The sequence below is a fragment of the Argopecten irradians genome, chromosome 2 (assembly GCF_041381155.1).
Source record: "Argopecten irradians isolate NY chromosome 2, Ai_NY, whole genome shotgun sequence".
Lineage (NCBI taxonomy): Eukaryota > Metazoa > Mollusca > Bivalvia > Pectinida > Pectinidae > Argopecten > Argopecten irradians.
Window position 1 is genome coordinate 53,444,377 of NC_091135.1, and position 70,814 is coordinate 53,515,190.

Sequence of the window (70,814 nt, forward strand, 5' to 3'; positions counted from 1 at the left end):
TATGAGTAGATCGTATACTTTATATCTGAGTCATTTTTTCAGATTTTGAACGGAAAATTTTGTTGTAAACAATTATCTTAAAAAAAACCCAAACACACTTTTAGGAAAAATGGAAAACGAAATATTGCACTTTGTCATCTCATTTCACCCAGTTAAAGGAGGTGTCCAATATTTTGCCCTGCATTAAAAATAACTCTCAGGACATTTTCTGTCTATGTGTAAATAGGTTTCAAAATTAAAATCCGGGAACACAGTTTTTGGGTGATATATATAGAGCGAGTGTAGGTAGCCAGAGAACTCTGTTTTGTTAATAAACCTAAACATTTCCAGTTTAAGATTTCAGAGTCTAATTTAAGTGAAAATTAGTGTATAGTAATAATTTTGGATGCTAAACATAAAGGTAACAGTTTCGAAAATATTGGTTGCTATGGTAACAAAATAGGGGCCTATAATTGGCTGAAATTTAGATATTGTCAGATTGAAGTGAAAATTGGTACAAAGGAGTTATGAGGTATGTTGAATATCATGATACTTCAAAAGATGTTGTAACAAAATATCTGATTGATTAAATATTGTCGATTTTAAAAAAATTGAAGTATTGCAAAGGAACACATTCGGAATGCTTTGTTTGCATGGTAACAAAATGAGCGACTCTGATTGGTTAAAAGGAGGGGTATCACTATGGGCCGTTTTACGGCCACTCAGTGATAGGCAAAATATTTTGCAAGAAGATACATTAGGGTCAGCTGCATAATGTATGCTATTCAGAATATCCGATTTGGTCTGCGCTCATGGTAATTTCAGAGGTCAAAGGGTGAAAATTCACATTTTCATTGTTATTTAAATATTAGAATAAAGATAACATTTTTGCAGATTTTTCCTATACATGTAGATATTGGGTTTGTGAAATTCAGTTCAGAAAAATGATGAAAAATCCAAAAAGTAGGTCACAGTGACCTAGTGAAGCATTTATCCTATTTTCGCATTAAAAACTTTAATATTTTTGATGAAAACTAGGATTTTTTTCAGAGATTTGATAGCTTAAAGTACTGTTAGATAACATCATTTTAGGCCCTTTATGCCTTTTAAAAAAAAAGGCAAAATAGATAAAAAGCACATATAAAGTAGTAATGTACCTAAACCTATAACACTGCAAAATTTGAAAAAAACGGAGCGTTGGCAGATTTTGCAACCCAACCTTTGGTTACAATCCATGCAGAACTATATTACTTGTAGCGATTTAAAGGATCTACCTATTTTCCCCTTTTTGGGCCCGCCGCCCCAGCTAGGGGGGTCAGAGCCAAAATTTAGGCAAAATTTAGGATTTTGTACCTCTATTCCCACTATTGGGCCCCGCCCCTCCTGCCCCCGGGGGGTCAGAGCCAAAATTTATATAAAATCTGTTCCCGTCTTCCAAGAATGTTTCTGGCCAAATTTGGTTACAATCCATGCAAAACGCTATGACAAGTAGCGATTTGAAGGAAATTGACGGACGGACGGCCGACAGACAACGGACGCCGCGCTACGATATAAGCTCACCGGCCAAAACATAACAAAAACAATATTAAAATATTTATAAAACTTTAATAATCTATATTAACGAGAAATAAAACATATGGTATAAATATATAACGTTTAGATGAACCGAAACATGAGACTTCTGAGTCGTACGCCAAACATCATAAGCACCATGACCACGCCGATCAGGGATATCAACAGGCTTACCGTCTCCAGCTCCTGGAAAACAAGACACAGTGACGTTGTAAGTATTGTAATAAAATTGAACATTACTTTCTGCTGTCTTATACACAAGATGTACAGTGTAAACACCTTTCACAAATATGACTACCTGACACAAATGCGTTGCATGTCGGAAATAATATTGATGATATTAGGAGTAAAATATGCTGTACAGAAAGAGCGACTGAAAGTTAACGGGAGACGTCAACAGACCAATAATCGAAAGTTACTTCCACATTTTGTTTTTCAATTTTGTATCGTGACTGTTAATCAAATGACTGTATTAAGCGTATGAATTCTATTCATTCTGAAAGTTGTACCTCTTTAATAAAATCAGAATATTCCTTCGTTTATATCTGATGAATAATTAATTTGTTATCTTCGTTTACAGCATTAAACCCCACATTGCTTTCTTGTTTCAGATCATTATGCATGTCTTAAGTAACTATAGTTCATGCCATTTCAATGATGTCAGATCCGCAGACTTTTTTGATGAATTCTGACTCGAATTTTATAAAATAAATTCATACTAAGTACTGTAACCTCATGGATAGACAGACTGATCTATCTAAGTTTGTCGGAGTTACTTCCCTTCGTTTATGCTGTTTTAGCCTTTAATTATATTTCTATATTGATTTGCCTTGTTGAAAAAAAAAGAAGAAAAAAAAATACAGATTATCTTATCATGAAATAGAATTTTTTCTTTATTCTCTAAAAAAGCACTCCTACTGTTACTCTGTCCTGTTGATGTTTTTATGGACAGATTAGTATTGTTTTGTTCAATCCATCGGTTTTAATTTTACAAATAAGATAAGAGATTATTTTTACTTACATTAGTACAGCTAATCCACAGCACCGGTTTGGATTGAAGACGTAAAGCATGTATATGGCTCCCTTGGGAGTCAGTATCAGGCCCAGATTCCCCCCATTTAACGTCATTTTCCTCCTGTACTGACGGCGGTACGCAGTAATCAGGGCCGTTAATGTACCCTACAGGGAGACCTCGCCTACCGAAAACACAAATACACTTTCATTGTTTTTAGCAATCAAAAGACATAATGAACATATTTAATCGGGAACAGATAAAGGCACTTCAAGCAATAAAGAGTGATCTTCATTTTAAAATTTGTTATTGTTTTTAGTCCTTCTTATGATGAATAAATAAACATCATTTTTGTTTTACGTTCATGATCACACGTACCTCAGCATGCGACACCTGTGTTCCTGTAGGCGGTACGATGCTGCTAGCACATCCGTCACCGTCCGACTGCTCCAAAGCCTTTCAGCAACAGCGGACGCTCTTGGCCTATAAAGCATTCAAGTTAAGATGGTTTTGGCAAATAAAATGTAAAATGTAAAAGTATCAATTTTTGGGTTATACACTAACATTAAAACGACATTTTGATATATCATGTGGTTGGTCATATATCCCATAGTTTTACTCCGCAGTGGAACGAAGGGAGATAACTGTTAGATAAGAATGTTCATTTTTATCAGACTCTAAAAGGATTTGCCGATAAACTTGCAAAATGTACATCACTTTAGAATAGTCATGTTAAGGCTTTTTTTTCATCTCACAATAAACTTTAGAAATGTCATTAAAACAAATAGATTGATGTTGACATCAATGTGTTAAATCTCGTAATATCTAATGATATTTTCAATGCCCAAAAAGCTCACCAGATTTAACGAAGACTACAATTTAAAGGAGAGGTAAAATATTATTATGATTATAACGACATGAATAGGTTATGACACTACATTTGTATTATAAATATTTTACACTTAATTATGAATATCTGAAGAATCTATTAACTATTTTACTTCAATATAGTAAATATAATCCAACAAAGAAAATATTGACAATAGTCCATCAAGACTATGACTATATCAAGGCTAATCAACAAAAAGTATTTTACACATCCGTCAATTACAGTTTATTGACTTAGTAATATTATTATTTTGAAAAAGAGTTTACTAAAAAATATAGGGTTAATCTTTAGAAATTCACAGCATATTTGAAGGAAGGGCGATAACTCCTACCAAAAATATGCTAGTTGTCCACAATTATATTGACGATGATTGGTTGGGCGTTATCCCCTTAGGTATAAGTTTCGGGAATATTACACATTTAAACACTGTACAACACGTACCACAGGAGACTAATGACGTTTTCGTTAGTGATATACTCGCTCCACAGGCACGCCTCCCCTCCTAGTATCATCTTCTCTCTGTCTTGTTTACCTGTCAAGTGAAAATAAAATATCAATCAGCTAAATACACACACTTCCCTATCCTACTATATATAGTACATTTGTCTACAATTAATTATGATTATCTGATATTATTATTAATACTGGTTTTACGTTTATTTTGGTTTATGCTAAAGACAGTTTTCCTTCCTGCCTCTTAATTTTTTACTCTTTATTCTATTTTCGTATTTACCACTGTCTATCCGTTAATTATTCACTTAGTGGTCACATAGCTGACAGTACCTGTTCGCATTGGATTAGGATCACATCTGTAGTACTTTGGCCAATGGACGCCGTGGTCAATCCAGTCCAGATACCAGCACGTGCTGTAGATGACCTGGTGACCTCGGTCGATCGCCTGCTGGATTTCCCGTATACCGCCTAACCAGATCTGGATAATCGTATCATTCGGAATCTGGAAGATAATTTTAAGCGAATGTGATTTGTGAAAACTGTTTTAATTTAATTTGTATTATAAAAACGGATTGTTTGAAATATTTTTTTATTCCTGCAAGACCTAAAATCACTTGTAGCCTTTGCTAAATAAATAATGACTTCATTTTTCGACAAGCCTTTCCCCACAACCTCATTGTCTAACGTGTTGTTATCTACTATTGCATATTTTTTTACACAATTAAAAGCATATCACTTCATATCTTTATGTAACGAACATCTAAAATTATTCAATTGGAAAGTAAATAGTGATGAATGGAGTTTTTAAAATCATTTTTCCTTGTAACAGATGAATACTTATCATACGAAAAAGATAAATAACTAATTTTTGCTATCCACCATGGCCTACCTTCAGTCTATTTCGCATAGCCTCCTCCCACATAATAAAACGTTTCTCTCGGCCTTGTTGGCGAGAAACATTTTTAAGATTGTCGGTGAACCTTTAAATTCAAATTATATAAAAAGTTAATGACGTGCATGGATGTATTAACAAATATAGCTAGCAAATTTCTCCTTAGTATCAAGACACGCGAGTATATAAAACAACGATATATTTAATATGTGATTTCCAACTTTAAAAAATTGCCGGTTTTATAGGAAGGACGAGTATATCCATCGTTTGTAACTATTTTCATATTCACATCATCGATACATTCATCAACCTTATGGATAGTGCTGCTTTAGACGCTTAATTCGTGACGACTTGTCATTATGTGAAGTAAAGCATCATTGGGAATATTATAGATGGTAGCTCCGCCTACCTGGTGACGAAATAGTTCCAGACCTTTACCATCGGATCCTTCATCCTAGAAGTCGTGTTCCACCTATCGTCCATTAAAGAGAGTAACAATTTTACATCCGGATTAGAAGCCCTGCAATAGGTGAAAAAATCATTGGATAGAACGCAAAAATCATGACATAAAAAATTGATTCATATATATACTAATACCTATAGTTAATAGAAGTACTACTCTGCTAACATAATGTTTCCAGTTGTATCAGACTGCAATCATCTCACATTACTCATTTTTATCAAATATATGACCCTTTGCCAAAATATATTAGTTGCATATAAATAGAGGTTACATAACGAGTGGTTGTTGTGTATGGAATCTCGACCAGAAGACATATTCCACTATTGGAATATCAGTATTTATATCCAGAATACATCACAGATATTCAATGGCCCACGAACACGACAAATTGTAGTACAAACACCTATTTGTATTATTTGTATGATATGAAGTGTGATTTTCTCATTTGAAAACAAGAAAGACATTACTACCCACCAGCATGTTAAAGGCACTTCGTCCCCTCCTAAATGTATAGACCGGTCACTGAATGTTTTAAATATCTCACTGAATAGTTTATCAAGGAATTCAAACGTGTAGTTTTTACTGGGATCCATAGGTCCCAGATAGCCAGGCACTGGTCTGTAGTTCTGGAAGCATTGAGTGAGGAGTTCGGGGTGACCAAATCCCCAGGCGAATGTATGACCTGTAAATAGAGACAATGTTAACACACTTCATTCACATTTGAGACGATTTAAGAAGAAAAAGTCATGAATAAATAAGCACTTCTATGACTTTATGTTTACACTATGAGCACTTGTTATCCCGATATCATTAAAATCCAATCAAAACAAATCTAACAATCCGAATATCGTAATATTTAATAATCTTGACTGCTGGAAATATTATAAATTCCACACAGCAAAGCCGATGACTTTAAATGCAAAGCTTAAAGTGAATTATTTGTGTTTTCCTGACATGTTTTTTTTTGTTTTGTTAATACATATGGACCAATGATTATTGAGATTCGTCTACAAAGGGCATATAGTTACTATAAAATCGTCTTTTACACGTATTTGTTATAAAGAATAAATGCCAAACAATAAAACAACAAATATTATACAAATTGATTTCCATCACCACCGGTGATACACCTCGGTGGTGGTAATCAACAAATATTTCGGCCTCGTGCAATTCAACATCTGTCGATTACCACCATCTCGGGCTAAATATTATGAACTAGATCACAGTAACCCATGGCATATTTGTTATATTTTCATGAAACGAATACGACAATCACTTAAAAAAATCATCAACACCGTACAGTACGGAAATGCTTCAAATTCTATTGAAGACCGACGTGAAGCCCACGTACGTCACGTTGTAACTCCAGTTTGGATGTTTTATTGCCTTCTTTCAGATAATTAGACTTGCATGCAGCTTTTTAATCTGATACATTTGTCGTGTCTGTCCTCTACTCGATAAACGTCTACATGACGTGCTTTATTCGAGACCTATAAATCTAGCGCGAAATTGAGCGTGAATCTTTGTGACGTCATAATAACGTAACTCACTTTTACGCGCGATTCCTCGGAAGTTTTCTACAAAACTTTACAACAACAGCGAGGCGTGCAATATAACTTCAAACTGTGCTTTATATTTTATGTTTTATTGAACTTTCGGATTAATAGCTGAACATATTATACCTCATTATATATAGATTTGTGTAAACAACTTATGTAATAACATGATGTATTATCCTCAATATACTTAAATTGTTTGCTTTGTATCCCGTAATACGACACCCTATTATATTATAATCCTTTAAAAGAGAGAGTTGAAGTTATATGGGTCTGATTCACATACACGTGATACCCAATAGCGTTTGTGCAGGACTTGTATCGCCGGTGGTGATGGGAAGTAATATTTGTAATATTAACGTTGAAATGACGTTAGCGCGGGATATCATCGTTCGACGTCATTCCATCACCAATGGAAACACAAGTCCAGCACAAACGTTATCGGTATCATGTGGTGCGTTAATTAGTCCCATTGCTTCACGCTACTCTATCACGGACAATAACGAACCTGAATACCTTACCTGGCGTATCAAACTCGGGGATAACTCTGATTGCTCGGATCCTAGCGTACTCAATGATGTCAGCGATGTCCTCCGGCCGGTACACCAGAGATGGGTGGTAGGCGCCCTTCAAACATTGACATAGAGTACTCACTTATCAAAACAATACAAATTTATGAGTTTTGTGTGAACACTATCAAGATTACAGTACAAGATTTTTTCAGAAGAGTTAGGAGGTGTGCCTTAATTACGATACCAGTCCAACATGTCTTAGAGATATTCGATTAAAGAAAACGAAATTCGAAATGAGAAACGACCGATTCTAAATGAACCAAAAAACATATCTAGTATAGAAAACATACATTTATTAAAACTTGAACATGATCGGCAAACTTGAAAAATTTCTATCTTAGATATACATGTAGTTACGTACCTTATCAGAGAGGTTCGGGAATGTCCGGCTGACGAATGGAAATGACTGGTCATCGACCATGTGCCAGTGGAGAACGTTCATCTTATTTTGTACCATGCCGTCCTATAATGGTGAAAGCCATTTAGAATTCTTTGTGCAATCAAACTTCATCAATAAAATATACAATCTGTCATGCAGTGAATGTGACTAAAGCTTTGCATGACTCGCAAGTTATTCGATAAGTTTTTTTAGGGAATGACACTTATCTATGACACAAAACCAGAAATATTTTTTTTGTCCAGCCACAGCAATATCACTGCCGCGTTACTTTTGAAATTATTTATGGAGTATTTTTTTAAGACATCTGTCTTTGATTTTGAAAACCATTTTAATATGAACTAATAATGATCAATAGTAGCTTACTAAAATAATGGTTGGTTCAGTTTGGTTTTTGTTGTATTTTAGTTTTTTTGTATTATATGTTTTATGAAGTGGCACTCAGGATCACATAGCAAAGACCTATTTATACTTACGATGACGTCATAAAAGACACTATTTTTTATAAAGTGTCTTGAGGAATCGATAAGGATGCCTCGGTGTGAAAATCTTGGGAAGTCTTCTATCAACGTCTCTCTTATATAATACTGAAACGGAAATGTACATAGTTAGAGGCTGATGTCAACAAATATACATTGATCATGTCTCAGCAACGATAAATAACATTTCGTTCATTAATCATGATATAATAAGTTTGTGATCGGTATTAATCTGCATGTTACCGCTCTCTACCCTAATTGTAATGAGGACCGGAAAGGAAAATATTTATTGTTTTTTTTTATCTTCTTCAGACAGGTAGCGACTTTTATCAATTCATTGTCACCCCTTACATGTATCTTACAAAATAATGTACGGTCGGAAAAGGTCGGTCAAACATTATTTGAACTGAATTTTCTATTCTTGTCATCACGATTCTGACATTATTACGTATGTACTACAAAAGAAAATATCGTATTTGACGAGAAACGTAAATATTATGACAAAGCAAAATACCGAACCATGTTGTCTTTTTGATTTTCTTATTGATTGTAATTAGTACAAACCAATCGAATATTTCTACACTTCTGAGCCACGAACACGATTTCTACCTTACGATCCTGATTGCACTAAAACGATAACCTATGCCTAGAACAAACTCCCCTTGTAATCTTGCCTTGTGAGTATTGACCTCTGATCAAGTCTCACTTGACCCCATTCTGTCCCCACTCCATACCGGGGCTGTCATTATTGTCTTTAATCCTGATGAAGTACTTTCCTCTCATTTCATCTGGGTGTGACGCCATATCTGGTCACAACCTTAACACTAAGCGACCTTAAACACTGGGATGTTAGATTCTGCTGTAGTCTAATTCGTTACCTGTTCAGAAAGTGCATGTTACTATAGTCGTGCGTCCCTATCGATAAGTCTTGTTACGTGAGAGAAGGATAGCCTTAGTAGTAATGTTTACGGTTTCATGCTACCATTCTTAGCGTAATATTTAGTAGATTCACTTCAAATACCATGTTAACTAAAGAGTTGAACTAGCTTTGTGCTATTGTATAAACTACAGCCTAATGCAATTCCAATGATTGTTTTTCCTTACAGTGATAATTTCTTTTTATTAAGACATATTTATTGTTGTAAATAAAAGCAATAAGACATTAGTGATAAAGTTAGAATAAGTACGTGTATAAAAATAATACCAGATATATACAGCACTACAATTGTACATAAAATTCCCTTACGATAATGTCGATAATATATTTCCAGTGCACTTTAAACCAAAGTTGTATTTTGTCATATACTAAGCATTTATTTAATGAAGGTGTTTTAAGGAGACCGAAATCCACCGAAGCACATATCTAACCGTTTAAATTTGTATCAAAGTCACATGAACCGTACAAATCAGGGCAATGAAACAATAACGATTTTAGTAATTACTTTAAACATTTAATTGGTACATGTACATATAATTTCTGATTGTTAAGTCAATAAATGAATTTAAGTTCATCTAGCTAACAAATGTACGTGCAAGTGATATAGCCAAAGAAACATAAAAAAGATAAACTAATGTCGGTGTCTTTCTATAGAAAGGACAGCAACCACAGCAGGAGATTAGCAGGGGAGTGAATAATGTAGGCACGGGGGTAGGGGGTACCTATAACTCACAAAACTGCAACGTAAATCAGACAAGATGCAAAGCGTTTTCCTGTTAAAGTACATAACTCACCGCAGGCACGAGCTTGGGGGCACCATTTATCTTACACGGGCTCCGTAACTTTCGCTAAACGTAACGTTTATATGACTGTGACACTATTAATTAAATATGTAAACGAGTCATGGAAATTTACTAATTGCATTGTTTTAATGTTCATATTGTATTAACTACGTGATATTGGTGTGCAAGAGATCTGACAACATCCCATAAGGCGTCTAATTCTAGTGACCTTTTCGATTGTCCAAACAAAAAAGCTTACAGTAAGTGTTGCAAGCAACACACGTCCCCTGCCGCAGATTTTTTTTATTCTATGGCAAGTTGTTATTGCTTAGTTATGCTATCATTGTACGAAGTTTGAAAAATTTTGTTGATGTGTTCTCAAGTTATCGTCCGGAAACGAATATTTGTGAAACAATCTATTTTTAGTTTCTTTAGTAGCAGTGGCCTTTGTAGTTGACCTTTTGACCCGGAATTAAGTCCCAACCTAGCTGTATTTACTTATAGGCTACGATTTTGTGAAATTTGATCAAAATCCGTCGATATGTTCCCTAGTTATTGTATGGAAGCGAAAAAAATTATAAACAATCTCTTTTTAATAACAGTGACCCTTGTATTTAACTTTTTGAAACAATCTATTTTAAGTAACAGTGACCTTTGTAGTTGACCTTTTAACCCCAAATGCAATCCCAAGCCAGCTGGCTTTATTTTTTTCATATGCTACGATTGTGTGAAAGTTGATCAAAATCCGTTGATGTTTTCTGAAGTTACATTGTCTGGAAACGAAAATGTTTTAAACAATCTAGTTTTAGTAACAGTGACCCTTGTAGTTGACTTTTTTTTATTCCAAATTCAATCCCAAGCTGTATTTTCCCATATACTACCATTGTGTGAAGTTTAATCAGAATGCGTTGATGTTTTACTAAGTTGTCGTCTGGAAACTTATATTTTGTCAGTTCGAAAGTGCTTGAATCGTTTTCATTTCTGTAGTTATTTAGTCCCAAATTGTTAAACAGTATATATCTATGTAGATATACTTATACTGTGACGACGAAATGACGAAATTGTCAGTTGATTTACTGCATTATAACAGGGAGGATAAAATGTAAAATGCAGGGATTCGAACCCGGGACATCTGAACACTAGTCGATCCGCTGCTCTACCTGGTCACCGATGATCGGCCCAGTCCCATCTTACTACACTCCTCCTTCCCTTTTCAAAGTCATCGCCGCCCTCGAAGACATACAAGACCATTATACAACCACAGTGGGTATTTTAGTTGGGCGCCAATTGCATAACAGGAGAGGAGAAAATGTAGCGGCCGTACCGGGAATCGAACCATTGACCCACCAACAGTAGCCGAATGTTATAAGGCTGAGCTACAAATGTACCTGGCCACCGATGATCCACCCATTTGCAGTATGGTTGTTAATTTCACAGGTGTAAAATTTCACGATTCACTTATTCATGGGGGTTATTATCATTGTAGTCGTTAAAAGCGCCATTCATACGATAGACTATAATATGTAAAACTATGATTTTTTTCTAGGTCAAAGGTTACACAACACAGCTGACCGATGGGCAAACTACGCGACGTGAAGCAATTACTGATACTGCCAAAGCTCAATCTGTCTGGTGTTCCTTTAGAGGAGTTTTCTTGAAGTCAACTTTCTTAAAACAAATGCTGTCTAAATGCAACCGATTGAGCGTTTTTGTGGCGCCGGACTCAGCCCTTAAAGGAATGGCTGTAGCAAAAATGCCTACGTTTTGAAGATTCGTCCTTGATTCCTAAAGTGCCAATCTATCTTTAAGTGCTGTAGTCATTTGTCGTGATAACGAGATGCGGTGTATCGCACGGTCTTGGCGGCTTAATCGTCGAGTTCATCGATCCGATAAAGAGAACAGATTGTGTTCTGATATAAATCTGACAGAAATAATCCGTAGTATCGACATCTGATTTATATATCAATGTGTTTGTTATTTGTTCAAGGGTTGGTAGCTGATTTTTATTTAGAACGCTTGATTATAACCTGGACTATTTTAAAAAACATCAGTTTATATGTACTAAATGGAGCATGATCAATAAACAAAATTGATCGGAATTGAAATCAACAAATGCATTAACAAAATTCGGAAGATTTTTTATGAATTTCAACATACGCTATTCTCCTTATTTCCAGAACTACGATAATCAGTTCCGTGACGCTCATTATAGCACCATAAAGGTGTACTTTAAAGTCTTATTGAGTGGCTTTACCTTGTTCTGTCGTTTGTAAACTAATTGGCTAAAAGTCTCGAGTCCTCGTAAGGCACCCCACACATCATTGGACCTCAGGAACACCCCAAACGGCTTCACCAATAATGAATCTACAGGATAAAAAAGTGAACGTTATATACATATGGTGAGAGGAATACATACATGGCAGTTATATTATAAGGGTTTTTAATTAGCAATATATTGTTACTTTGTTTCCAACAAATATATGGATTACGAAGGATATGCCAAACAACAGGGTGCTTCGGTTTGCCTCAAAACACGGAAAATTAAAACATGTACGTTTAGTGTTTTGGAAGCTGGAAGCTACATGGTAATGAGTTAGGTGTGTTTATTGTTCCCTTTTGTGTGTTACAGGGTTACCTCCCTGGTGAGTAGGTATCCATTGTGATGTCATCATTTTGAGAGTGAAACTCGCGTCATTTTCTCTGACAAATGTGACGATATGCTCACAAATATATGACGTCGCAATCGGACCTACCAGCACGGGACAAATAACTCTGTAGTATGCAAATAAGAAATGTGTGTAACAGTTAGAAATGTGTCCACGAGGGATCTCAAAAAGATTTACAATATACTAAACACTGAATAATAAGGCACGGACGGTATCAATGGTACATGTAGTAGGAATACGCAAGACGGTCATTCAACCCTCTTTACCTAAAACGCTGTATAATCAAAGTGTCAAGGCCACTCATAGATACTTTAAATAAAGGATTCAAACAAAGTTATAAAGAAATTGGTTTTTCATTTAAATATTGAATTTAGTATACTAAGTGTGCAGTGTTGAATTTTGGACTTAAATGTAAATATATACGGTATACCGTATTTATTTTATGAAGTTTATGTTTAAGTTGAATAGCTTATTTTCCTAAAAATAACTGAAATAAAAATGAAATAACGATTTCAACACCAATAAATCCGGTCAGAATCTGAGAGTCAATTTTTATAATTCTTTATTAATTACTAAAATTACCATTTTCGTCAGTGTCTCTTAAAAGACAAAAATAGTAAGTCAACATATCCGTATCTTAATATCCACTTAACATTTGAGAATATTTGAGAATATTTCCGGAAAAAAATATAGCATCATAGCCAGATACCTTTGCCAAAAAAATGGTACTTTATTTTGTTACGTATAACACTCAGATTTCTTTTAAATTAATAAGACCGCTAGTCGTAAAACTTAACATCAAGAAAACTTCATGAACTTTCTTTTGCAATTACATTCCTAACGTTTGATTACATTAATCGATCAGCAGCATGAATTACGTAATATTGGAAAAAACCATAAACAATCCAAAATCAACCGAAAGTCTGCCGCGGAGGAAGACATCGAAGAAGGCGTTGTTCGTGATTTTCGGGAGTCAAGATGACACGTAGTGAGACCGAAAACATATACATAAGTAGTCCTAAATGAACACTCAAAATATACTGTCTATGGTGCATATGTATGTGCAAATTCAATGTTGGTATTTTTGAATACTAAGGTTTGATTTATCCATACCATCAAGTAGTATGTAAATGAACAAAACAACATTTAATTTTCATCGCGGAGTGGTTTTACTGTTTAGATGTGCACAGGTTCGCCGAGCATACCTAAGAACGCTGTTTCACAACATCAATTATAAAATTATATTGAGTAATTGCGTTTGATTATGATAACCAGTCCCATACTTACACGATTCGTCTGACGACTCATGAGGATAGGACGAGCAGGTCTCCTTCAGCACTACTGCCATCCAACTAATGGAAGTGGCTTGGTCGTGAAGTTTTCTCTTATCTAAAATATCTTTATCAAAACCGCCATTTTTCAAATATTTCAAATTGTCATAGAACTCTTCAGATGCGAATTTAAAAATAATATCTTTATAACGTTTTATAGCTTTTTCTAAAATAACACAAGAATAGTTTTCTACTTTTATATCAAATGAATGCTGGTCTATGAGATAGACTTTTTCTTTGTCTGTCCTGTAATGTTGAGGTAGAGGCCATGGCTGTCCATGTGTGGCGCGGGGAGCTCTACGGAGCTTGAAGGCGGGTCCGCGGACACTTTTGAATTGTAGACTGAAATCTGTGTAATCCCAGTCGATGGAAACGTTGTTTTCGGTCTCCTTGCTTTTCACAGTATGAACATATTGCTGTCTATACTTATCTGAAAATAGCGAATTCAGAATTAAATGTAATTTAAAGTATATCGTGAAAGCGATATAATAGGTCAATTCTAAAAGCTCTGTTTCCCTTACCAGCATGATTACACGTACACTAATTATTACTAATTACTAATAATGTACATCAAATGACGTCTGCAACAAACACCTATGTTTCAAATCACATATTTCACGCTGGAATTCATTTAAATGCGAAAACACGCCGTCATGCCATTATACTTTCAGAACACCGTAATTATCAAACGTTCTATTTGAAATATACCTCCTATTTTGATGCTCGAACATTTTTTTTAAAATATGAAATAAACTACAGTGTATTTGAAATAAACAACACCAAACGTCATAATCATGTATAACATAGAAGCCTCTGATTCCAATGTTCGACTACTCATCATCTAGGAAACACCCTGCAGGAAATCTTTAGGTCACCATCCTCCTTATAGTTTAATAATTAATAATCATTAACTTAACAGTAACAATGAATATGGGTTACACGGATGTCGTCTAAAGATCTAAATGCAAGAGAATTGAGAATTACTAGAATTCGCAGTTCGATCTTTTCGCGAAATTGATACTGTACGACAACGACCAAAACGGTGTATGTAGTATTCAGGAAATAATATATTTAAGAGGTCGTAAAGTACGAAGTACACAAAGACCCGTGTACTATTGCAGCATCAGACAAATTACCTACGGTGGACGACCCAGTTTATAGAGGGCAAGTATTAAGTATTTATCACATAACTTTCTCTTATTGGTGACACAATTCCCATCACACATGTATAATACGACTAACATCATCAATCGTCATACAACCTATCATATTACGGTATTTATCACCAGTTCCGTAATATTCAACGCAAACCCACTCTTTGTTGTGTCACAACAGTATCAAAGTACAACTAAGTGTATTCATCATGCAAGCGAATCTTCCTTTAAGAGCATTACATTTGTATACTATAACTTACCACTGAGATAACACGTAATCAATGTGTTAAAAAAACACACGATTTTCAAAGACAAAGTAAATCCGTAAAGATCTATCTATGTCGGTATCCGACCAGTAGAATAAACTCATAAAGCCCGGTTATGTAATGAAAATATTAACATGGAGTGAGAATAAAAATCTTACCTTTGTTTCCGTATATACTACTTAAAAAGAAAACAGACGATTGGGCCAGTTACATTTTGTGTGCCTTTTTTACAGCCCATTATCGAGAAAACTAAAGATTCATATTACTAGTAGCACATTGCAAATACAAACATCTGTATACTTTTCATAAGTGTCTCATAAGCCGATATCGGCTGAACATCTTCAAAAAATTGACACTAAAATAAAATATTGATTGATTGATTGATTGATTAATTGATTGAACGTCATATTGACTAATAATAGTAACGATTTTAATTTCCACTTTTCCAATATTTATGTGAATGTTAATGTTTTGGTACATTGACCTACATTTTACTTTCCACTTTTCCAATATTTATGTGAATGTTGATGTTTTGGTACATTGACCTACATTTTAATTTCCACTTTTCCAATATTTATGTGAATGTTGATGTTTTGGTACATTGACCTACATTTTAATTTCCACTTTTCCAATATTTATGTGAATGTTGATGTTTTGGTATATTGACCTACATTTTAATTTCCACTTTTCCAATATTTATGTGAATGTTGATGTTTTGGTACATTGACCTACATTTTAATTTCCACTTTTCCAATATTTATGTGAATGTTGATGTTTTGGATACATTGACCTACATTTTAATTTCCACTTTTCCATATTTGTGAATGTTGATGTTTTGATACATTGACCTACATTTTAATTTCCACTTTTCCAATATTTATGTGAATGTTGATGTTTTGGTACATTGGCCTACATTTTAATTTCCACTTTTCCAATATTTATGTGAATGTTGATGTTTTGGTACATTGACCTACATTTTAATTTCCACTTTTCCAATATTTATGTGAATGTTGATGTTTTGGTACATTGACCTACATTTTAATTTCCACTTTTCCAATATTTATGTGAATGTTGATGTTTTGGTACATTGACCTACATTTTAATTTCCACTTTTCCAATATTTATGTGAATGTTGATGTTTTGGTACATTGACCTACATTTTAATTTCCACTTTTCCAATATTTATGTGAATGTTGATGTTTTGGTACATTGACCTAGTGTTTTTACTTCTACGAGAAAATAAAGTTTGAAATTGTAAAGTTGTAAACTTCAGCTACCAAATCCGATATGGCATTCTTACGAATACAGATTTAAAGTTTATATCTAATTCTAATATTTTATTTGTGTGACGTTAATTTGATTTTTCTATGTCGATAAGTATAATTTGCGACGTTTGGTCCTTACACAATATTTGATTGATAAATATGTACTTACGTATATCGAGTCTGGTTCTGTTTCTGTTGTATCTTAATGAGGAGTAGTTCCCTCTCCTGGGCCCCACTATGTATACCGGCCTCTCTTTCTGGACATTGTAGGAGTATACCTTGACCAGGAGAATGGTAATCCATGTTAGCGTTATAACTAGGTCGTTCATCTTCTACTATCCCATCCTGATTCTAAGCCGGAAAATAGAAAACAAGAATTGAGTGGTTTTTCATTTGTGGTATTGTTTTAACCACAGTAACAATGCAACTTTATGCTGATTTTTAACAATTTGAACAAAACATAAACATGATGGTTAATATTTTATCGGTATATCTGTATTGAAAAAAATGTCGTTATAGCGACTTCGTATGTCGTAATAACGACTTAGTTATGTCGTAATAACGACATAGTATCTCGTAATAACGACTTAGCTATGTCGTAATAACGACTTAGTTTGTCGTAATAACGACTTAGCTATGTCGTAATAACGACATAGCTAAGTCTTAATAACGACATAATATCTTTCCATCTAATCGAAAAATTCCGATAAAACAAAGTATGTTTAATGCCGTTTCAGACAAACTAACTTTCAGTAGACGGTGACCACAGTTATCAGAAGAATACATACGCTTCAGTGAGGTAAGACTTTCTAATAGGAGGACCTATGACGTTTTAATTATAATTTTACAATTGTGATATCATGCCATTTTGAATAAAGTTCGAAGTCAATTCTCAATACATGAAAATTGCGTAGTATTTAAACCAGCCGAGATAGTACATATTATGTAGTTTTGTTGACGCAGTGACGTCACAAGCTTGTATTGCATCGAATAAATAGAGGTTACACAATGAGTGGTTGTTGAATATTGAATATATTCCATACAAATGAGTTATTTTTTTAAAAGTTACAAAAGACACGACGATGACGTGACACTGAGAAATAAGTGGTTAGGTCAAAGTTCACCTTGTCAGCCAATCAGAATGCGTACAGAGTTTACACAATGTTAATCAACAGCTGCAATGTTTATTCAATGTCCTGAGAGTTGAATAGTATTCAACTACCCGCTGCTGTGAGAAAATATAATTCCCGGTATCATCTACGAATAACCACTAACATACCACAGCCTTCCAAAATACCAACAAAAACAGCAATTCACGCTACATATACCTAGCGGATACCATCCTCTGTTTAAGACAAAATTGCCAGATGAAGAAAGATCAACTGTACTTTGTGACAAACCATGTGACGTTCTGATACGTCCGCTGTTTCCCCAGCTGTACTCTGCTCCGTTGGGAAGAGGAGAGGACAGTTTGACCTCTATTGATCTATGTCCAGGAAATCGGTTTCCATTTATAATTTATTGCTTATTATCGGCTAGAGGAGACTGCTAACTCAATTATTATATAAATAGGTACTAAGTGTAGTATTACTTAAGTATGATTAATATCGTTGTACACGACGCATAACACACAGGAATGCCATAACTATTTTCGGTACTTGACACTTTGTAATCGTTGACAACAAAAGTGAACAAATACCATGTGCACTGAAGTAAGCTAGGTACAAGTATATGATGTCAAATAAAATGTTTTCGCCCACAGACTAAGTACTGTAAACGTAGAACTGTACGCGATAGAGGATTTAAGCTTATTACGCAAATGTTTCCTCCACGAGTGATATTTGGTATAGATTATAAGACTTTTTCATATGTGAAGGATAAGGATATTTTACTTGAAGTTACAAAGTGTTGTAAAACCCGAGGCTTGCCGAGGGTAGAATATCCCTATTCTTCATATGAAAAATGTTTTCACACGAAAAAGTATTTTTCTCTCATACCTCGACGTTTTGTCACAAATTTACAAAGAAAACCGCAACTGCAAGTCGAATCTCCATACATGAACATTGCATGATATATTTAACGAAAATCACCACCATTGAAAAGTTTGAGCTTTTTATTTCAATTCAATATAAAAATATTAAAAATGACTAATTGTGTCATGAAAAAAAAACCTGTTACTGTGCCCTATATGGCATTAAGTACTGAATGTGCATGCATCAAAAGCATAAAAATAATTATTCCATACGAAATTTTGTGCTTATTAGACACATATAAACACGATTAAACTGTACATTTTACATCAGTTATAGTTCTAATAATGGGTAATATTTATGTTCTGCCGGATGTAGAGAATCTTTAAATAACATTTATTGAGAAAATAATAATTAAATAACATTTATTGAGAAAATAATAATTTTGTTGACGCATAGAAGTCACGAAGTTATAAATGTAATGCAGCCTCATCATCAGGCGACACGAGTGAATTGCAATAAGAAAAATAAACCTATGTTGAGAAACGTTAACATGTGTATTTATTGCGAAAATAAAAACATCTCAAAGTATGTACACATGTTAATCGCGATATGAAGCACTAGAGAATATTCCCACATTTACAGTACTTAACGTATGATGAAGTGGACTTTAACATTACTTTGATTCAGCGATAGGCATATTGACTATAGATGTCGAGATTTGACCTTCTATAAAAATGAAAATGATCGGAGATAGTTGAAAAAGATCAAGTTTTCATGTGACTTCTTAAGGCGAAATGAAATATAAAATCTGACAAAAACAACAAAACAAATCAAAATAAATGGCTGATAAATAAATCAATACTGTGTACATATGCACTTTTCAACAAATCGATAACCAGTCCTATCGTGGAATCTCTGGTCTTACGTAAATCCTTATATAACACTAATCTATTCAGGTTTCTAAGAAAAGCTGATAAGAACGAAAATCAAGTTCAAAGCTATATGTTGTAAGCTGCCAAACCTTATCAGATCGGCCGCTTAATGGTAAGCAAACGCGACGGTTTAAATGATTAACGCAGTTGGATTGAGCTTGATGTTCAGATAACCATGAATCGCTCAGGTTCGTGTGCTGCAGCATTACGTGTTGTGCACTGGTTTGTTGTCATGATTAATGGCTGCCTGTTCCCGTTCACACATCCAAGCTCCTGATTCTCTTTGTTTACACCCCTCATACTTAATGACCTTGGGCAGCAATGTACTATGTTAAACAAGAGCGAACTATTCCCTTCACAACCATGCAACAACATCATCTGTACAAATTCGCCAGATATGTCGTAACTCTTTGATGGCGTTAAATTAGACTACATGCTTTTGTCATCTTGGAAATTATCCAGATTATTTATGATTATCAAAGCGCACAGAAAGCTTACAAATGTTATATGCTTACATACACACATCACTTTATGTAACATCACGATAGAGACAACTATGTTTTTGTACATAATGTTTTCTTTTTCATTGCTAACGTTCGCTGACCACAAAGGTCCACAAAATATGTGAAAGTTCGTATTACTCACAAGATCTTCACCTTTTCTCCAAGACTGCTAACATGAATGATTTGAATGCATGCTGTCATGTTGAAGTAAAGATATCTATTTCTTTAACACATTGGATCCAATAATATCAAACTTAGGGCACTTGCAACAAATAGCTAGAATCCTTCTACCATTATTAACTTTGATGTGTTGGAAAACATAGATACTAAATATATACTTACAACTACCGAATAAACATGATCCGTGAAATCAGCGTGAAGATTTACAGTCCTATGATGAAGTACAATCTTGAAATGTTTTTAAAGCGATTTCCGGTATGCTGGACAGCGAGATCATTCACAGTGGTCAGTGACTAAACACAGCTGCCGACTGTAAAGTTTGTTTATCATCCGATGGTCAAGAATCCCTGCAGCGTTCAGCGGACTAATCGTATTTAGGGATCCAGATCTGTAGGTGATTAGTGGGCAGCACAGGGATATAGTATCCTCCCGCTCGGACTACACCCCTCATGTATATATACTACCGAGCAAGCGAACACGTACGGTAATAGTGCAATGATGTGCCCTTTGTGTTCATTGACAAAGCTTGCATCGTGAATAATTAAGGGTTCGTATTAGTTCTAATTATCAAAGTTGTTATTTATTATCTTCATTTATTACTTGAATACCATTTAAACGATGTATTATGTGGAAGTGTGGAGTAATGAAAAGACAACATTACTCTGCTTTTGAGTTCAAATTACGGTTAAGACTTCCAGCGGTTGCTGGTTTTACACTAAAGAATTTAGTGTCTGATCACATAATATTATCCATGAAGTCATTCATTCGGAGATTATGCTTGTATGTTTATACAAAAGAACTCATACTTTTTTTTATAATCAAAATAAATTCTGTGTTATATCAAAAGAGACATAACATTTCATAGAACTGACGATTTAAAATCTTTGACTTGTACATGCATGTTTTCACATTCATATTAAAACAGACCATATAAAATAAATAGGAAAATGTCGTTAATTGCATTCTTGGATAACCTATTGATATCTGTCCAGTAGTTTAACTTATCAATAACTAATAGATACCTTGATCTTGTTGCTATATTTACATTATATATACAATGTATATTCCAGTTTTGCTCTGATGAATGAGTCGTTATCCCTCGCCGTTAATTATTAATTAGACATTCATGTGTCAGGGGTGTACTTGAAACGAGCACCTATCCTCACTATCCGATTAAATGTATCCTTCGTCAACTCACCTGTCTTATCATTCTTATCGTCAATAGACAACAGGCAGACACAGACATATTAACATCGGTTTGATTTCCCTTCGGAAATATCAAATCGTACATACCATCCCGAACATCGACAGGGTTGCTCACCAAAGCTACCAACGCCATATGTTTTTACAATAAATAGCATTACCTCGTCACCTAACTGTCAGAGTGTCGGGGTTCACGGGAAATAACAGGCCTCCAACGTTATACATAATATATCAAAGTACAATGATAATATAAACTTATTTATAGCCCTCACAAAAGAGCCAGGTATAAATAGCATACATTTATTATCTTCCCAATTACTACATGTATTACCCCTAATAATTCCTGCAGACGCGAGAAATTACAAGTTATTTACTGTGTGGAAAGGTATCGATTTTGTTGTGTATTTATGAATGGCATTTAGTGCAATTTGTTGATTTATAACCCTGGACCAAGTACTGTAATTAAGATCAGTACAAGGAAAGATTTACATCAACGGCATGCACGTTTTACTTTATTTCATTCGTTGAACGATTACTCGTTTGAATTACGTTACTTTAACGGCTTGAGGTTTGCATGAACGCCTTATTTAGCCTTAAACGAGATCATAAATGTTTTAGCTGTAAAACGTATTGTACATAGTTTTTTAAAAACATTTACCTCTACGTTATTTACTCTATATATATTTACTTTTTAATTGACTAGCTCCCTACTTTTTTCCAAAATCCTCGCTCAGCTGTGTGTTAGTCTTTCGAACTAACATACCCCTAGAAGCTAGCACACACCTTGACTCGGCTATTTCCGTTTAACCAATCAGATTCGAGGTCGGCGGGACTTGTTTCCGATCACGCCATCAGTTGCTAGGCGGCGTAACAATTGGGGGGAGCTAGTTTCCGATCACGCCAATATTGTGAAATATTGAGAAATCATAACGGAATCAAATTATAACCTGCGGTTTGAATAGAAGCAAAACAAAACGGACATGGAATCACAATTATCATCTCGGAATAATTTGAATGTTTGAAGCTATGATTATGCAGATCTATTGCAATGTAAAATTCTTTCAATCTATAATAACCATGGCCGTACGCGACAGGAATATATACCGTATGAGAGAAATATACTAATCATAGCTTTTGTATGTATCGGTATACATGTCCCTTAGCAGACCCTATAGCTGTGTACCAATGTCCCCTTACAAATCCTATAGCTGTGTACCAATGTCCCTTAGCAGAACCTATTACTGTGTACCAATGTCCCCTTACAAATCCTATAGCTGTGTACCAATGTCCCTTAGCAGAACCTATTACTGTGTACCAATGTCCCTTACAGATCCTATAGCTGTGTACCAATGTCCCTTAGCAGACCCTATAGCTATGTACCAATGTCCCCTTACAAATCCTATAGCTGTGTACCAGTGTCCCTTAGCAGAACCTATTACTGTGTACCAATGTCCCTTAGCAGACCCTATAGCTGTGTACCAATGTCCCTTAGCAGACCCTATAGCTGTGTACCAATGTCCCTTAGCAGATCCTATAGCTGTGTACCAATGTCCCTTAGCAGACCCTATAGCTGTGTACCAATGTCCCTTAGCAGACCCTATAGCTGTGTACCAATGTCCCTTAGCAGACCCTATAGCTGTGTACCAATGTCCCTTAGCAGACCCTATAGCTGTGTACCAATGTCCCTTAGCAGACCCTATAGCTGTGTACCAATGTCCCTTAGCAGACCCTAGCTGTGTACTAGTACCAATGTCCCTTAGCAGACTCTATAGCTGTGTACCAATGTCCCTTAGCAGAAGCTAAAGCTGTGTACCAATGTCCCTTAGCAGACCCTATAGCTGTGTACCAATGTCCCTTAGCAGATCCTATAGCTGTGTACCAATGTCCCTAAGCAGATCCTATAGCTATCACAATGTCCCTTAGCAGACCCATTAGCTGTGTACCAATGTCCCCTAGCAGACCCTATAGCTGTGTACCAATGTCCCTTAGCAGATCCTATAGCTGTGTACCAATGTCCCTTAGCAGACCCTATAGCTGTGTACCAATGTCCCTTAGCAGACCCTATAGCTGTGTACCAATGTCCCTTAGCAGACCCTATAGCTGTGTACCAATGTCCCTTAGCAGACCCTATAGCTGTGTACCAATGTCCCTTAGCAGACCCTATAGCTATCACACCCTATAGCTGGTACCAATGTCCCTTAGCAGATCCTATAGCTGTGTACCAATGTCTCTTAGCATATCCTATAGCTTGTGTACCAATGTCTCTTAGCAGATCCCATAGCTGTGTACCAATGTCTCTTAGCAGATCCTATAGCTGTGTACCAATGTCCCTTAGCAGACCCTATATCTGTGTACCAATGTCCCTTAGCAGCTGACTCAATAGCTCTGTACCAATGTCCCTTAGCAGACCCTATAGCTATGTACCAATGTCCCCTTACAAATCCTATAGCTGTGTACCAATGTCCCTTAGCAGATCCTATAGCTGTGTACCAATGTCCCTTAGCAGACCCTATAGCTGTGTACCAATGTCCCTTAGCAGACCCTATAGCTGTGTACCAATGTCCCTTAACAGACCCATAGCTGTGTACCAATGTCCCTTAACAGACCCTATAGCTGTGTACCAATGTCTCTAGCAGATCCCCATAGCTGTGTACCAATGTCCCTTAGCAGACCCTATAGCTGTGTACCAATGTCCCTTAGCAGATCCTATAGCTGTGTACCAATGTCCCTTAACAGACCCTATAGCTGTGTACCAATGTCCCTTAGCAGAAGCTAAAGCTGTGTACCAATGTCCCTTAGCAGACCCTATAGCTGTGTACCAACGTCCCCTAGCAGATCCTATAGCTGTGTACCAATGTCCCTTAGCAGACCCTATAGCTGTGTACCAATGTCCCTTAACAGACCCTATAGCTGTGTACCAAAGTCCCTTAGCAGACCTTATAGCTGTGTTCCAATGTCCCGTACCAGATCCAGTGACAGTATATGATGTTTACAAGATGTATTACGGACACCGGTGGTTTCCTGGACTAGTAATGACCAGTTTTACATCAAATCCACAAGTAGAGACACGTGCTATTTTATAATAGATATAGGAAATTCCAAAAAAGATAAACCTATAAGAGTAGAAATTCATTGGTATAAGTAATAAAGAGTTTGTTCTCTCTGATATCAATTTTTTCTATCATTCGTTTTACTTTTGTAAGACTTTCTGTGTAAACCAACAACAAATTGCAGTCAGGTTTAGGAAACCATTGACAACTCCCCAAAGCTCTGTTCATTATCTGTCAATAATGTATATGATTATTTTAAAAACCTTAGAAATGGCAACCATAATGATGATGGCGAGTTTGATGTGACAAATATACTAGATGAACAAAATAATATGACATTTAGCGAACCGATTTCGGAAGTAGAACTAATAAAGGCGATGAAAAAAATGAATCAAATGGTTCAAAGTAATATAGAACCGAACTGAACTGTACCCACAGTTTGGGTAACTCGAGATGATATATGACGAGTGTTGGATGCCGAGTACAATTATGAGATAAATTGGAAATACATGCTTAGTATCTTACAATACAATGTTTATTTTGGTGCGAGACTTAGGAAAGCTGAGATGACGAGAATACAGTTGTATATCTAAATAAAACGACACGTGGATGGTTAATGGCAGCCTACATAGATGAAACAGATTGTATTCATGTAAAACCTGTCTTCACTTACAGCGACACAGTTTTGTGTCATTTTTTCGTGTTTATTTGCCGCCGCCGACCAGAGCACACAGACCACAAAGGTCAATCTGGGGTCAACATCCGCTTCAGATAAAACATCGTCGTTATGTTACCCCCAGGAAACTTTTCCTGGAAAAGTACATTATAAACAGCGATATATCTATTCTTGACTAAGTTCCTTTTTATGTAGTTTAAGGATCCGTCAAGTTCATGTAAAGATGTACCTATATTATTAGGCTTTGTTTTTTTTTATATATATATATTAGGAAACAAAAAATAAAATAAAAAAGCCTAATAATATAGGCAGGTTTGATTTGATGAACTTGATTGATTAAAATGACACAACATTCATTGAATAAGCCGTGCAAACTTTTTGGTGAAATGATATTGACCTACATGGATATACGCAAATGTATTTTAGCTTCACTGAGCTCTCAAAAAAGATATTTAATCGGACAGACTAGATACAGCTATAAATATAAACTATGCACTGGTACCCCTAGGTGAATGAAAGGGCAATGCAAAATGTTGATATATGTAAAGTTACAAGATGTCCATACTTTTAAATTTTAAATATTGGATATGTGTCCAATCAGAATAAATGTTAATATGATTGTTAAATAGAAAAGTAACGAAAATCATTTTGATTGGAGCACTTACCAACGCTGTTGAGTAGCGTTTGTAACTAAGCTCACAAATATTTTTTTTAAATGCAGTACTGTGACCTGTGTATAACACCACAACATCAATGTAAGAGTGAATATATTGTTTTTATTTTTATTTTGTAGAATTTGTTTTATGTTTAACAGTGTCTCGTCAGAGTCATATAGATGGATGTTGGTAATACTTTTAATTGTATTTTATACGTTTGAACGTTCTATGTACATATTGTATACTTAGTTAGTTTGTTAGATGTTAGATATTGTTTTTTCCACAAACTAAACTACACGGTTCTGTCTGTAGATTTCGGCAATTAGCGACAATGCGCCATGCGTTTCTTTGGTCGTAGACCAATCCAACTGAAAGCAATAGGATATAGATATACATGTAGAACATGGGCTCGTTTGTGTTCGAGGGCGAAAACATTTCAAATGGGGAGTAGTTTAGCAGGGTACGTAGCGATACGGTCGTTTTCTAACTTCGGTCAAGAGGAAATTTACCCTTTATGTAGCTCAGTCGGAAGGACGGCAGACCAGTTAGTCCGGGGTCGCGGGTTCGAGCACCGCTAGCACACTGTTTCGTTGGCTGATTTCGGCCACGTCACGCCGTGGCATTGGCGACCCCATCATTAGAAATAATATACTGGCCTGTAAAGTGGACAGGATATCTCAAGTCTCGTGTAAGGCCTGTGTTGACCAGCCAAAATTGTACATGAGGGGTGAGACATTCCTGTCCACTTAGGTATAACCCCCATATAACATTCTATTAATTCTACCCAGACTATAGCCCAGAAACCTAAATGTCAAAACTCTACAACAGTTTACCTGATGCAGTAACCAGGTATTGGGGGAGCTCATAGGAAACTGGCGATGGTTTGTTACTGCCTTTTGTGAAAATTAAACAATAAAAAGTTTAAATAAATATTACTTGTTGAAGAAACCCGGTCAGAAAAGCTTAATACGTACCTCAACAACAAAATAAGATATTTCACGTTGTCACATTTAGTGTAATTTAGATGATATTGCTTTGATATAGACATACAACAGGTACCAGAATGCACATTGATTGTTGTTCCTTCTCTTTAATAATATTGATCCGTGCTATCCACAAGGCGCTAGATCAGTACGATAATTTTGGTGATTGCTTCTATCCATGTTCTACGATAAAATAATACAACTCTGTCCTTCGATATTATAGATCAATGTCAGTTTCTTTTATGAATCAGATAATATTTTAGCTAATAAAACGTGTTGCTGCTTTGCACTTCATTATGAAACCGCTTTAACCAAATCCTGCATGTAATTGTATGCTGAAATCCACACTTTTCCTCGACACCAACTCCTGATTGTAAAGTTAGTACAACTGTACGCTATTATTGCGTGCTACGCATCTTATATATAAATACGGAATGTATCTATTCAGTGTCCACTTGTATTGCTCCGCATGTAAGTTTTGATTAGTGTGTGCTGTAAATATGTTACGCCATTAATTCGTCATTGATATTTTGCTATGGTGTGCCTGTCTAATGGTACAGTAGTAATATTTTGCTTATTAGTACGAAAGTAATATTTTGCTACGGTGTGCCTGTCTAATGATTCTGCTATTGTGTGCCTGTGTAATGTTGCCGTAGTGATATTTTGCTATTGTGTGCCTGTGTAATGTTGCCGTAGTGATATTTTGTTATTGTGTGCCTGTGTAATGTTGTCGTAGTGATATTTTGCTATTGTGTGCCTGTGTAATGTTGCCGTAGTGATATTTTGCTATTGTGTGCCTGTGTAATGTTGTCGTAGTGATATTTTGCTATTGTGTGCCTCTGTAATGTTGTCGTAGTGATATTTTGTTATTGTGTGCATGTGTAATGTTGTCGTAGTGATATTTTGTTATTGTGTGCATGTGTAATGTTGCAGTAGTGATATTTTGCTATTGTGTGCCTGTGTAATGTTGCCGTAGTGATATTTTGCTATTGTGTGCCTGTGTAATGTTGTCGTAGTGATATTTTGCTATTATGCCTGTGTAATGTTGCCGTAGTGATATTTTGCTTTTGTGTGCCTGTGTAATGTTGTCGTAGTGATATTTTGCTATTGTGTGCCTGTGTAATGTTGCCGTAGTGATATTTTGCTTTTGTGTGCCTGTGTAATGTTGCCGTAGTGATATTTTGCTTTTGTGTGCCTGTGTAATGTTGTCGTAGTGATATTTTGCTATTGTGTGCCTGTGTAATGTTGCCGTAGTGATATTTTGCTATTGTGTGCCTGTGTAATGTTGTCGTAGTGATATTTTGCTATTGTGTGCCTGTGTAATGTTGTCGTAGTGATATTTTGCTTTTGTGTGCCTGTGTAATGTTGCAGTAGTGATATTTTGCTATTATGCCTGTCTAATGTTGCAGTGGTGATATTCTGCTAGTGTTACGCCATTAATTCGTCATTGATATTTTGCTATGGTTTGCCTGTCTTATGGTACAGTAGTAATATTTTGCTTAATAGTACGAAACCTGATGTAAAGAACGATCTGAGGATATTCTTCACCTTTTTGTACAATGTTCCAAATAAAAAAAATCCATGATTATCTTGTTACTCTCACTGAAGATCTTTTTTGCGAAGGCAGATGTTTACTTATCAATTCCATAAAATACGAAACTTTAATTCTTTTTGGACTTATTGAAAAACCAAAATTTGTTAATTTTTTATTTTGTCAACTTTATGTTGGCTGTCGCTAGGTTCTGTATCTGTAAGCGACAGCGACGTTATTTAAGTATGTGCGGTGAATATTTCGTATATATTAAGTCTTTTTTTATATTTACACTAAAGAACTATACAAAATACAGTTTTTTTCTTATTATATGACAAATCTGAACACTCAATTATTTACAAAATATTTTGAAAATTATAATCCTTTTGTGAGTGTATTGGGGTCTGAAATGTAGTGTTGTGATAACTATTGCATTTTTTACGTAATTTGTCCAAGTTTCATTTTTATGTAAGAGAGGGGAGATTGTAAGTTCTTTTGTTCCTATTTAACCTATCAAGTATACATTTCTTTACAGTTGTATTCTGACATATCTTTGCTACTGTTTCGACTACTTTGTTTCAATTTCAATGGCGTGATAGTGTGTGCATGTGAATATATATACAAAGAATTAACATTCAATATATGTGAATTTCGTTTTGAATGTTTTAAATATATGTTACATATTCGTATGTATAAATTAACTCTTGAATAAAATTATTTTTTTGAAAAAAAAGATGTCTCGAACAATTACAACAAACCCTCCACCTCTGGGTCGCGAGTTCAAATCCCATGTGGGGCAGATGCCAGGTACTGATTGCTGGTCGGTGTTTTTTTCACTAAGTAAATTATTCAACAAATATTCATCGACAACAGTGTCGAAAAAATATCTCTACAATAGCAGTATGAACTGTTTAAGTGCGGGTGTTAATATGATAATTGTATGTGGTAGACTGTGCAATATATAATATTAGACTTGCTAAAACATTAAACTCGGAGTAACGAGTAAAACAATATGTATCGTAATAAGTGTCATTATATATAGCTATTACGGATAATTACTGTATATCTATGAATTATTAAGTAATGGTTTTCGTGTTTCCTACAGCTAATGATATCACAGTTTTGTGATATATGTATTAAGTTCTGGTTATAAACAAACCGTTCCAAATTAAAGACGTGTAACTTGAGAATGATCACCAACACGTTATGGCGGCACGCTACAACGAAAACGTAATTAAATTTGACGCCATCTAGCCAGTCTTTGACAGAATATGATTTGTAACGGTGACACATTACAATGGCGCCCGAATACATTGGCTTCTTTCTTCCTGACAGTAGAAACTACACACCGCCATTGCTCACATTGCACAAGTGACAGCGATTTCTGGAAAGGACCTGTACGGAGGACCATCTGCATCAGTTTGGTGTAGTTATCACTGGTATTCAGTAGAGAATAATCGACTGCTCGATCAGATTGACTTTTAAACCTTACAATGTAAACAGGACGGAAACACTGACTATCAACAAATGTACTCTGTTATCACTTAGAAAGGCAAAGAAACGCCGACCGGTTATGCCCGCTTAAAATTTGAAGTGTGCTTGATTTTTATTGGAAACCATTAATGATGCTGATTATTCTGAAATTGTAATTTTAAGTCTGGGTCCAACGAATGTCAAAATGATAACACACACAGACAAAGATAATTTAATCAAATATAATATATTTGGAGAGGTGAGAATTGAACCAGGTACTCACAAAGATGAAGTGTTTACTTTCGATTAAAACATATTCGCCATAACCTTTTTCTTCTTCAATTTTTGGCATCTCCTTCTTGTGGATATATATATATACCAAAGTAATAGTGTACTTTGCTATGTGTGTGAGTGTATGTTTGTATGTTCCTGTAGTGTTGTGGTACACTGATGTCACATGTACAAATCACGCTGATGCTTCTCGGCGGCTTGAGGTTGACTTTAAGGTCATGCTTTAAAACTTGGAATAATAATGAGAACTAAATTCAAAATGTGTACATATACAATTAAAAAAAATGTACATGTATATATTTTGCAAAATCAAGTAGTTGTACTGTACTTGTACAATTTTCAAAAACTGTACATGTACATATTTTGCAATATTCAGTAGTTATACTGTACATGTACATTTAAAAAAAAAATTACATGTACACAAAATGGTTACTTTGATACTGTTATGTGACGGCCGCTATCGGCCATCGTACAGTTAAACCCAAATTAGGCGATGCCTACCAATTATCAGCCCATCTCCAGATGCTCTGACACCTGTTGTCGTCTACGGTGGAAGATAACCACAATAGGAAATCTTTTATGTTTGGATCATTATCATCATCAATCTTTATTTCCCCCGTTTGAGGATATTGAATACAATCAAATCCACAAAAATATAAAGAAAAGAATAATGAAAATAAAAGTTAAATAGGTCGGAGCTCGCTGCTGGAATATACAACTTAAGAATAAGTTATACAGCCGCGCGGTTCAGTAACGTTGGTTAACTTCAATGGTTCACAAAAGGCATCGCGTAACGCGTACAACATATTGGATTGACTTTATAAAGAATTGTCTTTGGTCTGCAACACTGGTGAAGGGGATTCCTGTACTGGCTCCTAAAAGGCTACGGGTGAAGGAGGAATGATCCAAATTTTCAATGAAATTGAAAATAGAAAGGTCAAGTTCAGATTGAATATCTTCCATGAAAGTTTGTCTTAGGGTGTCGTAGAATGTACATTCAGAACAAAGATGAACTGCAGCGTTGTCAAAAGTCAGAGAGCAGAGCGGACACTGGTTACCGGCAAACACTCTCGGTACTGCCAAAACTTTACATAAACAGTAGATGGTCTTAAGATCAGGCAAAGATTCAGCGGCAAGCCACAGTATATATGAGTCGTATGAGGAGTGTACAGTTTTTAAAAAGGATAAGTCATTATCGTTTGCCATACGATCCTCGAGCGCCGAAATTTTCACGTAACCTGATATTGGAATTTATTATACGTTTCCATTGGATCTTAGAAGGAAAAAATGTAAGATCGTAGATAAGACTCCAAATGAGCAAGAAGGTTGTATTTCTGGAGTACCTTAACTATATCAGGGAAATATCCCTTCTCGTGGTCAACCGTGTGTCTCTTTGAAATATACAAATGAAGACGAATAGTAAAAATTTGCTTTGGCAAGTAACGTTGGTCCATAGCAATATTTTTTTGCAGAAACAGTAGTTTCCTCCGGCCGATCTCTGCTGGAATTCTGAAGAGGCCAAGAAAAGGCTCAGCTATATCGGACCTCGTACGGCTGGGCAAGCCAAGTATAAGTTTTGCAGTGTAATGTTGAAAACGTGCTATCTTGGAGATGTCAGTAGCGGAGAGATTTACCCAATGTTCACAACCATACAGAATAGATGGTAAGACGACTTTCTTATAAAGACTGGCTTTAATGATTGGACTTATTCCAGATTCTTCTACCTTTATCACATGCGTTGGTGATGCGTTCGGCATTAGTCAGTTTGGACGAAATAATTGTACCCAGATGTGTTTGGGTGTGTGGGATTTCAATAGTATGAAGGCCCAGTGTCCATGTTTCCATCGGATCTCTTGGAATGTAGTTTCCTATTACTAGAATTTTACACTTTGAATCATTGAATACAAACTTCCACTTTGTGCTGTATACCTGACAAATGTTCAATAGGTGTTGAAGCGATTGTGGAGAAGTGCTGATTAGTTGCCAGCTGCCAGAGTTGGGTTCCCAGAGGTAATCCTACCGATAGAGGCACCGTGTTGGCTTTTTTCTAGACAATCGAGTAGGTTATCAATAAACGTTTGGTAGAGAAAGGTAGATAAGACACCACCTTGCCTGACTCCAGATTCAACAGGAAAGCAATGTGACGTCATACCATGCCACGTCACGGCGCTTAAGATATCCTTGTTCGAGGCGCGAATGGTGTTAAGCAGCCGGCCTTTGATGCCGATACTACAGAGTTTACGAAAAAGGCATGTGTGCCATACGGTATCGAAGGCCTTTTTTTATATCCAAGAATGAGATGAACACTTTGCTTCCCGACTCAATGTTATGAACGATAGTTTCTTGAAGAGAAAAGGTAGCAGTTGTACAGCTGAGGGACTTGCGGAAACCGTTTTGTTGGTCATTTGTAAACGGTATAGGTGAAGTTTTTAAGTTTTCCTGTATCCAGTTGTTGACCACCGTTTCAAAGAGTTTGTACGTACAACATAAGAGAGTGATTGGCCTGTAGCTTGCAGTATCGCCGCGAGACTTGTTACCTCCTTTGAATATGGGGAGAATTATGCCTCGTTTCCATACTTCGGGCACGTGTTCGTACTCAAGGCATTTAGTGAACAGTTTTTGAAGACACAATATCAGTGTTCGTCCTCCATATCGTAAATGCTCGTTTTGGATACGGTCAATCCCTGGTGCCTTTTTAAGTTTGAGACCACGGATAGCACGTTCAACCTCGTCGAAGGTTATATTCCTATTAAGCTCGTCGTGATCGAAAGCGTCCTTAGGGTCATCAGGATCAGCGTCGTCGGACAGATCTGTCGGCTCAGAATTAGCCTTATACACTGACTGGAAGTAATTACCAAACGCCTGCGCGACATCAATTGGAGAACGTAAAGTTTCGTCACCAACCTTAAATGGCGAGACACTGAGGCGTGAAGGACCTTTTAAAAGCTTCAGGGCTTTCCAAAACGTCTTACTATCACCGTCTGCAGCGTCGTTGAGATCTTGGTGGAGATTTCGTAGATATTCATGATAGGCAGCGCATTGGGCATTCTTGAAAACACGTTTAGCTAGCTTATATTCCCGGTATGAATGATGATCGGATCCCCTTGGTTTACCTTCTGCTATCCACTCTCTTCGTCGCACACGGGCAGCCTTGTGGGCTGATTTATCGTTACTATTCCAGTAAGGCTTCAGGCGCGGGTTGTATAACACTTGATATATAAGCGAAAAACATCGCCAATGCTAAAAGTTTTACCATTATCTCAAAGAATGAGAACTTAATTTCAAAGAAGCAATTGAAACAAATAAAAAGCCTTAATTTCATTAACATATATGGTCGGGTATTTCGAAAGCTACAAATCTTTTACTTGGGAAACCATGCAATCTAATACAGTATAATATAAGAAATGGGAGAGAAAGGGAGCAAGGACAAAGCTATAGTCACAGATCACAGGTCTGGGCACAAGCTGAGGTATGTATCCTTAGAACTACCACTACACAATATATCTATTTGCTACATCCATATTTCGTAATCGTTAGCCAGATCTAGGAATACTGACAGTGTATGTGCCTTAATTTTTATGCCTTAAATCAAGAAGAACTTTTGATATTTTAGAAAATTTACCAATTATTTTAGAACAACAGTTAAAACAATGCAAATGATTTTAATTCTATTGAGACAAAGAATAATAAAAAAAAAATATATATATGGCAGTATTGTCAAAAATGATGACATTTACGTCTATGATGCAGTAGCGTGACTACACATTATAACCGAGAAGTCAATCAGTGGTCTACAACCTCATTTCACATTATAATGTGAAATGACTTTTTCGACTGTCATAAGCAAATGTTTTTACTTTGTGTTAAGACTAAATTGTAACTAATTTATTTAAAGAACAGACAACATACTTAATAACACATTTTTAATGATTTTCATGGCTTAATAAATGATAAAACAACAGGCCAACGTCTCCGACAAGTTATGGCGTATGTCCCTTAAGGTAACACTATCCTTAACTTGAGGAAGACCAACCAATGTCTTAAAAGTATGAACGGAAACGTTGGTGAGATTAATGGTGAATAGCTAATCAAATATATACCGATACATTCATTTTATTGCGACCGGCAGAGAATTGGAACGCAACTTAGTGTAACGTCAATAGTTGTACTTTAAGGCTTACTCTGTTCGCGTAAAAATATATTCTGTGGAAATTATGTGACATTTCTCCATAGGATATTCTCTGGAAAGCGGAGCCATAAAAGTATATTATGGCACAGGATATGTGTAGCTGGCTTAAAGTATATGCGCTAAAGCTTACAATTTCCTGTTTTCATCTAGAAATGTTATTGCCATTGTAACATGGATGGTAAAATATAAACGACCAACAACACATACGGATTTGTTTAAAATGAACTTGAGACCAGCGTTGGCTAGCTCACGTCCTTACTTTGTACGACTATCAATGTTTCATTGATTGAAGTAGAATCCACTTAAACACACAATCAGGTGGTGCACAGTACCTTAGACGGAACGCTTCAAGTTTATATGTAGCTTGATCGCATTAGACACAACATATGTCAGATTGTATCCAGGCCCATAAACACATTTATGTTAAGCTGCTTACAGACTATTGCTTTTGGTGACGGCTTTAGTCGCCTAACCAGTTCACTAATCAGCCATGATACATAGGTCTATGGGACTATTGACGCTAATGGTCTATAGATACATCATTTGAAGTAGAAACCATGAATATGTAATTATTTACCTCTTGATAGTACAAAATACAGGGTATTATTTATTTTAGTGAAACATTTTGTTGTGTTTTCTTCGTCCACCAAGATTGATAAAATGCAGTATCATTCCGTATCATTTCACACTATTAAAGGTACAACGATGACTGCAAGCATCTTGCCTGTTTACACATTAAATCTTATAAATTAATCGAATACTATTAAATTCAAATTAATTGATTCAAAATACAATGGTTTCTATAAATTCGAGCAGCGACTTACGCACTGCATTGGCGGTACAAATATTACTATTTGGGACAATAGGGTATTTACAGGATACAATAAATATCTTAGACGTGCATTTGATAGCTTCATATAAACACACGCAGAATGTGGCGTCCAACATCAATCGACATCGCTGCACATAATCCGACATTTTTATGACATCTTTAATTCAATCATCCCTAAACTGTGACTATGAACTTTGCCAGTCTTAGATGTAGAAGAGTTCATGATTACGTTAGGTTTGAAAGGGCTATCTTATGAAGGACAAACTAGCTGTATTGTGCAGTTTATAGTTCTAGAGGTGCTAGTATCCTGTGCGTCTATCATACAATCCTAAGATGTTATTTATACAAAATTTTACAGCTTTCGTTCGAAATATTTAAAACGTTACACAAACAATAGAATGCATGCGAGTCGAATTGTTGTTAAGGTCAACATTAGCATAAATACTGTAGTTATATATACAAATATATAAAATATGTGCTGAGACATTTATTTGCCGGAGGCCAGAGATGATTACCTATACTGCATGGGGATAAATCAGTTTTTTAATGTTTAGATATGGTTTTGATAAACCATATACATAAAAAAATTAAATGAGGAAATATTACATAGTAAATCGGCGTTATAAAAAACAAAAGGCTATGGATCCGATTAGAACTCTATAGATATCAATAATACGGATATACATGTATAATTGATTTTTCTTTGTGTTCATACTTCATCCGAATTTTCTTATTGTTGGATCTTTTTTCTTCAAACTTCTTTGGGGAAAAAAACCGAGAATGGCGACGCAAAAAATCTGACGTTTTCGTAACGTCACCAAAGAGACATATACGTTGCATATTGATTTGGAAAAAAATCTTACTTAGGAAATCAATGAAATCGTATTTGATTTTATTATGTTGTCTGAAAAAAAATAGTTAATGATAAGCGCTGATGTCACTAATGTTTAATTTCATCGGGTTATAAAATAAACTTTATTTGCAAACTTTTAGCGAATTCACACAGCTTGCAAACAGTATTTTGTTTATACCTCGATGAAATTAAAAAACAGTGACATCAATGCTTCAATGTAAAACCACTGCGTTTTTCTATTGTAAGATGTATTTTCTTTTGCTGCATGTCAAATTCTGTATCTAAGACATACGCCGATTATAAAGGCATTTGGCCTGATTTCATATAAAACTTTCAGTAATATACTACTATATTGTCGCATGTGAAATCTTTCATGTCAAAGTTTTGTCTAGAATAAAGTTTTTAAGCTTCATTTGAGTTCTTAAGATCTGAAATTAGAACTTGCATTTTTAAAAAAGCATTGTCTAAGCATTTGCAGAAGCTTGATTTTCCTAGTTGGTATTTTAACATCGATGAACACTTTGTTCGGCACACAACGCACATTTCATATGAAATTAATTCTACTTCGTGTTTGAGCGGTGACTGAGAAACGAATGTGTTTAAGTCTAACGAAAGACGCTATGCACCAACTGGCTCGAAATCAAAGTTTGACAAATATAAAGTATTATACACAGATGGGTTTTCCTCACGGGATATCCCTAAATCTGCTAGGCTGTCACTACGAATCTGACTGTTAAATGGGAAAACTTAAACGCAAACAGAAAAGGAGAGCGAATATCATAAAAGTAACATTCGAAAAATTATTATCATATTGCATTGTGCATGTTTATAAAAATGTATGATATGTATCTATTTCAATGTGTACCATTAGGTAGTACTCACCTCTTAATGCCGTGATGTCACTTGTCTATCTTCGATCCAGCGACGCTTGCTAATAAAGTTCACATAAAAACCTTAGAACACGAGTCTATATCTAGCAGTTGTAGAAGTCTATGTGATTAATTATTATATTTCTTAACAAAATTAACTATTTATGTGCAGAGTCCCCAGAGTGATCTCTCAGCCACGGATTAGCATCGCCCACCTAGATCAAGGGCGAGCAATGATTCAATTCTGTCAGTGACACCTGAGCCGCTCATAGAAGGACGGCTATTGATCGATGTACCGGGCCCACAACACACATACATTTTGATATTGTTCTCCCAATTCTTCATACGATCATTATCACCTTCTCTGGATTCCTATGATGGTAATCATAAACATTCTTTTATTCCACGTTATTGTTATCATCGTCGATATCCACCTCATCTTACTGGTCATTTCATCATCTTCGTTTAATTCGTCGTTCTCCTTGTCGTAGTCAACATCGTCCTTCTTATCGCCCTTTTGGTTTTCCTCGTCCTCAATTCTTCTCGTTCATCGTCTTCTCGTTCATCTATCGTCGTCATGCTCGTCATCCACATCCTCATATTCTATAGTCGATCGTATTATCGCCACCTTCTCCTTTCATCTTTTTTTTTCGTTAAATAATCCATCATCCTCAACATTCATTGAGAAGGTCGCCGTGTATCTCCAATGAAATAGTTCACCAATAAAGATGTGTTTGTAGAAATCGATAATGAATCCCGATGCTCCGAATGATTGACAGGTCGATGTGTTTTTCTTGACATTAAACATGGTGTTCAGGTTCAAATTTAAATGCAATAAAATCTACAGAGACGACGAGGATCTAAGGAAACAAAGATACGGACAAAATAGAGAAGGGACTTTTAATCAGACATAAAGAAGAGCAAAGAATAATGATGTGATTTTTGTTGAGATTAAATATGCATTTGACGTGTAGCTATCCGTTACAGGGATTCATTCATTTAATGCGCACAAAAGGTCAGGTTTTGTTCGATTCGAATAGTTAAGTATTCTGTAGATTCTTACATCAAACTATCACTGAAATTGACGCAATTTTGTCCCAAGGATGCAATCTATTTTTGATATGACTAACTGTTGTTGATCGTTCATCTTACTTTTGACGACAATAGTGAAATTCTTGTATACTTTTGTATTTGATATTTGATTTCATTCAAATGTTATCCATTAAATGACACTGTGGGAAGTCCATGGAAGATGTGAAAAGCGGTATTATGTTCAAAATCATTATTATTCTGTAATTGACAATTTCCCTCTATAATTAGTGTACGTGTACTAAAAATCAATCTGTATTTACATTCAAAACTGATGTATTACCTACAATCGACATGAATGGTTGGGGACAGCATTGCTTTTTCTATGTGTAAATTGAATGTGCTTAAAATACTTTCCCATATCAATTTTTACACGCCGGTATAAGGTCGATAGCTTACCGTGTTTTGTTATATATGATAATCGCATTATTATATAATATATAAAAGGTGAACAATTCAAAAACGAATTTTATCAGCCATATGTTACAACGTTTCCTAAGTTATATGTCGATCCTCACTGTTACGTCCTGTTATTTCCGTCGACTTCGTAAAAATAAAGAAACATTATGTTCTGGTTACTACAGTCAGCAAAATATCTCGTGTTAGCTAACATAAGTCATGTATCAATAATGGGAGGGAGTGGTAAGGGGCTGGGATGGGTGGAGGGAATCGAAAGGGGCTGGGGATGTATGGAGGGAGTGAGGGAGGGCTGGGGATGTATGGAGGGAGTGAGGGAGGGCTGGGGATGTATGGAGGGAATAGAAGGGGGCTGGGGATGTATGGAGGGAGTGGAAGGGGGCTGGGGATGTATGGAGGGAGTGGAAGGGGGCTGGGATGAATGGAGAGAGTTGAAGGGGCTGGGGAAGGATAGAGAGAGTGGAAGGGGCTGGGGGATGGATTGAGAGAGTGGAAGGGGCTGGGGAAGGATGGAGAGAGTAGGAGGGGCTGGGGATGGGTGTATGGAAGGTGTGGAAAGGGGCTGGGGATGGAGGGAGTGTAAGGAGTGGAAAGGGGTTGAGGATGGATGGGTGGAGGGAGTGAAAGGGACTGGGGAATGAGTGAAGGGGGCTGGGGATATATGGAGGAAGTGGAAGGGGCTGGGAATGGACGGAGAGAGTGGAAGGGGGCTGGGAATGGACGGAGAGAGTGGAAGGGGGCTGGGGATGGGTGTGTGTAGGGAGTGGAAAGGGGTTGGAGATGGATGGAGGGAGTGGAAGGGACTGAGGATATATGGAGAGAGTGGAAGGGGCTGAGGGATGGATGGAGGGAATCAAAGGGGACTGGGCATATATGGAGGGAGTGGAAGGGCCTGGGGATAAATGGAGAGAGTGGAAGGGACTTGGAGAGGATAGAAAGAGAGGAAGAGACTGGAGGTTGACGGAGGGAGTGGAAAGGGCTAGGGATGTATGGAGGGAGTGGAAGGGTGCCTGGATGGATGAAGAGAGTTGAAGGGACTGAGGAAGGATATAGAGAGTGGAAGGGGCTGGGGAATGATGGAGAGAGTGGAAGGGGCTGGGGAAGGATGAAGAGAGTGGAAGGGGCTGGCGAAGGATGGAGAGAATGGAAGGGGTTGAGGTTGGATGTGTGGATGGAGTGGAAAAGGGCTGGGGATGGGTGTGTGTAGGGAGTAGAAAGGGGCTGTGGGATGGAGTGTAAGGAGTGGAAAGGGGTTAGGGATGGATGGGTGGAGGGAGTGGAACGGACTGGGGAATGGGTGAAGGGAATCGAAAGGGGCTTGGGTTATATGGAGGGAGTGGAAGGGGCTGGAAATGGACGGAGGGTGTGGAAGGGACTTGGGGATGGACGGAGGGAGCAGAAAGGGGCTGGGGATGGGTGGTTGGAGGGAGTGGAAAGGGGCTGGGGTAGGTGGGTGTAGGGAGTTGAAAGGGGCTGGGAATGGGTGTGTGGAGGGAGTGGAAAGGGGCTGGGGATGGGTGAGTGTAAGGAGTGGAAAGGGGTTGGGAATGGATGAGTAGGGGGAGTGGAAGGGACTGGGGGATTGGTGGAGGGAACCGAAGGGGTTGGGGATATATGTAGGGAGTGGAACGGGGTGGGAATGGACGGAGGGAGTGAAGGGGCTGGGGATGGGTGTGTGGAGGGAGTGGAAAGGGGCTGGGGATGGATGGAGGGAGTGGAAGAGTCTGAGGATAGATGAAGATAGTGGAATGGCCTCGGGATGTGAGGGAATCGAGGGGCGGGATAATGGATGGTTGGAGGGATCGGAAGGGGGCTGGGGATAGATGGAGGTAGTGGAGCCTCGGGATGGTTGGAGGGAATCGAAGGGGGCTGGGGATATATGGAGGGAGTGGAAGGGGCTGGGGATGGATGGGGGAGTGGAAGGGACCGGGGATGGATGGAGGGAGTGGAAGGGGCTGGGGATGGGTGGAGGGAATGGAAGGGACCGGGGATGGGTGGAGGGAGTGGAAGGGACCGGAGATGGGTGGAGGGATTGGAAGGGACCGGGGGATGGATGGAGGGAATGGAAGGGAATGGGAATGGGAAAAGAGTGGGAATGATCTTGGAGATGGGCGGAGAGAGTGGAAGGGTATGGGGATGGGCAGATTGTGTGGAAAAGAGCTGGTAGATGGGTGTAGGGAGTGAAAGGGGGCTGGGGATGTGTGACTGGTGAAGGGAATGGAAGGGACTGGGAGATGGGTGGAGGGAGTGAAAGGGACTGGGGATGGGTGGAGGGAGTTGAAGGGGCTGGGGATGGGTGGAGGGAGTTGAAGGGGCTGGGGATTGGTGATTGGTGGATGTAGTGGAAGTTACTTGGTGATTGGAGGAGGGTGAACGGAAGGGACTTGGTGATTGGTGGAGGGAGTAAAAGGGAATGTGGATGGGCAGAGGGAGTCATCAGAGAACATATGGGATAGAAAGCACTCGTCTATGTTGGAATAGAATTTCATATTGTTGTTTTCCAAGTCAATCAAGGGCTTACCAACAACATTTTTCAGAAAAAGAAACAGTCATTGTCTCTTAGGCTCGCTGTCGATAGAAACTAACGCGACCAAATAAAGGTAAGCGTTGGTAGTCTGTCATAATTTATAACACATTTGGTAAACTACAAATTGTCGAGTATTGGTGAAGGAGCCAATCACATAGTATATGTAATAGTACATTAACGTGGTTACGATAACTATCACATGTCACAACTTTAAACGCGCAACGCAATGGCTTCACATATTCAAAGGAGCGATCTTGATCGATGATTTTAACGTGGATTCCCTGTACATGTGTATATAAAAAGTGACACCAACTTGTAGGCAAATTCGATCTTTATTGAGTTATCAAAATCAGAGATAATAAAGTCTTATTTAATGATACTAAAATTGCATTAAAAGATATCCGTATTAATTTACGATTTACATCAAATTATTAATTATATTAAATAAATGGTAACCTTGAAAACGAACCCAATTTTTTCATTGATTGAAACGAATGCTATACATGTATATGTATATACTCTTTTATGATTTAGAGAAATATCAAATTATTTGTATCAATTTATCTCTTACATGTTTTTGTTATTCAAAGTTTTATCTTTATTATCAAATCATTTTACCGAAAATGCCTGTTTATTATATAAATATAATAAATAAAACCATAACATAAAGCCACAATATGTTTTGACAGCATGAACAAACGTAAATTTTCAGACTTGTTCAGATCTTCACAAAAATGCATTAAATAAGAATATATAAGATAGAACATATAAAACGAATGTCTAAAAATATACTTTGTGACTGTACCACAAGGTTTATCTAACCGACTATTGTAGGACTTTTGGAAAATGTTATTCGGTGTTTTACATGTTAATACTTATGATAAAAGGCATTTTTTGTATTGTTCTACAATAAAATATATTTCAAAAACATAAGGAGGCTTTTACCTTACGACATATAGTACGTGTAAACTTGTTTATCTGTGCACATAGAAACGAAATTTACAACTTTTAGGCAAAATCCGTCAAAAGAATCTGCCCAACAACCTTTGAATGACATTAAGGGAAAACATTGTCCAAGTTTCAACTATTTTATTTTAATGAGCCAGATATTTGAGCTCAACCCCAAGTCAGGGAGGTAACTTTTTGTCTTGCGATAGCCTAATTAACCTGCAAATTTATAACACGCATTTTCTTTTGAGTAAATGTACTGCAAAGTACTAATATAAAACTATTAAGGATACTACAGGGGAGCAAGTTTATTCCAATGATAAAAATTGTATAGAACTAAACAGGGAAAACAGAGATTTCTACTACATGTTTTCACGTGCCACATAAATCCACTTTCTCACCTACAAAGTTCGCTTTTAATCAAGGCAGTTTGGTTACTGTGTAGCTGCTATAATGTTTGCGGGGGTTTTTATTTCGCAAAATTCACAAATAAATCGAAATGCACGAAATTCAAAATTAAAGTTGGAGTCTGTCATGTGAATGACGATTTCAAGGGCTGTAAAGATAATTCGTGAAAATAAACCCCTACGCATAAGTTCCACTGTATATGGCGAAATTTTACACCCGCAAAATTATAACAACTATATACATTACATTGTATTATCAACACACAAACACACAACAGTGTCTTATTGTTATATAATAACAAGATTCATAAGATGTTTAAAAATATACAATATTTTAGAAATAGACTTTTCCTAAAAACAAATGACGAATTCCATTGTGGTTCTTTAAAAATCGAAGTAAATGGTTTGAAAAGTGTTTTTTTACAATCTTCATTCCATTTATTTATTTTAGATGTGAATTTCAAGATTTTAAGCGTATAAAGAGTTATCACAGACTAAATACAATATACTTTTAGATAAGGTCACAGTACGAATACCAGTAACATAGTTTCGTGGGTTGATATGAAATAGGATTCAGGTGATGCCAATCAGACTGTAGATACGGTAACATTAATTAAGAATAAATGAGAGTAGTGAATGTCGCTTAGTTAAAAAGGTACATAGCTCATGTCATTATGTGAGAAATATAAACTCTTGTTTAGTATTAAGAGTGGTTCTCTCCCTTTTCCGGCAGACATGCAAGACCAGTGTTTGCATTGGAAAACGTACTTGTACATTTGTAATGTATCAAACTATATAGAAGATGAATTAGATGACTGGTGTAGTATACATGTATACCCAACAAATTATTTCAAGTAGTGTTTGATAAATGTCTAATCAGCTATTGCTGACTTGGCATCGCTTTACCTTATATCCTTTGGGGATATTGTTTGGAAACATGTATGCTTTACAAATACAACACAGTTACTGCTGAAACTAGTACAAATATTACGTTTGATGTTTAAACGGTTTTGTTTTGTTAGAAATTTTAATCCAATCAGAGCCTGTAAAATATTTAATTATCCTTGCTTGTGAATTATTATGTTTCCCATTGTCCCCAAAAAGACAGGTTCAGCTTTGAAACATTGAAACAAAAGTGTTATACATGTATTTCAGGAAAAATAAAGATGATGGTTCATATAAACGAAGGCACAAAGTTTCTTGAAAAATGGATATATATTAGAATTTTTTTTATTGTGTAAACTACTTTGAAGCTGGTTAAACTTTTTGTCTCTTTAAATGTCGAATGCTGTTTTTACAGGTTAAGGAGTTGTTGCTATAGTTAAAAAGTCTTTTTATGTATATGTTATTTATCAATGTTTGCTTTTCATTTTCCTTAGTAGCTTTTCCTCACATAATTTGCAATCAGAAAATAAAGATGCACAGTATTGTGGTTTTCAAGTCATTATCTAATATAAATTAGTTTGCATTTCTTCGCTTGTTTGTTCTCGTCCAAAAAATTGTTTTTTTATGTTTCTGTAAAACAAACAAGAAATTCCGAGAAAATTAGATACGTTATGGCGAATTCCATAATACATTTTATAATATTTTAAAGTAACGTAAGAAATAATAAAAAAACAATGCAATTAATATATTTGTGTTTGTTTGTGTTAAACAGTATTTAAGAAAACGAAATGAAGTTTTGTAATATAAAATTATTTCCAAGTGTTAACCATAAGAAAATTACGTCCGGTCTGACAAACATGCATGATTTTATGATGAATTCGATGTCTCGGTTAACTTTTGTCCCGTGTCCCCACTGCAACGAAGAAACATCAGAAAGTGTTAGAATGCATTCTTAGCGATTTCAGAAAGCGAGAAATATGATACATCATAAAAATACATATTGGAAAGGAGACTATGTCGTACAAGTTCAATTAATATGTAAAATAATTAAGATGTTAATTTGGTTGTTGTTTATAAATAAATATCTGGTAAACTAACCTCCATTGGCCGTATCTCTTTTTGATGTTCTGTTTCTTGATGTTCCGTAGATAACACATCAGTCCAACGATAACTCCTACCAAGACCACTACACCAATAATAGCTCCTACAATTATACCAACTTGTACCAATACCTGTAAATATAATTTAGAATACATTCTTTGTGACATTGGTAGACTGTAACCGTGGATATTTGTCACCGTCTTATCATCAGTCATGTCAAACTATTGACGGTATCAGGATTTGTACTATCTTCTTGGAATGATGCGGAAAGCGAAAAGTTAGATACATCGGGAATAATTTGATTTTCGCGTCGAATCTTTGAGTTAATTTCTTTAAGTTTATGATAGACAATTATCATATCATATACTTCTATGGTTTAAAGTAAGTCATTTTATTTCTAAACTATGTCTTTTATATGAAATAGAAAATAAAATAAACAAGTAGAGCTTCGCTCTTCCGATGCCGTGCATGATTCATATTACGTGTAGCTTGCACATTTTAAAATAAGTTTTTATTAATTAAAACACAATAATAAATATATGTCGATTTGAAAGATAATTTGTAAAGTTTTCGTTTCCATAGATATAATATCATTGGCAAGATCGATTGAACATGTACAAGTATTGCTGACAAGTGTTGTATCATATTCATCAAACTTACAGCAGAAACTACGGCCGCTTTCATAATTACTACTTAACCTTGACAACATTCGTTTTAGACCGAAACTTCTGACAAAACAAATCACAAAAATTATTTGCATTTAAAATTATCACTATTTTCCATTTGTTACATTATGGTCAAACATGCGAAAGACGTATCAAACAATTAAATTAGAAATGTTTTCCGCCATTGATTCTGAATTTGTATTTACCCTGAGAGCTGATATGTCCATCCAGGTCATTCTGATCACACTTCTGGTCATGCGTCAGGTTACACGCAGACATGACATCCGATTCCTCACATATTGTACATGGTTGGCACTCGTCAAAATATGAAGAGGTGGAAGAATAGGTTTGTCCCAGTTTACATCGTACGCAAGTTGTATTCTTTGTCGGAGCACCTGTTATAAAACAAATGTAACGTGAAAATGTACTCTAGATTTTAGCCCATCATCATTAGATGGTGGGCCATTCAAAACGCCTTTCGTCCGTGGTCCGTACTTTCGTCCGTCCCTCCGCCCATCCGTCCACCCGTTAACAATTCTATTTACCGCTATTTCTCAAAAAGAACTGAAGGGATGTTTCTCAAATTTCATATGCAGGTTTCCCTAGGACCTAGTTGTGCCTATTGCATTTTGGGACCGATCGATCAACAAGATGGCCAACCAGTCGCCATTTTGGATTTTGAATTAAAGTTTGTTAAAGGGGTCTAAACGGATTTGTCTAAAATTTCATACGTAGGTTCCACTAGGACCCTAGTTGTGCATATTGCATTTTAGGAACAATTGGCCAACAATATAGCCGACAGACCGACATATTGGGTTTTGATAGCTGAAGTTTGAAAAGCGGAGAAAAGATCCCTCTTTTAATTGTCGTATACAGATCATTCTTTAGTGGGCGCCAAGATCCCTCTAGGATCTCTTGTTTAACTAGTGACACATATGCATATCCGGTATATAATATCTCACTTGGAGTCATCATTTATTGTGCATATCGTGAACATATTTCGAATTGAATAGCTCGAGACAATTTTGTCCAAATCTACACTTGTAATAAAATATTAGTACTTGTATATCTGGATGTCTTCGGAATCCTTGAACAAATTTTCGAAAATCTTACCACACTAACGACATATACATACGTAAATCGTTGGATATCGGGCGGATGTGTGATAAATATCACTGTTCTATTTACCTGTTGTTTGGAAGCCGTACCCAGGTGGACATTTTTCATTCTCCTGACAGACAGCATGCGTAAGAGGCTTATGGGGGTACAAATTATGCGTTCCATCGGGACATCCACAAATCAGGTTCGAAGTATATGAACAGTTTTGGACAGGTACTAATTGTGGGTTTTCGCAGTGAGGTGTACATTTAGCACAATATTCAGCAGTGTTGTAATCCGAGTTATATGTCCCGTCATCACAAACCTTACAGGCCGAATTGGTGTTATCCTCGGTACAGTGACGGAACAGGTAAGTTCCGGGAGGACATCGGATGCATATTACACCAGAGGGCGCTTCGTACAATGTCTGAAAGAAGCGAATACGTACAAACCTGTCAGATATATACATGACAAATTTTATTAAATAGTACCCCCTTGAACTATACGTTCCTTTGTGTTTTATCAAATATTGTTGCTGGGTTTTTTAATGAAAATTTGCATTTATTTTCTGCATAGAGACAAAAAAAAAACAATCAAAAACCTTAAAGTTCTTAGTGGTGTTCTGTCTGGATTTACTCACCTCACAATTATCTACTGTATATCACTTCTTGAAGGCAAGTACAAAAGCCAAGATAAATTATAAAGTAATGCAATCGACATACAAGTTAAATAGCATATACATTTACCAGTTGAAAAGGCACTTGTAATTACTATTGCATAAACCCAATGGGGATAAACGGTATGAGACTGAAATATTACCACAAGAAAAAAAAGTTTACAATATATGGGTTGATTTAGTCGTTCGAAACATAGCAAAATCAACTTTATACTTATCCACATCATTGTATTTACGTTATCGTTCTGTGTGCTGAATTATTTATTCCACGCAGTAAAATCCATTGATGTGTTTTGGGGTAGCACAGTAGAAATAATAAAAAAAATATAGAAAACTGTCTTTTTTTTAGAATTCTGAGATTTTATTCTTTAGTGATATATCAATTATATTTTTGAATATCCATAAAAAGGACTGCTGTCCTCGTTTAAAGAGGAAAACACTTTCTCAGACGACAAAACAAAACTATATATAAATACAACGGGTATTGGTTTAAATATGTACAACAGCAGCGTGTTGTGCTAATTGATCTGTTTTAATTTAAATGTACAATATATGTTATATAAAGCATTCAAATTATAAGCAAGAGGGATGATTAAAACGTACACGATGACATGTTCAAGCATTAGTTTTTTTCTACTTATCTCATTATCAATTGACCAATCGCCATGTGCAATATAGACACGCCGCGTGCTCACAAACGCAAGTGCACCTATTCACACAATACAAAAGTTAAAGTCACGTGCGGTTTAATTATCAGCTAGTTGGCGATCCGTCAATCTCTAGTAGTTAATATGATTCAGAACCAAAAATTTCTTGGGTGCGGAACCTCACGACCTCTAATATGACTTAATGATTAATATGCTTTAGTACATATGTGTTCTAATCACATAATCACCTTTGGATCCTCTGGATTGGCGCTCACTGAATACAGGAACAAGGTTGTAAACAGGACAGTTTCAAATCGCATTACTGAGTAAAAACAAAAACACATTATTATTATTCCAAATTTTACATGTAACATGTCTTGGATATGTAGACTATGTTATTAGTTTAACTAGAAATCAAAATGAAATAAATCAAGGGAAGATTGTGTATGATGTATAAATTTGGAAATAAAATACTGACTTGCGGGGTTATCTGGGAACCAATTGAAGGACTTGTTTTGTCTCGAATGATTTGATCTTGTATTGTCAGGTTTAAGATACACAACATTTAGACAGAAATAACAATAATGATATGCGCTAAAGCTGTATACACATATTCCGAATTTAATTGGTTGAGGTCCGATCATATCATCAGATCATATAGTTTGTCTGTGGTGGGTTCGGTGTTAGTGCGAATGGTATGCTACATTTAACCTTAATAAAACAATTTTTTAGTGTTTTTAAAGGTCACAGTTACGTATACGTGTACAAAAGCATAGCAGAATTTCCCTAATGCCCACATTAAGCACTAATGTTTACTCGGGGTGTGATAAATGAAGCCTTCCTATTGTCACATGTAATCTGACATATCCTTCCCTTTGTATATCACTCCGTAGGGCTCAATGCTCTCTTTGTGATAGCGAATAGTGCATGGCGAAATGTGGATTTTTGAAATAGGTCTATGTGACTAATAAAACATGCATTTGCAAAATATTCTATACTGTTATAATCTTTCACATTCATGAAAGGTATACAGGCTTACATATCTTATACCAATCTATAAATCGCCCAAATTATCTAATGCTAGATAAATAATAATGAAAGTGAAAGTGCAACTTGTGCAGTTTCAATATGACCCTCTATTGCAGATACCTTAAACATTGTAAGAGTTTTAAGCCGGAAGTTTAATCAGAAACACAGTTGTTATGTCTGCCGATGAATACGCAAGATTTGTATATTTGCAAACTGATTCGTACTCTACGTCTAATTAGCAGTCATGTCGATTTAAGGATCGCCAAAATCAACCAAGATACGATATCGACGGTACACATTAGCTACGTAATTGGCCACTACCGCCAAACAACAATGCATGAATATATATGAATACTGAAGTCTTTTTACATCCAGTCAATATAATTGTATTATATTTGAATTATAAACTGCAATGACATTTATAAATGTATCTACAGTTACAACAATGACTTGTCAATTGACTAGAATGTTCGACGTGTGTAATTTATTATTCTTAACCACTTGTATAAACAATGCCAGCCTAACAAAGACACATCACAATACACATGCTAACTCAAGATTTGAGTAAGACATTTGAATGATAAATACAATGAAAGAGATAAATGTTTAAATATCTTATTAAGATTCCTCCATTTTAAAACGACTTACCTTTGTCTCGCAATCCCAGAATGCACTTCCGGTATATATGACATGGCGAGATTGCTTAACATGTGGTATCATATGTCGTTTGTGTATATATACACCGAATTAGGTATAAAAGCCGTTTATATATATATATATATATAGACGGCCGGGTGTATACTGTACATATATATAAACACAACAAAAGATAGGTTTCATGTCGATTTTATCACACGACTGTGAATATTTGGGACATATTTACGTTACACACGTAAGAGAGTCAATGAACATAGATGATAGCTATGACACATCATTGCCAAACAGAAAGTCTTGTTTTACGTTTAGTGGTGGAATGAGTTATTGTGGAATGTTCTTTTGACATTTTGGGCTACGTTTAAAATTTTTAAATTTTCTTATATGATGCTAAAACACTATTTGAAAACGATGTCTTATGTTCTAAAAATGTTTAAGTGACAGCTGCATGCACCTTCTTGTATTATCTTTCAGTTAGCAATGCTTATCCCAACATTTACTTATGATAAAGTGAATTCTTCATTGATGCATACAATTTGCAGTCGAAGTTAAATACAATTGGCTTTCCAGTGAAAATTTAAAGAAGGATAATAATATATCATCCTATGGCAAATTGTCTTTGAAATGACCCTTCGTATAGTACATATATGTAAGTTATAGTTACTGTAGTTGATGTTTGGTTTAGGAAGCGATCTTCTATCATGGGTTGTTCATGGATGCTAGAGCTTACACATCTCTATATATTTCTACTTAAGTTGCACTGTTTGAAGCTACATAGTATACGTACTTATTGTTTCATATGCCTATACATTGACTAGATTAATACAGAAAAGTGCACATAATGCGTATGAATTAGATATACATTGACTAGATTAATACAGAAAAGTGCACATAATGCGTATGAATTAGATAGATAGTTAAATAAATCAACATGAATGACGTAGCAGGGCGATCGCATCTCCATCTCCGTTCAGCTGATGTGATTTTCAGTGATTACTATATTCAACAACTATTTTAATTTCCGATTGTTCTCGCTGGGTTTCACTATTTCAGATGGGCGATGTATCCTCTCTGATGATCCTTTATACTACGGATTGATTTGATTCTGACTGACTCGCAGCTCATATCATAATTTCAAGAACAACTAATGTCATCACGTGAAATATTCCAAAGAATAGTTGAATCCTGAAGTGAATACAACCATTTTTTCTGAGCTAAAGGGAGTTGATTACATTATGTATTCTACATTTTAACTAACTTGCAATGCAAGCGGGTTAACTAGCTTTACGGTATATGAAGAAATCTTAGGTATATTTTAAGTTGGTCATTTATATATTCCTGAATTCAGTTTTAAAAAATCCTTGCAAATGGCTCAATGTGAACAATCTTATTTTACTGTCAAAAAAATTAAAAAATCCATCAAATAGATATTTTCTTTTATTGTTGATGTTTATGACTTTAAAACAGTTCCATCAATCTTTGATTATGTTGTGTGTTTTCTCTAATATCTTCTTGTGTCAAATAGGCCTGTCAATGTAATAGATATTTTCGTGTAACATGCTTACTGCACGATCGCATGGGTGAGATTTTTTGTGATGGCGAATGTTAGTGATTTATAAACTGTAGATTTTATTATTATTTCTATCACGTACTTAACAGTGAACATAAGATTGGATTGTGTATTACAAATGTAGTTTAATTGTATTGATAATAAGCGAGTGTAAACAGCATACAAAGTAATTATTTTGTTACATAGAAAACCATTTACATCTAAATAGATAACAATATTTAACAAACACGTAGCATCACTGCCAACAAGGATGTAGATTGAACTTACTGGTATTGACGTGATTGTTCTATATACATTATAAATCTATCAGACTGAAACAGTCAATCGTTACTTCTGTGTATAAAATAGACCCTTGTAATATACGTACATTCAAACTATAAATTAAGTCTTAATTAGAAATGAAGTTAAAGGTGATAAAAACGGAAGGGACATGGAGAATGAGATAATACGCTAGAAACATTTGTATGTCCTATTAAAACATATATCAGTTTGATATTTGCTTATATTTTGTCTCTAAATAGTAAAATTAATGAAATCAATCTTCACATCTTTTTGACGACAGATTTTTTTCTATGACTTACCTCCCTTGAGTTCCGATGAGTTGTGACGCCATCTGAGACAATCAACTAGCGGAAGCCGGTGTGCCGATCGCGGAACTGTCAACATGCATGTGGATTTTAGCCACAGGTCTTAGGTCTTACACACGGAGAAAAATATGTTATATTCCGACTTATTGGGTAGCATGTTTATCCCCTACATAATGACACATTATTGACGTCATAACCTATAAAATGACGTCACTATATGTAAATGATGATGTCATTAATGTCGAGTACATATCATGTAGAGTATCATGTGGGGTTAAACATAAGGTCATTTTTCACGAATGAATAAGTATTACTTTCCTATTCAGTACACCCTGGAGTAATACGACTGTGCATGTATGTAATTTATAGTTTACACATAAAATTAACTGGGGAGTTTTGATATACATACTGGTAATTTTATGTGCAAAATAAGATTGTAGTGAAAATGGACAATTATTGCGGCCCACCTCCTTAGACCTACGTTTTGATGAAAAAAATCATCTGTTACAAACATATGCGCATGATAAAAGAAAAAACAAAGGGTCCTCCTGCACAGTTTTCATACTTCCTATTAGAGATTCTACTACATGTATGTAAAAAATGTGTATAAGTCTTAGCAAGACAATTAATTCATTATTACATTTCTTTGTACATGTACTTTGAGTTACACAACAATGTGCCGATGGTGTGAAGCCGGTATGTTCAGATCGAGCAGGGTTGCATAATGATATGACGACATTCACAATTTTATCAGTATATAAATGCAGGTAATTTAAAATCGAAAAATTACAATGTTAAGAACGCTTTAAAATCATCATAATACATCGTAAAACTCGTCACAGTCATTGTAAATAGTATGCTCGCCAATTTCGCTCGCAATTTGCGTACTCATTAATTTCCTGTTATATTCTTCATAGTACACTTGCGTATAAGTAGAATACGATTTTTATCGATTTTTTTTTTATCTAGACCCCTAAATCGTCTCATAATGGTCAATAGGCTATCTAGCGTGTCCATATTGATACAAACTAATTCTCAAATCCCCGTGGACTGTTCGTATACTTTTGAAATTTTCCAAAACTGCGCACGGTTAGATAATACAATGAAGCGGTCTTGTAAATGATTTGTCTTTTATAAGAAATAGGTTGTTTCATGACCCTGTGTTAGTTGAACTATTAAACGTGCATATCTTGGTCACGAGTACATGTCATGCATATTTGGCCATTGTATCTAGTATCTATGTTTTGTCCCGTCTTTTTTATCGGTTGTGCGTGCATTATTACTACTGTACATGTTATTCTATTTTCGTACACGGAAAGCCCCGAAATTTTGTCGAATAAATCCGTAAAACTTATTACAGAACTTTAAAAAATAGATAAGCCTAATCCTTTCTGTGCGGTGTTCTGAAGGATTTCCAAATAGGAAATAGAGGTATGTGGACATACATACATGAGGCGGGAAGGGGGCACGTTTGTCGCGGTATGATAGGGTTTTAGAAAGGGTATGAAGGATGTCGTGGTCTACTTTTATAATTATGCATTATATATATGTACATGTAGCATATGTAGTGTCATTTTTGTTTTGGTCCATTTTCTTGTAAACTTTTATTTCTTCTTGTTGATATTAACTTTAAAGTGTATGTTTAGAGTTTTAATTTACAGACAAAAGTCAACCGCAACCTCCTCGAACCTGAGTTGACACACGGACACGATGTCAAATGACTTTTGACCTAAAGAACATAACAATTTTATAGCCCAGAATATAAATATTAGAATGAGTAAACGATCGTTTTTATTATATTAGGGTATGTTATAGATTGTATAAAATACATACGGATACATTTACACTTATCAATATAGCAATTACACGTAGCGCGACTGTTTTATATATTTATAATCGCCAATACCGCAACACTGTCCCATTGAATTTCCCGCTCTTGACACAGCTGTTGGTCTCAGATGACGTCACGAATCTGCGGCCACCTGGTGATATAAGGGGCGATAAGCGATGCGATCGTTCTAGACAAGGGTGTTTATGGACTTCGTTTCAAGCACATTTTATTGAAATTACGTCAAATACAACCTGTATTTTTTGTTGGAAATCATAAAGTGCATCACAATAAACAAATATCAATACAAAAATAGCATATTTAAGATCTGTTTTTATCACCTTTAAGGAGGAATGCCTTTGGTCAACTTTAGTTTTTAATATCGGCAAACGACCTACTTGTTTTTGGGGAATCCCAAAATAGTCTGTTTGTTTCAAGAATATCTATAACAAATTTAATTTGTATATATGTCATGAAATGAATCATTAATAATGCGGTTATTAAATTTCGCGATTTTGATTTCAAAACAAAATCACAAAAATGAAATTAGCGAAATGTCTATCAATAAATATGTTGCAGATGGTAATTCGCAGATATTAACTTTCGCAAACTCACTTGAAATTCGCCAAAGTAAATCACATGCGACAAAAACTTTGTTTACAGTAATGATGTTTTGAAACTGTTGGAAATAAAACAGATTAATCACATTTTCAAATAATAAGCCAAAATCGCATTTAACTAAATGTTTATTAGAATTCATAAGATTATACATATATTTGTATAGAAATATAAATATATCAAGTCATAAACCCAAACAACTTGTATCACATTCGTACAAAGAGCATGTCTTTGTATTTTGGACAATTATATACGATACATACATACATTTTATCACATAACTGGACCGTCCAGCCATGTCATACGGTCAGGTCATCAACATGATAAGACACATGTATAATAACACTATTGAGAGGTCACATATAGTTTTGTGTCATAATCTATATATAATGTCACATAATTGTCTCAGTAGACGGAAACGTCACATCCGAACCGGATTTCTACTGTTTTATATAGAGACGAGATTAAATGTTCCACTTATATTTCTATTAATATAATTTATGTGATAAATAGAATTTTACACTCGTGACTATGTAATATGAAATTCATCAATCTCGTAAAAGTAATTCCAATACAGAGCATCTCTTTTTCGGGCTATATACACTGTATCCCACACCGCTGATACTGATAAGATTTTGATCCAATTATGAAAATCTCAAATGACACAAGCAAACTGTATTAACCAGCATTTCAAATACTGAAATTAAGACAATACGGTCTACAAAACATGCTGTGTATCGCATTCAATTTCAATTTCCATTTTCAGTTAATTTATTGAATAAAGGAAAGTTAATATACCAATAGGATTGTACAGAAGACATATCATATCTTAGTTCCTTCCTTATACAGATGGTCCACACAAACACAATCAACATGAAATGTATATACATGGTGGGGCTTATGAAGGAAAGGAGAGGTAACTCCTTGTTTATGTGTTTAACAAATATTTTTTTCTTGGTGCCATGTCTATTTAGTGGTATAAGCTCTATTTGCCATACCAGATACAAGATCATGTGCACAACACATTATCCATAACCCAATATACATATATATATATATAGTAGGTGGTGTTACACCAATTCATACAAATAAACATTTACATCGTTGTTTTAGCATTCAAGAAACATTTGAGTTATTCCCTTTTTTGTTTTGAAAGTTATCTTTTTTAGACAAAATGGCTGTTTTTTTGCACAAAACTTTATGTTTATGCATTGTAAACTGCTCTTTGGTCAGCATTACGTATTTACTTGCATAGATATGTCAGAAATCCTACCATTTTTTAGATTTTATTCTTTCAAATATCAGTTTTCCAATTTAAAAAAATCATAACTTTCAAAACAGTATGGTATGCTGAGGTACTGCTTGTTCAGAGGATACCATTATGCAAATATTTATACAATTTAAAAACATATTTTTTACATTTTTTGGTGGTAAACTTTAACTTAAATAGTTACATAATATGAAAATAAAAGCAGTGTATATATATACAGATATAGAGAGGTGGCGATTCGTAGAGTACAACATTACGACATATGATAATAATAATATTAATAATATTATTAAAGTACATTTTCAATATACATGTATACATTTTTAAAAGAATATAACTTGATATACGATTCCAAACATTAACATTCAAATTGTGAGATAGTTTTTCCATTTGAAAAACTTGAAATAAGTATACATAGAGCAAAGGCTGAGTCAAAAGAATGAATATACCATTAATGTGAAATAAAAAAATCATTTATTCTTAATATAAATGATATATCATTTTAAATAACTGCTGTATTTTTTTAAATTTATTTTCGCAGCGATTAAATTTGGCGTCTCAACACCTGACTGATGTTTTGACGAATGTTTTTTTTTCGTGATCTAGACTTTTATGATTCTAATTCACTTATATTTTGTTTGCTTTATTTTTTCGTGAGGTGTATTTTCTAAATTTCATCACACGTTATATTGGTTGGTTTTCAGTATGGAAATAAAATAGATTTATCTGATTCCCATTGCTTAGTATCCTGTTGACAAAGAAAAAATTCTGGGACCACTAAAAAATCAACAAAAAGTATTTTGCGCATAAGTATTTTAAAGAATGCTTGGCATCAATATAGAATAATCCCTTCTTTGTCCATTATTTGTTTTGTATAAATACAGTAAAAAAAGAATTAATTAACTAACAAATTATTTTCTCAAAGTAAATTGTAAAATTGCTGAGTGAATTTGCGACCCGAAAAATTTTGGTCCAATTCGTAGTGAAAATTGAATTGAATATTTTTTTCATTATGCATAATGAGAAGATATTCAGTACATTTTTGGTCATATACATCTCAAAGCTGATATACTAATATACGATATAATTTCTTATTATGCTCTCATATTGATTCACGAGGAAAGTTATTGCTCCGAAAAGTCACATATGCATGCAACACACATATATATATATATAATTTATCTGAAATAAGGAACATACAAAATTAATAGGTCGTCATTTAAAGAATAAAGTGCTTTAATCACTGTGGACTCAGGTAAAAACATATTTAATAATGTCTTATCTGTTTAAACGCTCAACAATACAAAGAAAATCCGTAATTTAATCTGTAATTTGCGATATGTGGTCATCATCTTTGTTAAGTCGCCATTCGAAGTGATGGCTGTTTACACTGTACTTTCAATGAGACCTACGTTAAAGAAAGCAGGGAATTCATTTTGGAGTTCTGTGCGAAGAAAACAATATTCGTCTTGTGAAAGAACTCGTGTTAATACTGTTGATGTAGCACCGTTATCCCAGATATGTTTCAAACACTGATAGATCTGCTCTCTAACGTTTTGAGGATAGTTGGCTCTGGCTTCTTTTATCTTCACATCGGCTTTAGTGTTGTTGTCTGGAACAGCTGGAGACATAAAACATACTCTTTTCAAAATTTCTATTTCATTTTAGGACTCTTTTCTTTTCTCGGAAATAACATTAAACATCTATTTCAGATAATCCCAAAAAGACAACCTTTACATGTAAAAGAAAAAATATATAATACAAGCAAGCAAAAATTGTTAAAGCGTAACAACCAAATGGATAATTAACAATATACCTAGATACAAGTCTCGTATAAAGAATTCCCATGATCCGATGTGTAACAGACCGTTGACAATTCTGTTCAATATCCTCAGTTTATTCTGATTTGTTTGTCCGGTTAGTGTGAGTGATCTTGGACTCGTATGCGATAATGGCGGTGTTGACAAGGCACAATTTTGGTATTGCTGGCTGGCAGATCTGTTCTGCGAACTGTAAATAAATGAGATAATGGCATAATATATCACAATTCATATACTTCGTTAACCAGTTCAAACATGTAATTGGGGATATAGGACGTACTGGTTTCACTCGACCTTAGCTTTGCCTCGGGAAATAGCCAAGTCTCAGGAAACACACTTTATTTGTATGTTCATTGATAAGTTGTCGACAAGGCAGAAATATTATAAATGTCTGTCAGAGCCAAACGATATAATTTGATTTTAATCATGTAAATGTCATTAACACTAAATATAGTACAAATTGAGCTATGGAAACAATAGTCAAGACTGTAAATATAAGGATTAACGTATCTTTCTGGTTTCATCGAATGATAAAGTTGAGGTGGGTATCGATAATTGTGTCATGGAAAGCTTCGCGGTCTATTCCAAATATCGATACCCTACTCAACTTTATCCTGCAAATGCCCCACATACTGACGGAAAACTACTGTCGGATAAACTTGTGCTTTATCCGTCAATAAGAAATGCTTTATCCGTCAATAAGATCACTTGAATTTGTTCCACATCTGACGGAACATTTTCTAACTTGACCCCGAACTTTAACCTTACGATGAATGAAACGTCATTCAGTCCAGCTAACAAGTGACATCACATTCACCGGATGACGTCCTTTTTACGATATAGAAAATCTCGTATGGCGGTGTCGTCTTTGTCGTGGTTCATGGTAAAGGTATGTACTGTAAAGTAAGTCTCTGATGGGTAATTATTGTTATTACACACTGAATAGAAATACTAGTACTGTTTCCGAATGCGCTTATATATTTCTCACGGTAAGAAAAAGGAGTACACTCTCCTTCGGTTTAGTGAATGAATCTTTTCCTGCACATCAAAGAAGCGTCTCGCTTCGAGCGAAACAAAGTAAATAATTGGCAATTTGCTTCGTTTTGAATATCATAATGGTTGCAGGATAAACAGAATACATGGTTTGTATCTTACAATACAAGATTTATTTTGGTGCTCGACACGGAATGCCGAGATGAATCGACAGAGCCTCGTCATCTCGGCTTTCCTAAGTCTCACACCAAAATAAACCATTTATTGTAAGATAATAACCATGTATTCTCTATTTATCCTTCTATAAAACTACCAGAAAGATACTTTAATCCTTAAATAATCCTAGTAATACAGTAATATACTGTGGTGATATAATAGACAGTGTGCGTGTAATACCAATATTTCAATACTTCAGTGAGGACATACTTATTGGGTTGACCATTGACTTGTAAAAGATGTTTGGTTCTTGAGTCTAATATATAGTAACGCAAACTTTCCTAATTATAAATGATTACTGTATTATTTAATCTGTTTCAAAGTCATATCTTCGTATTTCTTCGATTCGTATTCTGAATACGGTAAGATACCTAGCTAGGACAGGTGTCGACAAGGCAGAAATAATTTGATTTTAAATATTTGCATAACTGTTACCATTTGTGTTATATCTAACGTAAGCTGCTGAACACTTCCAAGCCGGTCACCATATACTGAAAACAGACGAACAAGTCACCGACTTGAAGATGCTACGTTGGTTTATTGTATGCTAAAGGACCTCATCTCAGTGAAGAATAGTCAGCGAAGTGATTTTTTTAGGTACAGTGTAGTAAAACATTACTTAAGTTGTCAGAGATATTTGTGTTTATCTGGTGTACTTACCTGTCAACGACTGATGACCGTGATTCCTCTAGAGCAACATGGTCTTCTTTAAAGCAAAGTTTCTTTGATTTTCGGAGAAAATATATAACCACGCATGCACCAATAAATACGAAAACTGTTGTAGGTGTAATACTTCCGAGAAGAGCGATTTCCAGCACTCCAACACCAATACCTACAAATAAAATATGATACAAGCTCATCAAAGATGTTATATATCAATACTTAATGTAATATAACTATATCAATTTTAAGATATCAGATTATAGTGATTCCCTAAAATCAAATATGAATACTATCGAATAACATGTGTGACGTCACTGCAGAATTTCACTAATCCTGCTGTATGCGGTCTAGCTTTGTCATGCTAGAAACGAAATGTCTGATTTCAAGAAAAGAAAGTTTAACTACCTCTGTTTCTAAAATATATATCAGTTGGACATAAATCTATGATATTTCTAACTGTAGAATCAAAATAAAAACTTACTCGAAAGGGGATTTATATTTCCACTGTGGACAGTATTACACTTCCGGTCATGCGTCAGGCTACACTCAACCAGGACATCCGTTTGCTCACATTGTGTACATGGTTGACACTTGTCAACATAAGAAGAGGTGAAAGAATAGGTTTGTCCCAGTATACATCGTACGCAGGAGATATTCTTTGTCGAGGCACCTGGGGTAAAGATATGTGTTTACTTCGAGTTTACATCTAAGATACAATTATATAAACGTTTAATTTTTCTTTTATATTTGCATTAAACTCATGACATACATCAACATAGAAAAAAACCCAATAAAACATACACTTTATATATTTACCTGTTGTTTGTGAGCCATACCCAGGTGGACATTTACCATTCTCCTGACAGACGGCATGAGATAGAGGCTTTTGGGGGTACAAATTATACGTTCCATCGGGACATCCACAAGTCAGGTTCGAATTATGTGTACAGTGTTGGACAGGTACTAATTGTGGGTTTTCGCAGTGAGGTGTACATTGAGCACAGTTTTCAGCAGTGTTGTAATCCGAGGTATATGTCCCGTTATCGCAAAGCTTACACCTAGCATTGGTGTTATTCTCGGTGCAGTGACCTAGCATGTAAGTTCCGGGAGGACATTTTATACATTTTACACCAGAGGGCGCCGGGTAGGTAATATCTAATGATGACTGAAACATAGCAAAAATAGTTGCTTATGTGACCTGTTTAACAAATGGGCGCTATTCTATTTATCTGCCACGCATATTGCATTTATATCTCCAATAACTGCAATCTAACAATCCTTTAATTGTTATATTTACATTGTCTTTTCTATTTTACAGTTAAACATATTTTTGATGCGAGTGAACATTTGAAAATCACGCTTCAACTATTCAACCTGATCAGCCAAGGTCAATGTGATAAAAATTATCCCTATACATAATTCCAACAAACAGCAAAATATATACTCACTATTTTTGATAATTTTCCTGTTTCCCGATAGTAATCCAGACATTTAAAAGTTTGTTTTCATAACCAAATTGGTTCCTTTCACTACAGTGTCAATTTTCCCGCGCTTCCCTTTCATGTATATAGGTATTACTACATCAAATATAGGCTGTACTGATTGACTCATAATGCAGATCATGATTATCATTAGAGCAATGTGAGTGTCTGTGGCAAAATGTAAATATTTGATTTTAATGTATCTTTATACTGTATTTATCCTGACTATGTGTGAGACGAGCTGTTCAGCTCAACATGGAATCAAGTATAGATAAAGTCAATAATTATTGTTAAGTTGTTCATTAATATTGATTACATTTAACTAAACCTAATGCACTTTTCATATTTTTTTATTTGTTCTCAGTTCTCCATTCGTGGAACACACCTTCCATAATTTTTCTTTTGAATTCCACTTGCTACGTGGAATCCACCTTCCATCGTTTTTGTTTTGTATTCCCTTTTAAGAATTTTGGATGACATGTAGATATGTCGGCCCACATAATTTAAGACTTTGATTTCTTTCATACCTACACGTGTAATACTGGCTGGTCTAGGGTAATACACTCATGCCGCCTGAGGCTGTATTCATGGCTACCCATGCAATAAAGCCTCGTGACGTCACGGCCTCAACAAAATTTCTATTTCCTCGGTAAAATTTTATCATTTTTTTCCCCACAAACTTGACTGGTTTTACTATAAAAGATGCAAGCAACGGATTTTTTTGTTGAAAATATCACGTATGAAAAATTTACTTTCAGTCGTGGATTTCTGCGAATTTATTTCAAAATGGCGGGATAATAAAAAGTCGAGGTATGAAAGAAAAATACTCTTTCATAAGTGGATATGAAGGATAGGGATATTCTACCCTCGGGATCACAAAATGTTGCAAAACCCTCGGCAAGCCTCGGGGTTTACTACATTTCGTGACCCTCGGGTAGAATATCCCTATCCTTCATATCCACATATGAAAAAGTCTTATAATATATATCGCCTATTTAATGTTCCACAGATACATATTATACATTTAGTATACATTATATCGAATTTTATAACAAGCTTTGCTTCATTCTTATTTAAACACATAAATAATGTTGATATTGAATATGTTTGAAGCATTGTATCGCCTACCTTGGAATTCGAGGAGGTTGAACACGGAAATGTGGTTACAATATATACCAATACAATGGCTGCAACATGCATTACGAAACTGAAATAGACACATGCAATTTTATTTTTAAATTACCGACACCATTCATGCAAGCTATTTATTTGTACAGTTTATATAGCATACTGGGAATGCTAAATTCAATGCACAAATAACATTCAGTTACAATGTATTATTTCCACATTCTGTGCTTCGATTGTTATTGATTTTGTTTTTCCAAAAATTATTTTATCATCCAAAATTTAAACAAAAATTACCAAAGTTCGCCATCCTTACCATGGAAATACATTGTGCTTTTAAGGAGATGGCAACTGATATGTTCGTATTTCTATGTTATCTTTACAAATTAAAACATCAACACATATTTAACTCCTGTAGAACTGTAATTTCTGCTTCCAAATGTAGACGTTCATTTTATCACTGGTTGTCTCTCTTGAACTCATATCCATTAAAATAACGTAACTAAGGAAAGTGAAAGTGAAAGTAATTAATGGTGTACACATCTCGTGAAAGAAAACAACAAAAGATAGGAGAATAGGATATATGTATTTTTGAAGGGGAAAAGATGAATTGTAAACATAAATATTTTACAGGTACAATCGGCTGGCGGCTGTACGTACTGTAAGTTTCGTTTCACAAGATAACGTTTACCTGTGTAACCGTGTGCTCGACCGTCACGGCTCAGCGCGCCCGCTCGATGTAAGCGACGAAATGTGTTAATATTAGCGCAGAAACATTGAATATAAACGCAGAAACATTGAATATAAACGTAGAAATAAATAAATACTGGCATTACGTGCAACAAAGTACATCAAATATTACCAGAATATGATATCGGTCGTTTAATGTATATCAAATCAATTCAGCAAACCTGAAAAGCAGATCATTATGTATAACACTTAATTACATATGTAGCATTTTACAATTAAAGGCAACAGTAAAATATCTTTCAAAACGTCTGTAAATAACAAATATTTATTTATATTATGGAAAACGATCTTATTTTAATATCGTCAACCATTCAAATTTGTGAGAAGAATATACATACATGTAATTGCACATAATCAAACACATTTGTTTGTCATAGTTAATCCCCGTGTATATACACATATTTTACACATAACCTAGACAGTTATTCATTTGTTACCGCTCATATCGGAACTCTTCCGAAAAAAAGTGCAAAATGCATAGCTCAAATGACGAGACGCGGTAAAGAAAACAACAAAAGATAGGAGAATAGGATAAATAGGATATATGTATTTTTAAAGGGGAAACGAGAATTGTAAACATAATTATCTTACAGGTACAATCGGCTGGCGTTTACCTGTGTAAGCCGTGTGCTCGGCCGTCACGGCTCGGCGCGCCCGCTCGATGTAAGCGACGAAATTGTTAATATTAACGCAGAAACATTAAATATAAACGCAGAAACATTGAATATAAACTCAGAAACATTTAATATAAACGCAGAAACTCTTAATTCTATCGCCGAATCTGTTAATTTCACCGTCGCATTGGAAAAGTTTGGCGATTCCCAACCTCCGACAATGTGGCAATAAATAGCCGTGCGCGTGCACGTAACAAAGTTGGGTAATTATGACTGATACCCTCTGGTGGTTTGTTATTCGGCCGTCACGACCCACGGCGGACAGAAAAATACTTAATTTTAAGGCAGAAATACTGAATTTTATTAATCGAATTGGAATTCTGAGGAAAAGTCTTAATATAAAAGGTTAATACTGAATAAAAAAGCACATATGCTAATCCTGCCGAAACTTCTTAAAAATTAAGTATTCTGCCGTTATTCTAAGAAGTTTCGGCAAGATTAATACATTTTGGGTTACCAGTGAATTAAGCATGCACTGGATAAATGATAACATTGACTTTCATGCTAATTTACATATTTATTAGAGATGCATTTCGCTGAGGTTTCAGTCCCGTTGAAGAATCTGAAAAATGAAAATGAAACTGAAAATAGGGATAAACAAGGACGATATCGATATCGCGCACAGACTTGGACCGTACCAACAGGGAAAACCGCGTAACGTGATTTGCAAATTCACACACCGCACGAACAAAATAGACATCGTGAAACAGAGAAAAGTACTGAAAGGATCAGGTTGTTACATTATGGAGGACTTGACCAGGAAAAATCAGCAAAGACTAAAAGAAGCTTTCGAACTTGATTGTGTAGAACGTACCTGGAGCATTGATGGAAAACTTTTTTTATTACTTAAAAATGGTAAAAAACGGAGATTATTCCCTAGTGCCATTCTGTCGGAAGCTTTCCTGAAAGATGACCGCAACTTTCCACGTAAGTGATGATCATATCTGAGAGATCAGTGACTTTATATGTGCATATGTAATATAATTATTATTTTTAATTGTGAGGATAAGACTGTGTGCACATTGGATTGATTAGATAAAGATCTCTATAAAACCTATTTTTCTACAGTAAGAACAATTTTGGTTTTCGTTTTTTCTCTTTGTTGTATTTGGGTTTTTTCTGTGCTTTATAAAAAATAACATTATTAGAGTGCACTGTACTCCTTTGGAGGCATGTGGAAGTGATGCTATACTCTCGTGCGTAAATAGTTACAGTACTTATAGATTGTATTATTATTATTATTATTTAATTTTCTTTCATAATCTACATGTAGTAACGTTTACTATAATTAAATGCCTAATACAGACTATTACAGAGACATACATTGTTACAAGCTCATTTCTTGGAATACTCTGGTACCACGACTGACTGATATACCTGATATATACATATATATATGATAGTCGACCATGCTTTATCATTATGAAATACCTGTGCAGCGATATTCTAAGTGTAATTATAGGTGTGGTTGTAAGTAAAGTTAATGATAAATGACACCATATATGAAGTCTTTCTTGACAATAATGTACATGTATGTCTCTGTATTTTGAGTCAAGATAGTCGGATACACTGTCCGTAGTTGGGTTTTTTTCACCTCTACTATTCGCCTAAATTTATTTCCGGTTATGATATGTTAACTTCCGGTGAGCTAGTTCGTTAAACCAGACGTTTGTTTTGGTATATAAACGAGACTTAACGAGTAGTGGTGGACGTTACACGTGTGTACGGAGGTGACATGAAAGATGTGCGCGTATGGCTGATAGTGAGTCGGTGTCTTCGCCTGCCTTTGGGCAAAATTTTTAATGTCTTATGTTCATATCCTGTTTCTCCTTCTATGTGTCCTTATTCTTTCTCCGAGTCTGATATCGGTCTTTTCTTTCCTTCCAGCCAGACTTTTCAGAGTAATGATCATTAATATGATTCGTGGATGGTGCTTCATTCCATGTCTAGGTTATATTTTTTACCTTACCCCACCTTTGTTAGATTTTGTTGATGTCTTTAGAGATCAACATCCAGATACTGTAAGATATACATGGAGGAAATGTAGACCCATAAAACAAGCCAGATTAGATTCCTTTTAGTTTCAACAAATTTACTTCTAAGTGATTGTAATTCAGGCATAGAGTCGGGTTATAGATCTGATCATTCCTTCCCAACTATTACATTGAAATTTAATGAATTTAAAAAAGGTAGAGGTCTATGGAAATTTATTAACTCTTTGTTACGCGACCAAAATTTTCTTGATACCATAAATAAAACTATTAAAGAAATAAAAACTCAATACTGTCTTCCTATATACAATCTAGATATGACCGATACTATTCCTGATTCAGAGTTACAATTAGTAATAGATGATCAATTATTTTTGGAAACTCTATTATTGGAAATCAGAGGAAAAACAATCTCTTACTCATCATTTATTAAAAAGCAAAGTAGGTTAAAGGAAAAAGATCTCATAAATGAAATTTCAGCATTTAGAAAATCAGACTGATATAGATGTAGAAAAGTCAGAAAAAAAAAAGATTTAGAGGACATTCGAATACATAAGATTAAAGGGAGTATAATAAGGGCAAAGGCTTTATGGATTGATGAAGGTGAAAAGCCAACACATTATTTTTGCAATTTAGAAAATAGGAACTTCACGTCAAAAACAATTCCAAAATTACAACGGGATAATGGAGAAATAATCACAAAACAAGGGGATATTTTAAATGAGGTCAAATCTTTTTACGAACAGCTATATGGGATAGAAAGTGATATCAGGGACATTAACTTAAATGAGTTTCTAGAAAACTATGAAGTCCCTAAATTAAACCCAGAAGAGGCAAATAGTTTAGAAGGTTTGTTAACTTTAAAAGAAGCTGCTAAAACACTTAAAAACATGAAAAATAATAAGAGCCCTGGGTCAGATGGATTTACTTCAGAATTTTTTAAATGTTTTTGGAAGCAACTAGGAAATTTTATTGTACGCTCTATTAATTTTGGTTTTTTAAATGGTCAATTATCAGTTACCCAACGTCAGGGCATAATTACTTGCATACCTAAGGCTAATAAATCAAAATATTTCATAAAAAATTGGAGACCAATCTCTCTTTTGAATATTGTTTATAAAATAATTGCCTCTGGTTCAATAGCTTGTAGACTTAAATCAATTTTAGATAAATTAATAAACTCGGATCAGACAGGTTTTCAATCAGGACGCTACCTAGGGGAAAATACTCGCCTTGTATACGATATTATGCATTATACTGAGGAAAATAATATACCAGGAATGTAGTTATTAATTGATTTTGAAAAAGCGTTTGACTCGGTTTCTTGGAAGTTTATTGATGAAGTGTTTAACTATTTTAACTTTGGTAATGATTTTAGGAAATGGGTCAAGATATTGCATGCTAACACCAATTCTGCTATAAATCAGGGGGGAAATTTGTCACCATTTTTTTATATATAAGACGTGGTTGTCGTCAAGGTGACCCAATTGCCCCATATATATTTATTCTTTGTGTAGAGATATTGGCTATACGTCTTAGAAATAATAGTAATATAAATGGTAAAAATGTTAATAACTACCCCCTTCTGAATTCATAATATGCTGATGACACTTCATTAATATTAGATGGAACAGAGAAATCACTGAAGGGTGCGGTTGATGAACTGAATATTTTTGCAAAGGTTTCTGGTTTAAAAGTTGTTAATAAGGGTAAAACTCAAGTAGTTTGGATAGGTAGCAAGAAATATAGTAGTGATGTCTTTCTACCAGATCTGAATTTTAAGTGGGGAGTGAATAAGTTTACACTACTCGGAATTGATTTTCATGTAGATTTGCATAAAATTCCTAAAATGAATTTCGATAAAAAGTTAATTAAACTTAAAGCTATAATTAAAAGTTGGAGTAAAAGAAAGCTTACTCCAATAGGGAAAATCAGTATAATCAAATTATTATTGATATCACAGTTGAATCATCTATTTATTTCTTTACCAAATCCTGAGGAGAAATTTATTAAAGAGCTAAACTCCATTCTTTTTTTTCTTTTTTATGGAATGGCAAAACTGATAAAGTGAAGAGAAATATAATTATTCAGAACTATATAGATGGTGGCCTTTAAAATGTTCCATTTGATATCATTTATTGAATCTTTAAAAATTGGATGGGTAAGAAGGATTTTCAGTTCAGAAGGGAAATGGCTATGTATTTTAAAAACTTGGTTAAATCCTCATATTTTGGCAAACTGTGGTTGTGAATACATAAAACAAATTCAAGCTCACAATAGTAATGTTTTTTGGAACGACGTTTTTAATGCATGGTACAAACTCAGGTTAAAGGAAGAACCGTACAAGAATAACAATTCTTCTGTGCTGAAAGCACCTTTGTGGTATAATAAGAATATAGTTGTTGGTAAAAAAACTGTGTTTTTTCGAAACTGGTTTAATAATGGTATTACGATAATAAATGATTTAATTAAGGATAAAAAAACTTGATCCTTTTACTCTTTCGGAGAATTTTGTGAGTTACATGGCAATGTTACAAACTATCTTCAGTTTCATGGAATATTGAGAAGTATTAAAAATTACCTTAAAAAATCATCATATTCCAAACAGTGTTTTGCCATACCCAATTATACCTACAGATCTTGAAATTATTTTGAAAAAGAAGAAAGGTTCTCAGGACTTTTATAAAGTGCTTATTACATCTATACAGAAAAACACCAGTATATCTGCTCGGAGTAAGTGTGGAACTATATTTGACTTCAATAATGATACATGGAAAAAGATATATTCTCTTCCATTCAAGGTAACTCTCAATACTAAACCATCATATTTTATCAACTAACTCTTTTATTTACAAGATTGGTCTCACAAATAACCCACATTGTACTTTTTGCATTATAGAAAGGGAGACAATTATCCATATTTTATGGGAATGTAATGAGGTTCAAAATTTTCTGACAAGCTTTGAAGATTTATTAGAAGTTCTTTTTATTCCCTTTGCCGTAAATAAACAAGCAATGATATTTGGGCTATTTGAACCTACAGGGCTGTATAACAGAATTGACAATGAAATTATTCTTCTTATTAAACACTACATATATAGAACCAGATGCTTACATGGTTCATTAAATGTTATGGTTTTGGTTAATTTGATTCAAGATTACTATAAAGTACAGAGACACATTGTTTACAGTAAAGGGGAGTATTTTCATGCAAAATGTGTTAACGAATGGAAAAAGTGGATAAAACTTGTTGAACTTGACTAAATTAACTCGGTCATGCTATACACACATTTAAAATTACATACATCATTAAAATCAGTTAAGCTCTTCTACTTGCATAATTATATAAGTAATTAGCCATAATATCTGAAAGTCTGACCTCTCTCCCCTCTTCCTTCTTTCTCTCTCTCTCTCTCTCTATCTCTCTCTCTCTCTCTATCTCTCTCTCCCTCTCCTGTCTCTCTCTCATTGTGTGTGTCTTTTTATATGTGTGTGTTTTGTACATGTGTCTGTGTGTGTGTGTGTGTGTGTCTCAAGTATGTCCACTTGCCAGTGTTTTTGTAAGTAAATCTCGATGTGTCAGAGACTTAGTTTTTTATCTTTTTTTGGATCACATTTAAAAATGTAATGATTAGGGCATGCTAATAATGAAAGTTGAATTAGTCAAGTTGAAATGTAATGTTATGGTAGTATGCTTGTAGGGTGATAGATGATAAGGATGAATAATGTAATTGTGTTGATGATAAGAGTGATTTTATGATGAAGGATGTCCTATTGATATCATATTGAATGATGATGTAAGTGTATATGATGATTATAAATGTTATAAGGATGATGACTCATGATGATAATATTATATTCATGTCATGTTGAATGAGGATGTGAGGGGGTCGATTGTGTATGATTATCTTGGACGAGTTAATAATATATTGGTATGCTTAATTAATGACCATGTGAGTATGAATGATGATCTTTGATAAGGCTGTGGGATGTGAATGTGATTATAATACATGAAGATGACAATACAATTGAAATTATGCTGAATATGATGTGAGGAGGTGTGTATGGTGTGAGCGAGATAACCATGTATCTGTATATGTAAAATCTTCGAAAATAAAATAAATATAAAAAAAAAGAATCGTTTCGACATAGATCAAAGAAGTTATGAGATTTTAAAAATAAACCCTATTAATATCTGTAGCAAGTTGCAAATTTTGTCAAGAAATTACATTTCTATTCTCAGTAGATATTTTCCCGGGATTTTAAGAAATGATCCATTTGGCGACCATTTTGAAAACGTACCATTTTTCGCTTTGCTGTTTTACTATTATTGCTTTTATTACTTTTATATAAATCATCACTGCGCCAGTATTTTCAGCGCTAACTCTTGCTGTAAATCTTTACTGGGTTCGTAGTAATTAAAGCATTATGCATTTATGTGTGAAATGATACAGTTTTGTCACTTTATTTTTTATACAGTTAATGGTAATTTGAGCATATATCATTTTCTACTCTAAATATTGAAAAATAACAAATATTTAAATGGGGCGAAAAAGTAAGCACACATTCATGTACCCCGTCCATTTTATTTTTCTGCTTGATTTAGAAAGAGCAACATTTTCCGTATTGATATGCGATATACATGTACCATTACTTTTTTTATAAAGGGTTAAATTTGGTAGCTCACAATTAAGGGTTAAGGGAGCATATATGTATGTTGTTATTCTGAGAAAAATAAGAGTCTTATTAATCATATACGTGAAACTGGTAATCTTTAAAGAAGACCACTAGAAAATAAATTCCGCAAACATCCATGCTTATCAAGATCCTCATTAGGAAATAATGGCTTTAATCTTTCGTGCATATGGTCAAAACCGCAAAATTCTTTGCTACACGCCGATAAACACCAAAAAAGTAATGAGTAATGTACGGTTATAAGTAGACTGGCCACCAGTCTCTAGAATATTAAAAAATTCACTAAAATTTGGCTTGATTAATTTTGTCTCTACTACATGCCTGATTCTAGATGGGGACTAGTCTGAAAGAACTCCCGACGCCGTGTATTGTGATGGTTGAATGATTTAAATGAAATGTAACTTGACTTGCCATTTATACGGACACCTGTATATGTGTAATACTGAGTACACAGATAGAGTCTTCCGTGTATCAGCAGTCAAAATCTGGGTGTTCCCTAAGTTTTAAACTAGGGGGAGATAATCTAGCAAAGAACTCTGCTGAGAAAGTCTTATCAACAACTTAGGGTCTGGTGGCCAGTCTAGGTTATAAGGCATGCTGAGTATACGTAGCCACCAAGCTAATATTGAAATTCATCAAGTTTTCGTAAAATGGTGTGGAGACTAAGCATGAACCTTCGCTTCGAGAACCTGCACTTACACGAATTTGCGTATTCTTATGTGCACATATTGTGCGTTTTGCAATAAGTCATTAAATTTTGTAGCATGCAAACAATTTAGTACAGATTAATAAACATTTGTAAGCCCACAAGGAAAGGTTTGTATCATGTAATATGAAGATTCCATGCTATAATAAGGGGTGTAATAGCCGAACAACCAGACTTATGTAATAATGCACGGAGTATAGTACCGTTTAATAACTTGTTTCGACTAAAAAAGACATATTTATCGAGCTAAAATTTCAATTAGTCTTACCTTCACAGACGACAATATTCACCTGTTTTACAGGGAATTTCCAAATGTCTATTTTAAGACTGGGTTTTCCGTAACCAATCATGAAAGTATGATTATTTTTTATCATTACATAATGTCCAAACGCTTAAATAAATGCAAGGATTTGGTTTCTAAAAACAAATAAACATACCTATAACTTTAAATCCTGACATGACATAGTTCGTACTGGTACATGCTATTTATAAACTATACACCATTACTGACAATAAAGATTCTCACGCCTCGCCCCATTGTTAAAACACGACTGAAATTATTAAGGACAACAAGTATGGAGTTTTTCTTCTTCGTCTTCCCATCCTGGAATTATGACAAACTTGCATGGTGAAGTTTGTTTACCCTGAGCTATTAAGATGTGTGTTTGTTTTTGTTAGCTATTTACTTATGGATTTTTGAGAGGGGCGTTATATATATTTAAAATGATGTACCAAGTGTACACAGTTTTGTTGTTTTGATGGTGTACGGTATGTAGATACAGTACAAAGTTTTGTTGTTTTGATGGTGTACGGTACGTAGATACA

The 70,814-nt window shown here is 35.1% G+C and overlaps 4 protein-coding genes and 1 long non-coding RNA gene across 7 annotated transcripts; all 5 read right to left on the reverse strand.

Moving 5' to 3' along the window:
- Window positions 1-1,564: 1,564 nt before the first annotated feature.
- On the reverse strand, window positions 1,565-36,988 carry LOC138315929 (beta-hexosaminidase subunit beta-like). Of its 2 annotated transcripts, none has more exons than XM_069257345.1 (15): window positions 36,873-36,988; window positions 16,835-17,016; window positions 13,937-14,410; window positions 12,238-12,347; window positions 8,262-8,372; window positions 7,750-7,851; window positions 7,338-7,443; window positions 5,735-5,942; window positions 5,207-5,317; window positions 4,795-4,885; window positions 4,236-4,407; window positions 3,894-3,984; window positions 2,942-3,046; window positions 2,573-2,747; window positions 1,565-1,737 (listed from the first exon to the last, which is right to left on the reverse strand). In XM_069257345.1, the coding sequence occupies exons 2-15, from the start codon at window positions 16,992-16,994 to the stop codon at window positions 1,636-1,638; spliced, it is 2,118 nt and encodes a 705-aa protein (XP_069113446.1). In that variant the 5' UTR covers window positions 16,995-17,016; window positions 36,873-36,988; the 3' UTR covers window positions 1,565-1,635. The 2 variants fall into 2 exon arrangements, with proteins under 2 accessions (XP_069113446.1, XP_069113445.1); XM_069257344.1 differs by lacking the exon at window positions 36,873-36,988 and adding an exon at window positions 20,416-20,695.
- Window positions 36,989-39,344: 2,356 nt separating this feature from the next.
- On the reverse strand, window positions 39,345-40,802 carry LOC138316719 (uncharacterized). Its single transcript, XM_069258376.1, has one exon. The coding sequence runs from the start codon at window positions 40,800-40,802 to the stop codon at window positions 39,345-39,347; it is 1,458 nt and encodes a 485-aa protein (XP_069114477.1).
- Window positions 40,803-41,205: 403 nt separating this feature from the next.
- LOC138315933 (uncharacterized) lies at window positions 41,206-44,356 on the reverse strand. Its single transcript, XR_011207563.1, has 2 exons — window positions 44,231-44,356; window positions 41,206-44,045 (listed from the first exon to the last, which is right to left on the reverse strand). It is a non-coding gene; the product is annotated as an uncharacterized lncRNA (long non-coding RNA).
- Window positions 44,357-45,048: 692 nt separating this feature from the next.
- On the reverse strand, window positions 45,049-70,354 carry LOC138315932 (tumor necrosis factor receptor superfamily member 11B-like). Its single transcript, XM_069257348.1, has 4 exons — window positions 70,258-70,354; window positions 47,568-47,641; window positions 46,087-46,423; window positions 45,049-45,293 (listed from the first exon to the last, which is right to left on the reverse strand). Exons 1-4 carry the CDS (start codon window positions 70,337-70,339, stop codon window positions 45,064-45,066), a joined length of 723 nt encoding a protein of 240 aa, XP_069113449.1. The 5' UTR covers window positions 70,340-70,354; the 3' UTR covers window positions 45,049-45,063.
- LOC138315931 (tumor necrosis factor receptor superfamily member 5-like) lies at window positions 53,500-70,471 on the reverse strand. 2 transcript variants are annotated; one of them, XM_069257347.1, is made up of 7 exons: window positions 70,427-70,471; window positions 61,177-61,255; window positions 59,384-59,732; window positions 59,049-59,237; window positions 58,565-58,736; window positions 56,692-56,885; window positions 53,500-56,496 (listed from the first exon to the last, which is right to left on the reverse strand). In XM_069257347.1, the coding sequence occupies exons 2-7, from the start codon at window positions 61,246-61,248 to the stop codon at window positions 56,261-56,263; spliced, it is 1,212 nt and encodes a 403-aa protein (XP_069113448.1). In that variant the 5' UTR covers window positions 61,249-61,255; window positions 70,427-70,471; the 3' UTR covers window positions 53,500-56,260. The 2 variants fall into 2 exon arrangements, with proteins under 2 accessions (XP_069113448.1, XP_069113447.1); XM_069257346.1 differs by lacking the exon at window positions 70,427-70,471 and having other exon boundaries at window positions 61,177-62,110.
- Window positions 70,472-70,814: the final 343 nt, after the last annotated feature.

Coding starts and splice junctions, on each gene's coding strand:
- LOC138315931 (XM_069257347.1), bottom strand. CDS start 61,248: ATGCATGTTGCAGCCATTGTATTGGTATATATTGTAACCACATTTCCG. Junction 59,733..61,176: donor CAACCTCCTCGAATTCCAAG/GTAGGCGATACA, acceptor GCTATGTTTCAG/TCATCATTAGATATTACCTA. Junction 56,497..56,691: donor TATACGAGACTTGTATCTAG/GTATATTGTTAA, acceptor TTATGTCTCCAG/CTGTTCCAGACAACAACACT.
- LOC138316719 (XM_069258376.1), bottom strand. CDS start 40,802: ATGACTCCCTCTGCCCATCCACATTCCCTTTTACTCCCTCCACCAATC.
- LOC138315932 (XM_069257348.1), bottom strand. CDS start 70,339: ATGATTGGTTACGGAAAACCCAGTCTTAAAATAGACATTTGGAAATTC. Junction 47,642..70,257: donor GAATATTGTCGTCTGTGAAG/GTAAGACTAATT, acceptor GTTTTTACTCAG/TAATGCGATTTGAAACTGTC. Junction 45,294..46,086: donor GTACGGCTTCCAAACAACAG/GTAAATAGAACA, acceptor GTTTTATAACAG/GTGCTCCGACAAAGAATACA.
- LOC138315929 (XM_069257345.1), bottom strand. CDS start 16,994: ATGAACGACCTAGTTATAACGCTAACATGGATTACCATTCTCCTGGTC. Junction 7,852..8,261: donor GTGTCTTTTATGACGTCATC/GTAAGTATAAAT, acceptor TCACCATTATAG/GACGGCATGGTACAAAATAA. Junction 4,886..5,206: donor TGGAACTATTTCGTCACCAG/GTAGGCGGAGCT, acceptor TTGAATTTAAAG/GTTCACCGACAATCTTAAAA.